Source organism: Pocillopora damicornis, chromosome 3 (genome assembly GCF_964200805.1).
Source record: "Pocillopora damicornis chromosome 3, jaPocDami1.2, whole genome shotgun sequence".
Lineage (NCBI taxonomy): Eukaryota > Metazoa > Cnidaria > Anthozoa > Scleractinia > Pocilloporidae > Pocillopora > Pocillopora damicornis.
In genome coordinates, this window is record NC_142672.1 from 23,472,850 (window position 1) to 23,541,907 (window position 69,058).

Below are 69,058 nucleotides of genomic sequence, written 5' to 3' on the forward strand. Positions count from 1 at the left end.
TCGTGTAATAAACCAGAAAAACTACATGAGTGAAACGTTGCCGAAGCCATGACAAAAAACAAAGCTCTCCCAACAAACGAGACAAACTCCTCTAACGCTGTTTCAGCATTTCGTAATACTAGACGGAAATAATTCAATTAAAAATAAAATCGTAGAGGCGCGTGCAATAGTAAGTGGCGAAACAGTTCGTGACAATATATAAATTTTATTCCAGGAGCATTTGACCTGGAAATGTTTTATTAATATTGTTCCCTAGAGTCGAATATTTCTACACTGATGATATATAAACAGACGTAGGGTTGTACATTTTTTCATTGGGACAGCTGTAATTACTTCTTTGTCTGTTTACATTGTGTACGAAGTATAGCACGTACCGTCGTATGCGACAAGCTAGCGTGACCAATCTCTGCACGTTTGCTAAATTATGCGTCATATGATCTTGTTATCCCGTCTAGTATCTGATTTGTTCGCTCAATAAGAGTAATACTCACCTTGTTAACTGTGCGGTTTGAGAAGTGGTTAATTTTCATCATTGTATGTTATTTTCGGACAAAACATAATCGGGTTTCATTATTACTGAAGCGTCTGATGATGCGTAATAAGCGCTGCTTGGGAAGTGTTTACATAGCTCAAGCGCTGAAGTTGCTGGACACATTTTGGTCAAATCAGGTATGGATGAGTTGCCACTTCACAGGACAAACAGATTGAGAGATGGATTTAACTTCTATCACAACAAGCAATGGTAAGTTGTTCGTTCAACAAAACTTTGCGTTAAAAATATGAATTCATTCAGCGGGCCGTCTAATTTGCATAAATTTTATTTACTCAGATACTCAAATTGCTTACTTTAATGTGAGGATTGTATTGGATTTCCAGAGCTAAAAATTTCCAGTAATTTAGTTCAATAGCCAAGGTTTTATTCTATATGGGTTTTACTAGGAAGCGGCATATACCAATGGCCTTTTACAACAGTTAAAGTTCGCCTTCATTTATTAACATTTCCAGAAATACAAATTTGACCTTTTTAAACTTGTCGATTGTAAATGTTAAAAACTTCTTTCTTCAAATTTCTTTCAGGAAATTAAAGAGTAAGTACGAAATAATACTCGGCTGAAGTTTCGATGTTAGGGATTGTTTCTTATGCGTTCACCGTTTTCTCGAAGTTGCGGTCGGATTCTGTTGTTTTGAGTACGAAAAACCAGCAAAAAATCGATTTTTCAAACTTTTTATAATTTCTCCCGTACAATGAATCGCTTGAACCCAAAATTATTTTTTCTTCAATAAGGTTACTGAAAGGGATGTTTTGGCGAAAGGAAAAAGAATTGGTTTTTTTCACGAGTGTCATGCGATTTTCGATTTTCTCGGAAAATGGCTCTTAAGACTATGTAATCTTCTTATAGTGGGAGAAGCGATGGTCTGATAGCAAATCGCAAGTTCCCGGTTTACTCTGCTTTTGGGTGAGACTAATCTTGAGAGATTTACTTTCACAATGCCATTCTACCTCATCTTACCTGACGAGATGTAAGACCTTCTATAATAGATTAGCATTTGAGCCGCGGGAGCACCAAACTTCGATGGCAAAATCTTGTGTTTTAAACACCCCTGACTCCCATATTTCATTCTATATGAAAACAGACACTGGAAGACGAGCCTTGTATGGTTATTCACAGTACCACGGCGAAAATAATCATGGAATCTGCCTCAGTAGCTCAGGGATGTTGTTCTTAAAATAACTCTGCTTCAGAGAAATATGGTGAGTTATGTCGACATTCTAAGAATCAATTAGTAAAAAACCGGAATGAACTCTAATGGCATAACCATGAACTATACTTTCCAATCACATTATTACGTATTTTATCTCATTTGTCCAACAGACCCTCAAAGACGAGCATTGCATGATTATCTTCTGTGCTACGGCAATAGCCATAGAATCTTCCTAAACAAGGGCGGAATGTTGTTTGTTAAGTACTCCTTTCTTAGAGAGATTTGGAGGAATATGTTTTGTTTTGGTCCGGTTTTGTTTTAATGGTACTGAAGGCCTGTGATGACGCACGGCTACGCCTAAAAACGAAAGAGGATTGTTTTTTGCTTTTCATGTTAATGTTACTTTAAAACTTATTTTGCTTAAGCTATCTCAAATCACAACTTTAGAAAAGAAAATAATTAAACTTTTACCTTCTCTGCTATCATATAAAACCTGTACCCAGATTTTTGCAATACTTTAGCTAATCAATTGATTATCTTACAGGTACGTAAATCTTGAAAGATTATTTGGGGGTCCCTGACCTCTTTAGGCGTAGTTAGATATAATTCCTTTAAGATCACGAGAATTGTATATGAGTTTATCTGCTAAATTCGGGTTTCCGAAATTGTTACTTTTCGTACTTTGAGAAAAGATTTACTCAAGTCCAAGAAAGTAAAAAAGATATTATCGGTCACTGTGCTCGTTTGGGAGAAAAGTATTATTTACATCTTAAATAATCAACGACCGCAGAATAAAATTCATTGCTGTTTGTGTGCGCGCGCTGACTTAGTTTGAAATAGGTAAGCATAGAAAGGATACGTAATGTAGTACTACTTGTGAAGGTCAACTTCATTTAAAAAGAAATCAACTGAAATGAGGGCGCAAGTGAAAAACTTAAGCGCTATGACACATAACTCTGTACATACAGCAAAAGTAGTAATGAAACAAAATAAATTTCCCTTCCAACCTTTTTCGAAGCGTGTCATTATTTTTCTTGCATTTTTATACTCCTTGGGATATACGTCACCCACAACAGATACAACTCAAACCCAAATCTTCTCTACCGACGTCCGCATTGTACAATTCCAAGGTCCTCCTGGCGCATGAAGCTCCGCGCCTCGTACAGCAAGTTTAGTTTTTTTAACCATTAATGCATGCTGAGAGGGTTTTCTTGGATGCCTTTCGGGATCACACAGTCAATCGACAAGATCGAGTCAGTGTTGTAATTGCGTATTTCATGCAACTGCACATAAAGCCACGTAAAAACCTGCGCTTCTAACGAAGAACTTAAGCCCTAGGTTATGATTCTTGGAAGAAACCGAATCTCGTTGATTACTGTTGTCGCTGTTTGAGACATAAATTTTTCATTTATTTTCTGAAAAAGCAGCTTGTTGTGATGACTCTTGTACAGTTTTTCTTCCAGCAGGTAACTCCAAACCAAACCCAAACGAAAAAAAACCTAACATAGAACAAGATTTCGAGACAATGTATTGTACTTAATCAGAAACTAAACTAAAGGTAATGCATAATTGATCAAACAACTAATTACGTTGCTAGGAAAAAAAAGATAAAATAAAAACAAATAACAGTTTCAGCTTCCATATCGGGCCCAATTTTCAATAATTTGCGAGGGAAAGTTTATTTATTCCTTCATAATACCGATTTAAGTAGTACTTGTTTAAGTGTAGACTTTTCGAAAAAAGGTTTTCACGATTTGCTTATTGAAGTTGATTGCGATGAAGTAAAGTTGACATATCCCTTTGACAGAGAATGTTTGACGCTTATAGAATATAAACAACACATTTATTTTAAGTAAGTAAACCAAGTCATCCTGAGCAAAAAAGAAAATTGAATCTTTCAACCAATATGAAAGTGCTGTATGTTTTCGGGTAGATCACAAATCAGTTTATTTGTCTTTTCCTTCTCGAAAGTTTTAGTTCATTGGTTTATTTCATCATCTTTGTTATGAGATCTCCGGCCATCTGTCGCTAAGAAAAGTCATTCAATTAAATTGAGTTTGTCTCTTCCTGTGTCGGATTACAATGGTCTATTAATTTTTAATTACCCCATGCCCACGCCTTGCCTCGCAAAAGATCAGAAAAAAAAACCTCCTCCTCCTGCAAAACACACGTTAGATTGCTGGCAAGTCTATTTGTGTTGAAGTTTCTGCACGATTACATCGCAAAAAAAGCCTGGTTGAGCTTCCTGAATGCCAGAAGGTTTGTAATTTACAGCTGACTCGCCTTAGATCTACTTCAATTCCCCTCAGTTGATTTTCTTCTCGTGAAACTCTTTGTTATCATGCATAATACAAGATTGTGCTTAAAGCTGTCTTAGAAACCTGATTAACTTTTGCATGAGTCCTTCAGAGTACACTTTTCCTCGGTGAGTAAGGCTTTCTTTTTCTATAAGTAGAGTGTGGAAAGTTTAAAAGATGTTCAAGGTGTAAATTATGTTTTTTTCTTCGACGTCAGGCGAGGTAACGGCTGGCACAGTTCCATTTAAACGAAAAAAAAAATTGAGGGTTATTTGCTTTGGGGATCATAGTAGATTTGTGTACCTAGTTAAGATCAATTTTTAGGTTGAGTTTATTTCTGGGAAGGACGTCATTTTCGAGTGTTATTTATGCAATAAACTACACTTTCTTTTGGTTTACCGGGGTTAGAACCCACGCAGGATGTTCGAAGAACATAAGGAAAGTTTAGATTTACCAGTGCAATAAACGATAGGTTTTTGACTAATTAGGGCCCTAGTAATATCTCAGTTGTTCTTTAAAACTTCGAAACTCATCACAGTTTTATCATGTGATCAAATTCCAGGTAACTGATTGTGTGATGCAGCTTCGTTTCCTTATTCTGGTCATTTTATGTGCAGCAAAGATCCTCCACGTCTTCGGAAAATGTTGTCCTCCGACTTACTCAATAAGCGGCTACCACCTGTCTGGTCACGTGATGTCCACCACGATTGTCTCCAATCTTTCCGAATGTGTGACCACGTGTGTAACTATGCTTCGCTGCAAAAGTTTAAACTTTCGTTTGAGAAATAAGTCATGTGAATTGAATGACGCAGGAAGACATGCCCACCCAAAGGATTATGGACCAAAAGCAGGATTCATCTACATGGATGTGTCTGAATCACCCAAGGTTTTTCTTTTCTATATATTCCCAATGTTAGTTCGTTTTATAATAAAGTTCGGATATAGCGCGCTGTGGTTGAGAGGGGGTGCTCTATCAGAGTAAAAAACATAGAGGCGAATTAAAGCTGTCACGCCATCTGTCAAATTGTGCTATGTCCGACCATTTCCAAATCTTTTTTCTAGCTCTTTTTTCGTTGATTAAAAGTGAACTTTTGGAACAAGGGAGACGGCAAATAGCAGTTTGTGCCACAGATACCTGTTAGTACAAAATGTAGACAGCAGACTGCAGACCGGATACAAAATATAGACTGCAGAGTGGGTAAAAAATGCAGACTGAGAATCTGAAGAGTTTTTACGTCTGGTATATAATAATATGTCATCTTACAGCTTACCGAGCGTCACGCAATCGCTTTTCCGCGATCAGCCTTCACGATTATTTGCACTATTGTGGAAAATTCCTGGCTCATTTCTTGATGAAAATCGATCGTAATATAATTTCAAGCCTTCAACATAGTCTTCTTACTTGTGCGCGAGTTGGTTGGTGTGATGTCTGTACAGATTTTACCAATGTAATAAAAGTAGATGACGTGAATAATAGTGATGGTAAAGCGAGCTTAAAACGGCAACAATCGCCAGAAACTACAACGGATACACAGGGTATGAGTAAGTTTTATTGATTTTTCGAGAAAAATCTTCATATTTCGAAATATTTGTCGTTGTAAATCGACCATATTTCGTTCCCTATACTATTCCTTATAACGTGTTTAAATTTTCAACGGTTCCTAGAATAACTTACTCTGAGTCACACAACGCGTGACGCGTTCGTGAATTAATCGTTGGCTCTTTCTCGAAACGTGACCTTGGGTTGCCTGTGACAAGACAATTGCGTAAACAATACTTGACATAATAACATTATACACAAAAAACACGGGATTTTGGATCATGTATTTATTAAAAAAGAATATCCATACAACTACAATGAAAACAAACATAAGATTCACCTTTCTGATCGTGAAATTAATACCATTCGCACTGTTATCGTAGCTACGTTCCCTGGCATCAAGTGAATCCAACATGGCGTCTTTCTTCACAAGCAGTTTGCATCCATTTTAATTTTGTTCTTCAGTCTCACGGTAGTAGTGTTGTTCAATAGACTGCATAGAGTATATACAGTTTGGTTTCAGATTTCAGATTTTGCTTTTTACAACGAGTTTACGTTTTCAACTAAGAATTGGCATACTTGGCATACAAGACATACAAGGCATTCAATGCTTTCATGGTTTTCAAGCGTTCGCGATTCTGTCCGATCCAAAATTACCGCTCAATAACATCTTTTTGTGTGGACTGGCCGCGAACAATACGACTTGTGTATGCGTCTATAAGTATTTTGAGCGTTTGCCCCATAATGCTCCAGATGATCGTAATCCAATTACGTTGAAATACAAAACGACAGACAAAATAGTTTTATGGGCAAAAATCTCGTGTTCGTCATGTGACCCGGCCCTGTCCGTGCATGTCAACGTCAATCATCATCAAGATAGCACGCGTGATCAGCATGTAAACATCTCATTGGATCACAGTTAGTTGTCATGGTGTTGAGGGCCCAATGACCTCTGGGTACTATTGCGCAATTTTTCCATTTTGTGGCGGAAGAAAAAAAAAATTAAAACTAGACCCTGTGAGCAGGGTAACTGGGATACCTGGATGGTACTGGATCCGTGGAATCAAGTGTAGTGATACTAAGCGTGTCGGACTAGTATACTGAAATAGTGAGCTCAAGTCTGGCCAAGGGCATACACCTGTCTCAAAACATAGGCATGCTATGTATGCAAGAGTTATTTTTTCTAGGGTGGCTGGATTACTTGAAACATTGTAAGTGGTCTACATTCTTACAAAAGGAAAGAAGATTATTAACGCGGGAAAGAATGAAAATGTCGAATTACCTCACACACAGGTATTTTGTGGTAGATTATGTGTGTTGTGCGAATAAATGTAACCAAAAATAAACTGTATTTGTGCCACGGATACCTGTTAGTACAAAATGTAGACAGCAGACTGCAGACCGGATACAAAATATAGACTGCAGAGTGGGTAAAATATGCAGACTGAGAATCTGAAGAGTTTTTACGTCTGGCATATAATAATATGTCATCTTACAGCTTACCGAGCGTCACGCAATCGCTTTTCCGCGATCAGCCTTCACGATAATTTGCACAATTGTGGAAAATTCCTGGCCCATTTCTTGATGAAAATCGATCGTAATATAATTTCAAGCCTTCAACATAGTCTTCTTACTTTGCGCGCGAGTTGGTTGGTGTGATGTCTGTACAGATTTTACCAATGTAATAAAAGTAGATGACGTGAATAATAGTGATGGTAAAGCAAGCTTAAAACGGCAACAATCGCCAGAAACTACAACGGATACACAAGGTATGAGTAAGTTTTATTGATTTTACGAGAAAAATCTTCATATTTCGAAATACTTATCGTTGTAAATCGACCATATTTCGTTCCCTATACTATTCCTTATAACGTGTTCAAATTTTCAACGGTTCCTAGAATAACTTACTCTGAGTCACACAACGCGTGACGCGTTCGTGAATTAATCGTTGGCTCTTTCTCGAAACGTGACCTTGGGTCGCTTGTGACAAGACAATTGCGTAAACAATACTTGACATAATAACATTATACCCAAAAAACACGGGATTTTGGATCATGTATTTATTAAAAAAGAATATCCATACAACTACAATGAAAACAAACATAAGATTCACCTTTCTGATCGTGAAATTAATACCATTCGCACTGTTATCGTAGCTACGTTCCCTGGCATCAAGTGAATCCAACATGGCGTCTTTCTTCACAAGCAGTTTGCATCCATTTGAATTTTGTTCTTCAGTCTCACGGTTACCGCTCAATAACATCTTTTTGTGTGGATTGGCCGCGAAAAATACGACTTGTGTATGCATCTATAAGTATTTTGAGCGTTTGCCCCATAATGCTCCAGATGATCGTAATCCAATTACATTGAAATACAAAACGACTGACAAAATAGTTTTATGGGCAAAAATCTCGTGTTCGTCATGTGACCCAGCCCTGTCCGTGCATGACAACGTCAATCATCATCAAGATAGCACGCGTGATCAGCATGTGAACACCTCATTGGATCACAGTTAGTTGTCATGGTGTTGAGGGCCCAATGACCTCTGGGTACTATTGCGCAATTTTTCCATTTTGTGGCGGAGGAAAAAAAAAAAAAAAACGACAAAAAAACAAAGGCATTTTAAGACTGGGCTACCACAGGTATCCCAGTAAAAAAAAGACGACAAAAAAACAAAGGCATTTTATGACTGGGCTACCACAGGTATCCCAGTAATTACATCGGCCGCCCTTCGAGCGAACAATTAAGAGCTTTCTCAAATTTCTTTTACGATGCGTTGAGTGGAAGGCCATATCTGTCACATCCCGAGCAATCTTTATGTTTCTGTGGACTCGGCTGTTATTCATTCATAAAACAAAAGCTTTGAACAGTTTGTTTTCTAACTGACATATGAAAAAATTATTTGAACCATTCTAACAAGGATTCTGATTGGCTTATCGTAGCGTGCTTTATTAAAGAAATAAAAAACGCGCCGAGCGCATTGTTGAGTTATATAAGCACGCGGGAATTTTTAGGAACACGAGCGAAGTGCGGAGAAGCACATCACTCGCCTCTGGCGCCACTCGGTCAGGCTGATGAGTGAACGGCAAAGCCTTCATGATTCTCAGTACAAGGTAGTTTACCGAAACTTTCTCGGATTATGGCAGCTAAAACACTCAAAAATCCGTATCGCGGACAGACAGCGAGGTTCAAACTTTTCTAGAAGGGGTAAAATGCAATATACAAAAAGAAAACATGAAAGTTACGTATTCAGCGGCTTTGGTGTTGGATTTTCTCGCGGTTGAGAATAAAAATCGACAACTGGAAGATTTGTCATTGGCCGATTTTGGCCGCTTACCGGAAAGACTTCTTCTGTCGGTAAGAACAAAGTCAATAAATGTGAATTTTGTAAATTGAAAATTACGACCATTGATTTTGTAATCATTATTCGACGCATTTTTCCATCTTAAGAGTTAGCGCCAACGCACTCTACGATTGTTATTCGGGGATTGTCGATTCCTGATTTATCTTCATCCATTAATGTAGTCGGCTTTTCTTGTCAGTAAAGGGCTATTGTGTTTATATGATAAACAAAATAATACATGGTCGCTTGTAGATATGAAATTTCTCTTCTCGTGTTCAACACGACATCTCTATCGATTTTACTCATAACCTTCACAATTTCCTTAAAAGTGATTGGTGCATCAGCTGCTTTATGTATCACTAACCCTCTGTACAGTTGTAATCGGACAGTGTAATCAGACAGTTGGCTGTAATCGGACACCTGTAATCGGACAGTTAAAGCAGCCAATCATACTAAGTCAACTCAGCTAAATCCACCAATCACAGAATTGATCACAATAACTATAGCAACAACCACAAAATAACAAAAAACAAACAAACTGGGAAATTTCCAATTTTTTTGCTTTAGACATTTTCCCCTCTGAAGATGTTTGTCTTAAATGTAACTTTTTTTCGGAAATTGTAATGGTTATGATTAATTGGTAACAGGACTTTGTGACGTCCAATTCTGTCAGTAATCATACGAGTGATTGAAAAAACGGACTGCCTCTTCGCGGTCGTCCGATTTAGTTAATCACTCGCATGATTACGGACGGAATTGGACTCGTTCCTATTACTATTATAAACACTCGAAGAGAAATTCCATATTTGCGCACACTCACGTGTTATTCTTTAAATAGAGCACGCTAAAGACGCTGTTGTTCGCTTTGGATATAAACTTTGTCTTGATCTATAGTAATTAATGTACTTCTTTCGTGCTCTAGCCCCTTTCTGCGTGCTTCACAAAAAAACAGAGCGAAAAAAAATTATAGTTTTTCATACTCTATTTTTCTCTTAAATTGAGAACCCAGCAAAATTTGTTATTCGCTTCCAGTCTTGTGCAGCAATACAGCAGGTATGGCCTCAGGCGGAAAGTGGATATTATTGGATAACGATTGGGAACAGAGAAGTTCAGGTTTATTGTGATATGATGAACTATGGTAAGCCCCAAGTCAAATAATACCTTTCGGTAACGATTTTTACCTTTTTTTAGTACAACTAACTTAAGCCTTAGAATCTATTGGAACATCAATTTTTTTTTATTCTTTATTGCTGGGATTTCAGCTTTTGTCATCTTATTCAATCAAGTTCACTAATTCAATCCGACTTGATTAATTAAAAAACAGAATCTCCAAAAATACCCAAGAGCAGTGACTATATTTCATCGTAGAGGTTCTTGTAGCTCGAGTCTAAACTACTAAACCGGTTCTGATCTAGAATATAGGAGGTAACTGCTTAAAAAAGCTGGCAAAAATTAAATTAAGATGAAAACAAATGTTCACCTAATTAAGATTTTGGGTTTGGAACTCCCTGACCATCCAAAATCGTTGTTGTGGACGTGGTTGTTTTTGTTGCCGATGTTATTTATTGTTTTTATTTTTATTTATTTGTTATTTGTTATTTAGAATATGTCCTCTTAATTTTTTCTTTTACACACACTCCCTGACTTTTGTAACGAGATGCTTCTATTCGCCATGCAGTTAAAATGATTGCAATGCTTATTTTGTAATGTTGATATATGAAGGTGGCGGTTGGACTTTGGTAGTGACCGTTAGCTCCAAGAGTAACGATCACCTTCAAGGTGCTGAAGTACAATGCTTTAAACCCACATTGTGTGTTCCCTTTGTCGAAGAGAACAGCGACATCACGGCGCGAAAATTAGGAGACGAAGATATACACGAAATGATGCATTTTCAAGGTAAAGCTGTGTACAGGATTACAGGCCAATTATTCAATAAATAATTAACGTTTTTACTGTTCAGATCATACTGCATAAGATCATTCTCAGGTATACTAAATTGTTATCATAAAAATTAAAGAAAGTTTTAAAGTCTATCATTTATACAATTATATATTGCCCCACCTAGAGTTATGATCTCTTGGGTTCATTAAATACAATTAGCCGGGTTTTGCTTTCTACATTGTGTATTCGCTCAGCCTTCTATTTTTGTTTCTGCTACAAATTTCAAGGTAGGCGATGAAATGTAAGTATGCTGATAGAGAGCTTGAAGGTATTTGGTTTACACAGATTCCATTGCATATAATTTCTCACCTCTAACCTTGACACATTTTTTTTCAGGAACTTTTAGAGTTGATGTTTTAACAAAGAATGTTACTTACACCGTTTTTTACCAGGTATTGCTCATTACATGTTTGAGTTTAACTGCTGTTTCTTGTTGAGTCGCATAGTTCAATAAAATCTCGCATTCTGATTGGTCAACGAAGCGATGTATTTAGCGTGGAATTGCGAGCTGGAAAGGAGGCCAAGTGATATTGTTTCGCATCTACTTAAACACAACACCTGTTGTCAAATTGTAACGAAGTTTACTACAATGTCATTTAAAAGTGTTTTCAAATCCGTTGTCACCTTTTAAAGAACCAAAAATAATCGAAAGCGTTTTTCAAGTTAGCGAGAGGGTCTTCTCTGTTTTGAAATGAACTACAAGTTCTTGAAGAGGCATAAAAAACCTCTTTCCCTCGATATCGGTTTTCGCTTGCAATTTAACGCGGAATTCACGAGTCGGGAAATGGATTTTCCTATAGCATATCATAAGTAATTACGTATATCCTCTTTGAAACTCAATTTAGATACCAAGTGGGCCAGAAAAGTTTAATTCAGCATGTGGCTATAGAACGTAAGTGCATGAAATATGGATGAATTAGAACCTGCTAATGTAGGTTACCTTTTTCTCTTGTGTTGTTCGAAATCGTGGTTGAATTCGAAGTCACAAACACCCCCTCCCGCTATCTGTAAGACAATGCAAAAACCGGTATCATTTGCTGAGTTTATTCGGAACGAAAGGGAAAAAATTTGACTCCTCGTCATGAAGCATGGACCTGGCCGTGCTCTGTTCTTACGTCAAGGCATATCTTCCCGCCCTCCCCTCCCACTCAGTCAATAAGTCATAAAATTAATATTACCGTGGTGTCCTCAAATATAAACCATCCAGCAGCTAAAGCTTAAGGTTGAGGTGATCTCTTCATGTTCCCCATTCTACCAGGGTGACGTATGTCATTTTGCTTTCCAAAGCGAACGCAATGAGTGACTCGTGCAGATGAATAGAGTAGGTCAAAAAGTAGAGACCATTGTATTTTGTTATGCTTTGTTTTGTTACTTTTGTTTTTGTCGAATATAGGTGTCCACGCATAATCATTTCTCATTCTTCTCCTTATCAATGGGAGACAAACGATTGTACAAATATTGACGTGGGCTACCGCATACACCCCGGTTGCCACAGAGGTAATAGAAACGATGATATGCGATGATGAGTTATGAACTCTCGTCCTCGTGTAATAACACGTAGAAGACCAAGAATAACCAGAGACATTCAAATAAGATAGGTTGAAGAGTAAGAATAAAAATTTCTCTTTTCGGCATAACTAAATGCGCATTTTAGATATCACCTCTTTCTTCTTTCCTTCCTTAAACCACTTACCTTGACTCTTTTTGTTTCTTGTCACTAGTCTTCGACGGATATGACGATAAGGAGTGTGGCCATTTGTGGGCTTCATCAAGTAAATGGCAATTTATATCAATCGCAAAATTAATACTTATTCATAGCTGATGAACATATGGTTATTTAACCATTTCCCTTTAACGTCAGCACACATGTTCTCCGTCTCATTCTCGATACATTTACCAAGGTGCTTACAAGGATAATATGTCGCTAGTTACTCTAAGGGGTCAAAGAGTTAAGACTGTATAATATTCTTACAGTGGGAAAAGCGATGGCGTGATAGCAAATCGCAAGTGCCTATTTTGCTCTCCTTTTGGGTGAAACTTGAGAGGTTTACTTTCACAATGCCATTCTACCGCAGCTTACCTAACGATATGTAAGACCTATAATAGATTAACGTTTGGGCCGGGGGAGCACCAAACTTCGAAGGCAAAATCGTGTGTTTTAAAATAGCCTCTGACTCCCATATTTCATTCCATTCGAAAACAGACCCTGGAAGACGAGCCTTGTATGGTTATCCACAGTGCGGAGGCAAAAATAGTCACGCAATCTACCACAACAACGCAGGGATGTTGTTTGTAAAATAACCCTGCTCTAAAGAAATATGGTGAGTTCTGCCAGCATCCTCAGAATCAATCAGTAAAAACCGGAATGACCTCTGATGGTATAATCATGAAGTAGACTTTCCAATCACATCATTCCAAATTTTATCTTATTTGTTTTTATCTTTTTTATCCTCAGAGCCTCAAAGACGAGCATTGTATGGATATCCATTGTGCTTCGGCAATTGCCATGGAATCTTCCTAAACAAGTGCGGGATGTTGTTTGTAAAGTAATCCTATTTGGGAGAGATTTGGTGCAATGTATTTTCTTTTGGTTTTGTTGTTTTAATTTTGCTAAAGCCTTGTGATGACGCATGGCGACGCCTAAAAACGAAAAGGAATTTATTTTCCTTTTCATCTAAATATAATGTTATTTTAAAACTTCATGAGCTTAAGCTATCTCAAATCACAATAGTTTAGCAAGAAGATAATGAGAACTTTAAGGTTATTCCTATGATATAAACCCTGCACTAAGATTTTTGTCATACATAACCAATTTCTTTTTTATCTTGTAGGTATGTAAATTATGGAAGAATATTTGGGGGTCCCCGTCCTCCTTCCGAACATTAATCCTTTTTGCACTCTGAGAAAAGGTTTTGCTCAAATCCATGAAAAAAAAATGATAGGTGACTGTGCTTGTTTGGGAGAAAATTGTGATTTACACTTTTAGTGCTCTATAACCTTAAGAAAAAGCCACCACTATTTTTGTGCGCGCGCTAGTTTGGTCTGAAACAGGTATGCGTAGTAAGGATACGTAATGTTGTACTACTTGTGAAGGTCAACTTCATTTAACAAGGAATCCACTGAAATGAGAGCGCAAGTAAAAAACTTAAGCGCTATGACACATAAACCGTCTATAAATACAGTAAAAGTAATAATAAGACAAAATAAAATTCCCTTCCAATGTTTTTCGAAGCGTATTATCCCTGGGATATAGATAACCCACACCCTGACATAAAATCCAAACTCAAATTAAACCTTCTCTGCCGATGCGATTGAAGGTCTTTCTAGTGCATGAGGCTCCGCACTTCGTACAGAGGGTTTTGTTTACTGATCATTAATACTGAGATTAAATTATTCATTGCGTGGCTTTGATAAAATAAAAAAGATAAAATAAAAACAACAAACAGTTACAGTTTCCATATCGAGCCCAATTTTTGATAATTTGTGAGGGTAAGTTTATTTCTTTCCCCTATAAAACCAATCAATAGGCAGTATATGAGTCACATGTTTACCTCTGTAAACCGCAATATAAATCAACTGTTTGAAACCTCGGGGAGGGTTTGAAAAGGTAGTAGGGAAAGGCATAGTTTGATCAGAATAATGAATCAGTAGAACCATCAATAAGATTACTTTTCATAAAGATTTCCAACTCTGCTATTTATTATGCTTAACTTTAGTAAAGACGAGCCCTAGAAATTTGTACAAAGTTTATTAACCCTTTAACTCCCAGAATTGCTTAACAAGTAGGTTCTCCCTACGTTATCCATGCACTATCCAGCAAAAAGGTAATGAGAATACTCCAATTATATCAGGTAGAAGTTGTTATCTTGATATACCACCAAATTCTCGTAACTTATTTACAAGGATATTAGTAGCAGTTAGAGAGGAGAATTAACAATCAGATCTTAGGAGTAAAGGGGTTAATCAATCACTAGTTTGCATCCTCTTCTGCCGTCTCACAATTTTTCAAATAACGGTTAACTGTATAAAATAACAAATAAAGCGAATTGGGCGGATAATGATCTCCATTTTGCTTGTAATCATATTGTGACAGCATACCACCCAGGGGTTAAAAATTTAAAACAAATACTGATGCAAGAATGGAATCTCATCCAAAATCAGCCACTGCTGAAAACAATTTACAAAACGCCTCCGATTATATCATACAAAAGAGGTAAATCGCTCAAAGACATACTCGTCAGAGTGAAGCTTTAATTAAAGGCTTTTGCGTCGCAAACGTAAAACCACACAGGGGAGTCTGTGTAGGCCTGTCTATGACCTTTTCAATCTGTGATATTTTCCAGGCAGGCCCCGTCCCCTGCGTGACATCACACTCTGTACAACTTTACAATATTCCAAGTACAAAACCGCGTCATTTGCGGCACATAGCACTTTTATTACAGAACCAGAACAACAAGTTGGTTCTACATACAGTACAAAGATAGATAAAATAGAAAAAAGCGACATTAAAACGCCTTTGCGGCGTATAATGCGAAAGAAAGCCTCACAAAGAAACACACCTCTGAGCACAGGCGGCCCAAGCTCCAGTTGTGAGATGATCATCTTGCGCAATAACAGTCATGGCGGAATTATAAGAGTTTGTATGGGAATATTTACGACCGCTCTAAGGTATAAAATAATACGTCAAATTCTCTAAAAAAATACCTCACCTTACTTTCACAGCGTATCGCTTGTTATATGACCGCTTACTTTGATGAAAAGAACGCATTTTAGCGAGTTGTCCATTTCGAGGTTTTCAACGTTCATAAGAAAAGCCCAAGGCTGAACACTCCATTTCCGAACGCCTGTTCCGAGAAGCGAAAAATCCAAGCTCAAAATGACCGGGCGCCCACAAATCCAACGCAGAATCCAAGCACATATACTGTAGTTTCATTCCAATTCACTAAAAACTCAATCTTCCCCGTGCAACCGACACTAAGTCGCAGTTTGCTTCAAAAATTTCCAGTTTAGAGGTTTCTAACAGCCCGCGGCCACATCAACCTTGACACACGACCGTTGAAAACCAGCTCGGTAACCCTACCTCCTTTTCAAACTGAGCTTTGCCGGGGACCATACCGTCAGTTATCGTCAATAAATTGTTTTAGAACCACGGGTCCCCTCAGTAGAAATCGATCAAGAGGCTTTTGTTTCGATCGGCCAATCGAATTCGCCTCCGGAAATGTTTACAAATTCAAAATAATTTACAGGCATAGTTGCAAACCGCACAGCTGATCTCGTAAATCTCGATAATTTCCTTTCAATTTCAAAAAGAAAAAATGTCCTCGATAAAAAATAGTCTATTCCACGGTTGCAGCAGGGACGTAATCAATTCGAACTCGTATCTGAAATGGAAATCGTGGTAAGTATTGTTGCTGGATATCCGTGCGGACGAAACGAAATAACAGTTGTCTTGTTAGCAACATTAAACTAAGTATGTCCAGATAGAGCTAAATTGAATCCTGGAACAAATCCTTCCAAGGTTTTCCTCTGACTCCGAAAATAATCATTGGCCGATTGGCCGATCGAAACAATAGCCTCTTGATCGATTTCTACTAAGGGGACCCGTGGTTCTAAAACAATTTATAGACGATAACTGACGGGATGGTCCCCGGCGAGGCTCAGTTCAAAAAGGAGGTAGGGTTACCGAGCTGATTTTCAACGGTCGTGTGTCAAGGTTGATGTGGCCGCGGGCTGTTAGAAACCTCTAAACTGGAAATTTTTGAAGCAAACTGCGGCTTAGCGTCGGTTGCACGGGAAAGATTGAGTTTGTAGTGAACTGAAATGAAACTACAGTATATGTGCTTGGATTCTACGTTGGATTTGTGGGCGCCCGATCATTTTGAGCTTGGATTTTTCGCTTCTCGGATCAGGCGTTCGGAAATGGAGTGTTCAGCCTTGGGCTTTTCTTATGAACGTTGAAAACCTCGAAATAAACAACTCGCTTAAATGGGCTCTTTTCATCAAAGTAAGCGGTCAGATAACAAGCGAAACACTGTGGAAGTAAGGTGAGGTCTTTTTTTTTTTAGAATTTGACGTATTTTTTATTCCTTAGAGCGGTCGTAAATATGCCCATACAAACTCTTATAATTCCGTCATGACTGTTATTGCGCAAGATGATCATCTCACAGCTGGAGCTTGGGCCGCCTGTGCTCTGAGCTTTGAAAAAGCGCGGATCGAAAATACCAACACATGATTGGTTACTCTCTTTCCAGAGAGAACCAATGAAAACGGAACATCGTTGATCCTAACCGCAGGTAAACCAAGTATAAAAAGATGGTTTTCCACCCTTTTTGGCAGGATTGGAATTGAGAATTTCTCTGCCTGCCCCTGATTAACACAGCCTGACTTAACAAAGCAGCTGAAGAGATTCTTTAAGAATCGAAACCGCCGGTCCTGCTAGACGATATACTTCACTTTCAGTTTTACCTGAAAAAAATGTCAGCTTTTGAAACACCATTGCGGCCACCAAAAACGCCAGACTACCGTCCAAATCTGGACGAGGAGATGGAATTAACGTACACTGATCCGAACCTAGAATCGGACCCAGAGGATAGCCCTCCAGCATCACAACTCGAGCCAAGGCATAAAGCTGAATTAGCCAAACAACGCAGCAACGAAGGTCTACGCCTTCAAAAAGAAAGCCGTCAAAAAGAAAACCTTTCGAGGAATAGCCGATCCACGCGGCAGCCAAGGAAGAGGAAACATGAAGACACCATCAGCGCTATCCAGTTCAAGAAGCAAAAAACTGAAACCTCCATTTTAAAACAGGAGAGACACTTACAACAAAAGACTTGCCCTCAGTCGCTTCAATACAAGGCGAAGGCAAACGTCACGCCTGACGAAACCTTTCGACAGGAAATAAGCGCTATTAAAAGTCACGCCGAAGAACAATACGTTAGCGCCCTAGTGCGCTTCTATCAGCGTAGACTTGTTAGTCACAAGAACAAACTTGAAAAGGCTAATATTGCCAAGTCTCGATCACAATACAATGTAAATGCACGTGAAAGATCACGTTCGCCCTTGAGGAACACTGTAAATACTGATGTCGACAGGATAGACAAAATAGAAAATCAGCTTTCAGAGCTGAAAGATCTTATATGCACACGCTTTCAGAGTGATAATAAACATGTTGAAAAGTACAACAGTGTCATCTCTGAAAAATCAGTCGCCAAACCCACTGCAGCAAAAAGGCTATCCAAGAATAATAAACGCAAAAAGCGTCGAAAAAATACACTACACAAGCGAGTGACTACAGAAAGGGAGAAAAATGAAAAATACCTTAAAAACCTTTCAGACAATACATTAACTGATCACCAAGTCAGCGTGTTAACAAAAGGGCTTAAATTTATTGAAACACCCGTGACAAATGAAAATAAGATCAGGCAACAATTGTTGCGTGACTTCGAACAATTCGCTAGGCGAATGAGACTTAGATATATATTCCACGGGAATGACAAGGAACCACATCCTTTCCACGTCAAATCAAACTGGATACCACCAGTACAACCTTCTATTGCCCTTGAACGCTACTTCGAAAATATCAAGTTAAGCCTTGCTGAAATAGCAATAACAAAGCCAAAACACAACCTGTCATACAACGAACACAAAGCAGTCAAAGAACTGCAAAACAATACTGCCATCAACCTTAAACGTGCTGACAAAGGCACCACAACAGTGATTCTCGACAAGAGGGACAAAATTCAAGAGGCCCAGGTTCAGCTCGACAACAGAGACCACTACCGACCTCTTGAAAACCCCATGGTCACTGACACATTAAAAAAAGTTAATGAGCTTATTGCTCAACTGCACAATGGCAAACATATAGACGATATGACAAAAAAGTGGCTTTCACAGACTCCCAATCCGCCCAGAACACCGATTTTCTACACTTTAACAAAAATCCACAAACCTTTGCCAGTGGGTAGACCGATTATATCGGGCTGCGAAGGACCAACTGAAAGGATATCATCCTTTGTGGATCATTTATTACAGCCTATTGCTCAAAAGCAAAAATCGTATCTCAAAAATAAGACTGATTTCATCAACTTTATAGAGAAAACGCAAGTGTCAAATGATACTATTTTAGTATCAATGGATGTAACAACCTTGTACACAAACATCCCACAAGAAGAGGGTATCACAGTATGCCAAGCATACGAAAAATACCACAATAACAGCCCTCCCATTCCGTCCCACTACTTAAAACAAATTCTCGGGCTTATACTGAAAGAAAATTCGTTCCAGTTCAACGGAGTAAACTATCTCCAATGTTTTGGAACTGCCATGGGAACACGAATGGCGGTTGCTTTCGCCAATCTCTTTATGGCAGAAATTGAAACAAAACTGCTTCACCAAAGCAGTATCAAGCCGAGAGTATGGAAGCGTTACATTGACGACGTTTTCTCCCTGTGGGATGTTCGTAAACAAGACATTGATCTATTCATAGAACAAGCTAACACGTTCCATCCAACTATAAAGTTCACGGCTGAAATCTCAGAGACTGAAATCACATTCTTAGACACGTTTGTCTACAAAGGTGAAAGATTCCAAAACGAAGCTATCCTCGACGTTAAAACTCACTACAAACCGACTGAGACCTGTCGGAAATGAGACTAAAGAATCTGCTATGTTCCGAAACTTCACGTTTTATTTTATAAAATCAACTTAATCTCCCGCTCTCTCTCACCGTTCTCTGTCTTTCGCTCTGGTCTCTCTCATTTTAAATATATAATATGATTCTATTGTTCAATCATCTGTCACTTATCGCAAAAAATCAACCGGAAATCAATTAACGCTGAATAATCTCTCATAGACCTTTTAATATACACACTATTCATCTTGCCACCCGCCAGGTGTTAAGAAAGGCTTTATTAAAGGAGAAGCTATCAGACTTCTAAGAACAAACTCCTCGGAAAGAAATTTCCAGGAGGCCATGTGTAACTTCAAAACACGACTTGAAGCACGTGGTTACCCAAAAAGCCTAATTGAAAAAACGTTATCTGAGGTCTCGTTTGCCGAAAGGCAGTCGACACTTAAAAAACAAACCAAAAAAACTAAAGGCAAAATATAACCTTTTGTGACAGCCCCCAGGGGTTAAAAATTTAAAACAAATACTGATGCAAGAATGGAACCTCATCCGAAATCAGCCATTGCTGAAAACAATTTACAAAACGCCTCCAATTATATCATACAAAAGAGGTAAATCGCTCAAAGACATACTCGTCAGAGCGAAGCTTTAATTAAAGGCTTTTGCGTCGCAAACGTAAAACCACACAGGGGAGTCTGTGTAGGCCTGGCTATGACCTTTTCAATCACAATTTTTCAAATAACGGTTAATTGTATAAAATAACAAATAAAGCGAATTGGGCGGATAACGATCTCCATTTTGCTTGGCCACTTCACAAACGAACTTGGTCAACTAAAAGTTTAGTGTATTTGGTGACATATGCTCTGGTGGAACGGTCAGATCTTGAATATCTTCGTATTTCAGATCGGCCACTCCAACAACTTTTAACATTACACATGTATTTTGCCGCCGCGGCTGCCATTCCTTGAATACTTTTTGACCCCATTTGGCGTTTTATTGTGTTGCTTTCGGAGTGGCCTCCGATAGTAAGCTGATCTCTTCTTCTTTACTCTTTGGAGAGCGAGACCGGCCAGCCATGTTTCTCCTGCAAAAGCTATATGAAAAATATTTCCAAACTCCTCTGGGACAGCTGCACGCCCCACGTAATTAACATGACAAACGCAATCTATTGTCGCGGTTTCATTTCACAAGTAAGAGAAAATAATCGCTTCCGATCTTTAGGGGCTTTAAAACGCCGGCTCGCCTTTTGATATGCCCGTTAAGGGCTCCCGCTCATATTTTATCTATTACTTATAGTAGTACTTCTTCTTAGTACTTCTTTAAGTGAAGACTTAAATTAAAGACGAAAATTGTTTTCACGATTTGCCTGTTGGGATGAAGTAAAGTTGACATATTCCTTTGACAGAGAATGTTTGACACTTAGAGAATTAAAACAAAACAGTCTTTTCACGAAAGTGAACCAAGTCATCTTACGGATAAAATATGAAAGTGCTCTATGTTTTCGGGCAGATCACAAATCAGTTACTTCCGGTTTATCCAATTTATCTGTCTCGTCTCTCTTGAAAGGTTTAGTTTATCGGATTATTTCATCATCTTTGTTATGAGATCTCAAGCCATCTGTCGCTAAGTCGTTCAAATAAATTAAGTTTGTATCGTCGTGTGTCGAATTACAATGGTCTATTCATTTTTAATGACCGGATGCCCACGCCTTGCAACGCAAAAGATCTAAAAGAGAACTAACTTTGTCTGCAAAACACAAGTTAGATTGCTGTCGAGAGTATTTGTGTCAAAGTTTTTGTACAATAACATCGAAACAAAAAACCTGACTGAACTTCCCGATTGCCAGAAGGTTTGTAATTTACAGCTAACTCGCATTAGATCCACTTCAATTCCGCCCAATTGATTTTCTTCTCGCTCTAGTTCGTGAAACTCTTTGTTATTACGCATGATACAAAATTGTGCTTAAAGCTTTCTTAGAAAACTAATCAACTTTTCCATGAGTCCTTCAAAGTATATTTTTTTCCCGGTGAATTAGGCTCTCTTTTTCTATAAGCAGAGAGTGAAAAGTTCAAAAAATGTATAAGGTGTAAATAACATTTTCTTGTCTTCGGCTTCAGGTAAAGTAATGGCTTGCACAACTCCATTTAAACAAAAAAAATACTCTGGGAATGTGCTCTGGGAATCATAGTAGATTTTTATATTTACTTAAAATCAATTCGGTAAGTTGAGTTTGTTTCTTGGAAGGACGTCATTTTTGTGTGTTATTTATGCAATAGACAGCTCTCTCTTTCTCTTTTACCGGGGCTATAACCCACGCAGGATGTTTGGAGAACATAAGGAAAGTTTGGATTTACCAATACAATAAACGAGAGGCTTTTGACTAATTAGGGCCTTCATAATTTCTCAGTTGTTCTTTAAAACTTAAAAACTCATCTCGGTTTAATGATGTGATCAATTTCCAGAAATTGATTGTGTGATGCAGCTTCGTTTCCCTATTCTGGTCATTCTATGTGCAGCAAAGATCCTCAACGTCTTCGGAAAATGTGCTCCTTCGACTCACTCAATAAGCGGCTACCACCTGTCTGGTCACGTGATGTCCACCAAGACTGTCTCCAGTTTTTCTGAGTGTGTGACCATGTGTGTAACTAAGATCCCCTGCAAAAGTTTGAACTTTTGTTTAAAAGATAAATCATGCGACTTAAATGACGCAGGAAGACATGCCCACCCAAAGAATTATGGACCAAAAGCAGGAATTATCTACATGGATGTGTCTGAATCACCCAAGGTTTGTATTTTCAATAATTATATTCCCAATGCTGGTTCGTTCAACAATAAAGCTCAAATGTAACGCGCGCTGTCATTGGTTGAGAGAGCGTGCGTGCTCTATCAGAGCATAGAAAATGGAGTCGAGCTAAAGCTCTCACGCCATCTGCCAAATTGTAGTGTGTCCGACCATTTCCTAGTCTTTTTTCTAGCTCTTTTTTCGTTATTTAAAAGTGATTTTTCTGAACAAGCGAGACGGCAAATAGCGACAGAAGAACCAAACAAAGGTGTGTAAACACGCTGAGCGCCGTAATTTATGTTATCTTAACGTGAGCAGAGACGAAAATCCTCAAAGAGAAAACGAAATGGACGAGTTTTGAAGGTGCTAAAAATAAAACACAGCAAACACTCGTACAGTAAATATAGTTTCGTGTTCAAAAACAAAACAGAACAAAACATGAATGATGAAAGATATGGTCAACTGGCATAACTGTTAAAATTGACGCTAGCTCACCATGGCGATCTCCGGTGATCGTTGTGAAGAAGCCTCACAAATTACATCGGCTGCCCTTCGAGTGAACGATTAAGAGTTTGCTCTAATACCCTTTCCGATGTGTTGAGTGGAATGCCATATCTGTCACAGAAGGCGAGTTTTATGGCGCTGTCATCCCGAGCAATCTTCATGTTTCTGTGGATTCGGCTGTCGTTCGTTCATAAAACAAAAGCCTTGAACAGTTTGTTTTCTAATTGACATGTGAAAAAACGTGCGTGTTTTTACGAGATTCGATTCGGCCGGATTTCACTGAACAAGTCACTTTCAGATTCTGTGATAATGACTTAAAGAATTCAGGTAAACTTGTTAATTTTTTAACTTTAATGATTTTTTAACTTTGATATCGATGGTTTGACATTATTGACAGCTTAAGTCTTGTACGATAAATCAGAGTATTTGAACCATTCTGACAATGATTCTGATTGGCTTATCGTAACGTGCTTTATTAGGGGATAGAGCATGCTGACAACGCTGTTGTTCGCTTTGTAAATAAAATTTGTTTTGGAAGTTGAAAATAATGCACTTCTTTCGTGCTCTAGCCGCTTCCTGTGCGTTTTACAACAAAACAGAACACAGGCCAGGCTTCTCTGTTTGTTAATATTGCGAAAAAAACCTATAGTTTCATAATCTATCTCTATTTCTCACTTTCTGTTTGAAAATTGAACGTGTTTAGATCGATAGCAAATTCAAGTTCGACGCTCTACACCAAAAACCAAAGATGTATTTTTTTCTTTTTTTTCCAAATCGAAAACCTAGCAAAAGTTTTATTCGCTTCCAGTCTTGTGCAGCAATACAGCAAGAATAGCCTCAGGCGGAAAGTGGATATTACTGGATAACGATTGGGAGAAGAGAAGTTCAGGTTTATTGTGATATGACAAACTACGGTAAGCCCAATTCAACTTATTCATTTCAGGCACGATTTCATAGTTTTGTGAGAAATTTACTATGATTGCATTAAGCCTCATTTTCCCACTGTTAAATATCGAGGAACCGACGATGGTTTTAACATGACCTAACCTACTTAACCGGTTTTGATCTAAAATATAGGAGATGACTGGTTAAAAGAGCTGACAAAAATCCGACTTAGATGTAAACAATTGTTCATCCAATTGAGAGTTAGGATTTTAAACTCTCTGACCATGCAAAATCGTCGTGCTTGCTGTTATTTTTGTTGGCGTTTTTTGCTTACTTTTTCATATGTTTATTTTTCTCTCAGTTTATGTGTTTCTACTTTTTTCTTATGGACAGTCCTTGGCTATTTTAACGGGGTGCTTCTATTAGCCATGCAGTTAAATGATTGTAAGGTTTATTTTGTAATGTTGATATATATATATATATAAAGGTGGCGGTTGGACTTTGGTAGTGACCATTAGCTCCAAGAGCAACGATCACCTTCAAGGCACTGAAGTACACTGTTTCCAACCGACATTGTGTGTTCCCTTTGTCGAAGAGCACAGCGACATCGCGGCGCGAAAATTAGCAGACAAAGATATACAAGAAATGATGTATTTTGAAGGTAAAGCTGTGAGCTGGATTAAAGGCGAGTCATTTAATAAATGATTAATGTTTTTACTGTTCGGATCATACTGCCCAAGAAATTCTCAGATACAATAAAATGTTTTCATAGAAAAAAAAAGGTTTCAACGTCTATCATTTATATATATTTATTTATATGTTGGTCCACCTGGAGTTAAGATCTCTTGGGTCCATTAAATATAATTAGCCGCGTTTTGCGTTCTACTTCGTTTATTTTCTTAGTCTTCTATTTTTGCTTCTGCTGCAAATTTCAAGAAAGGAAGTTTCATGTACGGTATGCACATATAGAGCTTGGAGATATTTGATTTATGCAGATTCCATTGCAGATGTTTTTTCACCTCTAACCTTGACAGGTATTTTATTTTCCAGGAACTTTTAGAGTTGATGTTTTGAAAAAGGATGTTACTTACGCCGTTTTTTACCAGGTATTGCTTATGACATGTTTGAGTTTAACTGCTGTTTCTTATTGAACACCACGAGTAATTACGTATATCCTCTTTGAAACTCAATTTTAGATACCAAGTGGCCCAGAAAAGTTTAACTCAACATGTGGCTATGGAACGTAAGTGCATGTAATATAGATAAATTAGAGTCTGCCAATGTAGACTGCCTTCCTTTCTCCCTTCGGTCAAAATCGTAGTTGAAGTCACAAACACCCCCTTCTATGATCCCAAAAACACTGCAAAAACCAATATTATTGGCTCAGTTTGGTCGGAATGGACGGAAAAAAATTTTACTCTCGGTCATAAAGCACTGACCTGGCTGTGCTCTATTCTTACGTATCGTCCTGCCTGGCCTTCCCACTCAGTCAATAAGTCATAGAATTAACATTAACGAGGTGACCTTAAATGTAAATTATCCAGCAGCTAAAGGTAAAGGTTGAGGTGAACTCTTCATGTTCCCCATTCCACCAGGGTGACCTATGTCAGTTTGCTTTCCTAAGCGAACACAAGAATTAACTCGTGCAGATAAATAGAGTAGGTCCATTGTATTTTGTTACGCTTCGTTTTGTTTCCTTTTTTTTATCTTTGCTTTTGTTTTTGTCGAATACAGGTGTCCACGCATAATCATTCCTTATTCTTATCCTTATCAATGGGAGACAAACAGCTGTAATAATATTGACGTGGGCTACCGCATATCCTCCGGCTGCCACAGAGGTAATAGAGCTGTTGATATGTGATGATGAGTTATGAACTCTCTTCTTCGACTGCAATGACATGTAAAAGACCAAGAATAACCAGAGACATTCAAATAAGATCCACCATTTGGTGGCGGAATTAAGTAAATCCAGAGAGACGAAATTTTGGAACTTAGCTCCATGCTTTTTTTTTTACTTTAGAAAGTATTTAATGATATAGAGTTAAAAGAACTTGTGGCTGCGGAGAAATTTCCAAGTCATATATTCAACAGTTTAATTGGAACGAGATGCGGGAGATTGCGTCAGTCACACACGCAAAGTCAGTTTCAGGGACGCTCTCAGGTACAAAAACTTGAGCTTGAGCTTAATCCCTTCCTTTTCTTCCCAAACCCCCCTTACTTCAGAGTAAGAATAAAATCTCCTCTTCTGGGTGTGACCAAGTGCGCATTTCAATTATCACCTCTTTCTCTTTCCCTAATCCTCTTATTTTGACTGTTTTTGTTTCTGGTCGCTAGTTTTCGACGGACATGACGATGGGGAGTGTGGCCATTTCTGGACTTCATCAAAATGTAGGAGTAAATGGCAATTAATTTCAATTGCAAATTGATTTTAAATATATTTGATTTACGACTGATTTTTTAACGATTTCCCCCCTAACATCAGCACGGATATTACCCGTCTTATTCTCGATGCATTTACCAAGATGCTGGCAAGGATAATATGTCGCTAGTCACTCTAAGGGGTTAGAGAGTTAAAACTGTATAATCTTCTTGTACTGGGAGAAGCGATGGTCTGATACCAAATCGTATCTGCCTGTATTGCTGTGCTTTTGGGTGAAACCTCAGAGATCTACTTCACAATACCTTTCTATTTCATCTTACGTGACGAGATGTAAGACCTTCTATGATAAATTAACGTGTGAGCCGTCAGGAGCACCAAACTTCGATGGCAAAATCATGTGTTTTAAAATAGCCCCCGACTCCCATATCTCATTCCATTTGAAAACAGATCATATAAGACGAGCCTTGTATGGTTTCCCACAGTGCCACGGCGAAAATAATCACGGAATCTACTACAACAACTCAGGGATGTTGTTTGTAAAATAACCCTGCTTCAGAGAAATATAGTGAGTTATGTCGGCATTCTAAGAATCAATCAGTAAAAAGCGGAATGAACTTTGATGGTATTACCATGAACTATACTTTCCAATCACATTAATACAAATTTTTATATTATTCATCCAACAGCCCTTCAAAGACAATCATAGCATGGTTATCCTCTGAGCTACAGCAATAGCCGTGGAATATTTTTAAACAAATGCGGGATGTTGTTTGTAAAGCAGTGCTATCTAGGAAAGATTTGGTGGAATATGTTTTGTTTTGGTTTTGTTTTGTTTTGTTTTGTTTTGTTTTCATGGTGATAAAGCCCTGTGATGGTGCACAGTTACGCTTAAAAAAACAAAAGAGAATTCTTTCCTTTTCATCGAGATATAATGTTACTTTAAAACTTATTTAGCCTTAGGTATCTCAAGACACAAGCTTAGCAAAGAAAATAATTAACGTTTAAAGTCACTTCTATCATTTAAAACCTGCACCACGATTTTTGACATACTTTATGTAATCAGTTGATTATCTTATAAGTACGTAAAAAAAGAAAGATTATTTGAGTGTCCCTGTTCCCTTAAGGGGCAGATAGATACCCATATGATTCCTATAAGATTGTGACAATTATATATTCTTGCTAAATTCGGGTTTCCGAAAATTGTTCGTTTTCTTACTCTGAGAAAAGGTTTTGCTCAAACCCAAGAAAGAATAAAAAAAACGACAGGTCACTGTCCTCGTTTGGGAGAAAATCATGATTTCCATCTTAAGTGATCTACGACCATCGAGAAAACGTCCCCACTTATTGTGTACGCGCACTAGTTTGGTTTAAAACAGTTATACATATGAAGATCCGTAGTGTAGTACTACTTGGAAAGGTCAACTTTATTAACAAGAAATCAACTGAAATGAGAGCGCAGGTAAAAAACTCAAGCGCTATGAGTCATAACTGTATGTAAATACAGCAAAAGTAGTACTGAGACAAAATAAATTTCCCTTCCAACCTTTTTCGAAGCGCATCATTATATTATATTATATTTTGGGATATAGGTCACCCACACCAGATACAATCCAAACCCAAATTAAACTTTCCCTGCCGACGCCCGCATTGTATGATTCCAAGGTCCTTATGGCACATGAAGCTCTGTACCTTGTACAGAGTTTTACTTTTTGACCGTTAATGCTGAGAGGGTTTCCTCTGGTGCCTTTCGGGATCAAACGGTCAACTGACAAGATTGAGTCCGTGTCGCAATTGTGTTTTACATACAACTTCACATAAAGCCACGTAAGAACTTCCGCCTCTAACGAAGAACTTGAGTCCTGGGTTACGATTCTTGGAAGAAACCAAATTTCGTTGATTTTTGTCGTCGCTGTTTGAAGCTTAAATTTTTTCATTTATTTCCTGTAAAAGTAGCTTGTCGTGATGACTCTTATACAGTTTTTCTGTTAGCGGGTAACTCAAATCAAACCCAAAAGAAACAGAAAACCAAATGCAGAACAAGATTTCGAAACAATGTATTGTACTTAATCGGATTCTTAAGTAAAGGCAATGTATAATTGATTAAGTTGTTAATTGCGTTGCTTGGAAAAAAAAAGACAAAAAAACAAAAACAAATAACAGTTACAGCTTCCATATCGGACCAGTTTTCGACAATTTGTGAGGGTAAGTTTATTTCCTTCCTTTAAATAAATTTTTGTGCGCTATGACACACAACTGTCTGTAAATACAGTAAAAGTAGCAATGAGACAAAATACATTTCCCTCCCAACCTTTTTCGAAGCGTATTTTTATTTCTCTCACATTTGTATACCCCTTGGTATCTAAGTCACCCACACCACATAAAATCTAAACTCAAATTAAACCTTCTCTGCCGACGCCCACATTGCCGACATCAAATTATTTATTGCGTGGCTTGAAAAAAAAAAGATAGTAGATAGTTACAGCTTTCGTATCGGGCACAATTTTCGATAATTTGTGAGGGTAAGGTTGTTTCTTTAATTTATGATACCAATCAATGGGCAGTATTTAAGTCACATGTTTACCTCTGTAAACCCCAATATAATTTAACTGTATAAAACCACGGGGAGGGTTTGAAAAGATAGCAGGGAAAGGCAAGGGTTGATCGATTATGAATTAGTAAAATTATCAATAGAATTAATTTTCATAAAGATATCCATCTCCCCTACTTAGTATATTTATCTTTGATAAGGATGAACCCTGGAAATTTGTTCAAAGTTTATTAATCAATCGCTCGCTAGTTTGCATCCTTTTCTCCCGTCTCACTCAAATAACGGTTAATCGCAACAATTAACAAATAAAGCGAATTCGGCGGATAACGCTCTCCATTTTGCTTTACCACTTCACAAACGAACTTGCTCAACTAAACTTTTAGCGTATTTGGCGACTTGCGTTCTAGTGGAAAGGTCAGATCTTGAATATCTTCGCATTTCAGATCGGCCACTCCAACAACTTCTAACATTGCACATGTATTTTGCCGCTGCTGCCATTCCTCAAAGACTATTTTACCCCATTTAGTGGTGTATTGTGTTGCTTTTGGAGTGGCTTCCGACAGTAGAGTAGTCTCTTCTTCTTTACTCTTTGGAGAACGAAACCGTCAGCCATGTTTCTACTACAAAAGCTGTAGTTTATGTAATGTTTAAAAAACGAGCAGGAGTGTTTTATCGGGTTTAAAACCACGAGGCGTAGCCGAGTGGTTTTTGACCCGATAAAACACGTGCTGCGAGTTTTTTGAACGGCTTCTTGGAAAAGCGTGTGTCAAGAGAGTTCATAACAATTATGCTTTTGTGAACGTTAGAAATTAGCATACAAGAAAAACAGATTTCAGTTTCAGATGATGTATTGTCTAATATGCCTTTACCAGATTACTGTACTAATGGAATAGAGAATTTTTCCAGATGTGTATTTCACAACTGTACTATTAATTTGGTGCAAAAGTAAATTTACTGTGTGAAATTTGTTGAAAGAACATTAAATATGTTCCCACCATTTGTTGTGTCAGTTTCTGTGTTGATAATTAATTAATATTCATAAGTCACGTGCAGTGTCTTTATATCTGATAAAACGCCGCACACTAATAAGGATGAGGTTTATCGATATAAAGTCACTGCACGTGATGTATTATCTACCATTTGATAGGTTAATGGGCTTATGAATTATTAATGAGTTTTTGAAGAAAATGAAATGCTAATACTGAATGTTTCCAAACTCCCATGGGACACGAATATAAGAGTTCCTCGCAGCTAAGAACACTACTGAACAAGTAGTTGAAATAAGACCTGAAAAACCTATGACCTCTGCGATACCGGTGCAGCGCTCTACCAACTGAGCTAAGACGCCAACTGGGAGGGTCCAAATAAACCATCTAAGTGATGCAAGGATCACACATCTGCGCAGGCGCCAAAATGGCAGCCACGAATCTTTTTCGTTCTGCACTTTTGTGCTTGTTTTTAGTATCTTATATTGGTATTTTACCAGTTAATCAGCTGCAAGACTTGCCACTACAAGACCAAATCGAATATCCCTATCAAATATCTCAAGTGTTAACGTCTGTCAACATTAGCGGTTCAACCGGTTTCCATCGTTTGGAGAAAACACGGCTTTGTTTCCCTCAGCATTCCCGGACACGATCCTCCGATTGAAATAACTATGTATATGGATGTTGCAACCAACTCGGGCCCAAGCTCTTCCTTACATCAACGAAACTGGCAAACAGATGGAACCATAAATCATCCTCCAAGTTTTAAAATTCGCGGGAATTCAGTTTGTCTTTCCTATTTGCATACTAACGACTGCACGAGACTCTGTTATTCACGCCAAGATCTTCTCAATATTAGCCGTACCATCTCAATACCGCCACCTTCTAATGCTCTAGGCTCGTTAAAACTTGCTGGAATTCTGAGATATCGTGGAAAGAGAGCAGGAAAGCACCGAATACCAGTAATTATATCCAATCAATCGCTGAAAACACGACACTTGCAAAGAAGTTATCAACGGGCACCGGGAAGAAACATCAATAATTTGATTACAATTCCAACAAAGAATGGCAAAATGCAAAAGCAAAACACCAGCCATTTCGTACCAACCATTATGTTAGCGAATACTATGTCACTGGTTCCTAAGCTGAGTGAAGTTGAAGAACTAATCTTAAGGGAAAAAATTCAGGTCTGCTGCATTACAGAAACCTGGCTGAAAGACCACATCAGCGACACAGTTGTAAACATTGAAGGATATAACATCACACGGAATGACCGATCATCTCACGAGCATGGAGGAGTCTGTGTATATGTCAAGGAGGACGTCAAATATGAAATTCCCGAGAAGTTACGTTGCTGTAACGACCATGAAATAATCTGGCTCAAATTAGATCCATCACGCTCTCCCCGCGGTTTTTCTTGCATCTTGCTGGCCGTCGTTTACTACCCAGGCCGTAACAGAATCCGACAGTCAGAATTTGCTCAATCATCTATTTGACAGTTTGAAATCAGCCGAATCTTTGTATCCAAATTGTGGAATTATTGTCACTGGCGATTTTAACCGTCTTGATATTTGCCATTTGCGGAACCATTTTAAATTAAAGCAGCTTGTTAAATTCCCCACAAGAGGCCAGGCCACGCTTGATCTAATACTAACAAACATGGGCAATCACTTCTCAACGCCCGAGAGCTTTCCCCCCTTTGGTCTGACCATAGCACAGTCATCGTAAAGCCGAAGAAAAGGATACTGAACCAACATACCAGGAAAAAGATCAATATCAGGGATATGAGAGAAAGCAAGAAGACAAGTCTCGGCCGCTATCTCAGCAACGTCGACTGGTCATGCATCAGTATGCAAAGCTCCTGTGAGGGAAAACTCCGCAATTTCAACGAACTGACAACAAACGGCATAAATAACATCATGCCAGAAAGGTCGATTAAAGTTTACCCGAAGGACGCCCCTTGGATGACAATAAAACTCAAGGAGTTGATTCGTTTGCGTCAAAATGCATTTCATTCCAACAAGAAGGGTCCAGTTTTCAGATTCTACCGCAATGCTGTCAATAGAGAAAGGAAACTATGCAAAGCAGCCTACTATACTTCAAAAGTGCAAGATCTCAAAGGTGTGAATCCCCGTCAGTGGTGGAAAGAGATAAATAAACTGAGTGGATCCAAAAAACAAAACCCCAATTTACTGTCCTCCCTCGATGTACAGCAATTCACCAACATGTCCCCCAAGAAATCGCCAGTGCAATAAATGAAGCTCTGCTAGAACCGCTCCAGTCTTATCAGCCTATCAACTGTGAGAACACGTCTGTTCTCCTTCCTACAGGAGAAGGCGCCGAATTCCCTAAAATATCAACACATCGAGTGTACATTAATCTGAAACGCCTCAACAAACGCAAAGCTCCTGGCCCGGACGGCATACCTAATTGGGTTCTAAAGGAATACGCCGAAATTTTAGCACAGCCCATAACGGACATTTTGAACACTTCCTACAAAGAACAAAAATTGCCGTCAGTTTGGAAATTGGCGAATATAACACCCCTCCCAAAGGTAAAACAAGTGACTGATCCCAAGAAGGAGCTAAGGCCAATTTCACTTACACCTGCGTTATCAAAACTTGCTGAGGATTTTATAGTTTCTGACTTCATCAAACCGGCCGTGGAAAAAGTAGCGGACCCAAATCAGTTCGGAACGGTATCTGGATCATCCACTGTACTGGCACTCATTAGCATGATACACAATTGGCTTGAAGCAACAGACGGAAACGGAGCGTCAGTTCGGGTCCTTCTTTTTGATTACCGAAAGGCCTTTGACCTAATAGATCAGTCCATCCTAATATAAAAACTGAATCAACTGGACATTCCGAAGAGCGTTATTAACTGGATAGTTGACTTCCTTTCAAATAGGTCTCAGAGAGTTAAACTTGGCAATGACTGTTTCTCTGAGTGGAGCAAAGTGCCTGCCGGAGTACCACAGGGAACCAAACTGGGCCCCTGGCTTTTCCTTTTAATGATAAACGATTTGTCAGTTTCGCTCGACAATTTTAATCTGTGGAAATACGTTGACGATACGACGGTATCAGAAACCGTCCCGAAAGGAAAGATTAGTCACGCGCAAAGTGCAGTTGACCAAGTACAGTCCTGGTCTGAGGAAAATCTATTTCAATTGAATTGCGCAAAAACCAAAGAACTGTTGATCAGCTTTAGCCCTCAATACCCCCAATTTCCAAAACCAACGTGGACGGGGAACTAATTGAATCTGTGCAGTGTGTTAAACTTCTTGGACTCAATATTAATTCAACTCTAACTTGGAACAACCATATTACAGAAATAATAAAGAAATCCAACTCAAAACACTATTTTTTTATTAAACTTAAGCGGGCTAAAGTACCTACAATCGATCTTGTAGCAATCTATTGCGCAACCATCAGGTCCTGCCTAGACTACGCCTGCCCAGTGTTCCACCATGCACTTCCGAAATATCTACAAGTCGATCTGGAGAGAGTGCAGAAAAGAGCCCTCGCATGCATCTTCCCAGGAGCATCATACAAAGAAGCCCTCGATCAAGCAAACATCCCAAGCTTGAGAACCCACCAAGAACAGTTAACATCGACACTTTTCCGATCAGTTTTAGAAAACAAAAACAACAAAATTCATTCTTTAATCCCAAAAAGTTATCAGGCTAATTACAATTTTAGGAAACAGAAGAATTTCAATCTTAATCGTTGTAAGACCGACAGAGCAGCAACAAGTTTCATAAATATGTGTTGCAGAAACAGTTTGTACAATTAATTAATGTGAAGTTACGCAATTCAGTTTTATCTGCAATGTAATTTTAATAAAACACAGTCTATCTATCTATCTATCTGAATAATGATTTTAGATATGTGAAATTCATATATTTGCACTGCAGTGCAAAAACGAATATAAGAGATCTTTTCAGCTAAGAACACTACTGAACTAGTAGTGAAAAGGTCTTATTTCAACTGCTAGTTCAGTAGTTCCTCTACCTCGCACTAACTATTATCGAAAAAGCTTTAGCTATAGTGGAGCCACATTATGGAATAGTCTTCCATGTGATATAAGGAACACAGAGTCTCTGGGGTTATTTAAACGCAAGATCAATGCCACTCTATAACGCACGGCATTCACGGAAAACAGCTTTTAGTTATTAGTTAGTGTTTTAATTTTTAAATAGTTTTAGTTAATGTAATTGCTGATGAATTGTTTCGTGCTTAAATAAAGATTATAATAATAATAGTGAAAAGATAGAGGGGCCGCAGCCAGGATAAAACATCTTGTAAAATTTAAAAAACGATCTCTGGCTAAAACTTTTAAAAAATACGAGCTTTCGGCTGTTTGCGCTACAGCCTTCAACGGGTAAAATGATAAAAAGGTAAGAAATACTAGGTGTGAAGTACAAAGTAAAAAATTAAAAATGCTGATAACTAAGAACGTTTGTTAAAAAGAATGTTGTATTGTCCGGGCAAAGGACAGGAATTGTTGTCCGCATTGGGAGTTAACTTGGAATGCCACGCTTCTAGTGTTTTTCTTGTTCTAAAACTGCCTTTGTCAATAATAGATGCATTATCAAAGTCTATTGCGTGACTATTGGCCCAGACGTGATTGGAAATTCTTGAGCCTTTTGCCGCGGTTTTCACATTTCTGAGGTGTTCTTTCTTTCTTGTGTTGAAGGCCCTGCCAGTCTCACCAATATAACACCATGAACAGTCACCACAAGGAATTTTATAAACAACATTTGTTTGCGATTCCAACGATGGTCGAAATTTTGGAGCCGGGAACTGTTGTTGGAGGGTGATGAGTGGTTTGTTCACCACTGTGATGTCGTGTTTTTTGAGGACACGAGTCAGAGGTTCTGTTACGCCTTTAATGTATGGAAGAGAGGCGAACGACTTGCGTGATTCGGACGCCTCGACCATCTTGAAAAATGTGCCAACAAGTTCCTCCGGGGACAACACTGTTGAGCGTCGGGTTTTTTTGGCCTGGATGTTTTTAATGAAATTCGATGGATAACTATTAGATTCCTGTTCCAGTTTGATCTTGATGTAATCACATGCTTTGTCAACAGGGATCGCGGTGAACAGTGATACAACATCGAAGGAAACCAAGACTTCGTTCTCGTCGATCTTGATGTCAGATATTTCTTTGGAAAACTGTAAGGAATTGGCAACAGAGTATCCGTTACGATTTTGAATTGGAGATAGAATATCCGTTAGAAACTTGGACGTGTTGTAGAGGGCTGAGCCAATACAGGTGACAATGGGTCTCAGTGGGTTCCCTTCTTTGTGGTGTTTAACTGAGCCGCGGATCGCTGGTGGTGTGCCGTCGGTTGAGTGAAGTTTACGATAGGTTGGGTCATCAATCTTGTCTCTTTAAGGAGAGTAACATGGCATTCAATTCGCGTTCAATCCGGCGGAAAGGTGATGTGGAAACTAGCTCATAGGTGGATCTGTCATTGAGCAAAGTCTCCATTTTGTTGTCGTAGTCTGATCTGTCCATGACGACAAGGGAAACTGCTTTGGAACAGGATGCCTCTCTTCCATCCAGAACAAATTTGGACATCAATGACATAATATCACTCCTCCAATTTACCCTGTCCAACAACTATTTTATGTTCAATGACAGAGTCTATAAACAAGTACACGGATGCGCTATGGGCAGTCCAGTCAGCCCTGTAGTGGCCAATCTCTGTATGGAAGAGATCGAGGAAAGTGCGATTAACAGTTCATCCGTCCCTCCTAAAATCTGGAAACGTTATGTCGATGATAGCTTCTGCATCATCAAAAAAGACAATGTGCCAGCTTTCCATGACACATTAAATTCAATTGACGCCAACAGCTCTTTCACCATCGAAATTGAAAGTGACAATAAGATCTCCTTTCTCGACACTTTGGTCACCCGTAGAAATGGCACCATCGCTGTCGATGTTTACAGAAAGCCTACGCACACGGACAGATATCTAGACTACAATTCTCACCATGATAATAAACACAAGGCCAGCACAGCAGCAACTCTTCTACACAGAGCCCTAAAGCTACCCAACTCCTCCGAAGGAAAAGAACGAGAACTAAATCGAGTTTATTCAGCACTTGAATCTAATGGTTATCCATCGAATTTCATTAAAAACATCCAGGCCAAAAAAACCCGACGCTCAACAGTGTTGTCCCCGGAGGAACTTGTTGGCACATTTTTCAAGATGGTCGAGGCGTCCGAATCACGCAAGTCGTTCGCCTCTCTTCCATACATTAAAGGCGTAACAGAACCTCTGACTCGTGTCCTCAAAAAACACGACATCACAGTGGTGAACAAACCACTCATCACCCTCCAACAACAGTTCCCGGCTCCAAAATTTCGACCATCGTTGGAATCGCAAACAAATGTTGTTTATAAAATTCCTTGTGGTGACTGTTCATGGTGTTATATTGGTGAGACTGGCAGGGCCTTCAACACAAGAAAGAAAGAACACCTCAGAAATGTGAAAACCGCGGCAAAAGGCTCAAGAATTTCCAATCACGTCTGGGCCAATAGTCACGCAATAGACTTTGATAATGCATCTATTATTGACAAAGGCAGTTTTAGAACAAGAAAAACACTAGAAGCGTGGCATTCCAAGTTAACTCCCAATGCGGACAACAATTCCTGTCCTTTGCCCGGACAATACAACATTCTTTTTAACAAACGTTCTTAGTTATCAGCATTTTTAATTTTTTACTTTGTACTTCACACCTAGTATTTCTTACCTTTTTATCATTTTACCCGTTGAAGGCTGTAGCGCAAACAGCCGAAAGCTCGTATTTTTTAAAAGTTTTAGCCAGAGATCGTTTTTTAAATTTTACAATAATAATAGTGTTCTTAGCTGCGGGGATCTCTTATATTCCTTTCTTCACCGCATTGCAAATATATGAATTTCATATATCGAAAATCATAATCCTCTGCGACAGCTGCACGCCCACGTGTTTAACAGGACGAACGCAAGTAAGATAAAATAATGGCGTTCGACCTTTATGGACTTTATCACGGCTCGCCGTTTTAAATGCCCAGAAAGGGCTCCAGCTCACATTTTATCTATTACTTAAAGTAAAACTTGCTTAGGCAAATTTTACTTTAAGTAAAGTAAGCGTAGACTTACGATTTGCCTATTCAGGTTGTTGGGATTAAGTAAAGTTGACATATCCCTTTGGCAGAGAAGGTTTGACGCTTATAGAATTAAAAAGAGAAAAAAATTCATCTCACGAAAGTAGAACAAGTCATCCTAGGAAAAAAAATGGGATTTTTCAACCAATATGAAAGTGTTCTATGTTTTCGGGCAGATTTCAAATCAGTTAGTTCCGTTTTATTCCTTTTATTTGTGTTGTCCTTCGCGAAAGTTTTAGTTTATCGCTCTATTTCATCATATTTGTTATGAATTCTCTGGCCATCCGTCGCTAAGACAAGTCGTTCCAATAGATAATTAAGTGTTTATTTTCATGTGTCGGATGACAATGGTCTATTCATTTTTAATTACCCGATGCCCACGCCTTGCCTCGCAGGGGATCTTAACTATAATTTCTTCTTTCTGCAAAACACATATTAGACTGCTGTGAAGTCAATTTGTGTTAAAGTTTTTGTACGATTATATCGAAACAAAAGCCTGGATGAGCTTCTCAAATACCAGAAGGTTTGTAGTTTATAGCTAACCCTCTTTAGATCAACTCTTATTCCTCCCAGCTGACGATATTTTTCTCGCTCTAGTGCGTGAAACCCTTTGTTATTATGCATGATACAAAATTGTGGGTAAAGCTTTCTTAGAAACCTAATCAACTTTTACATGAGTCCTTCAGTGTACATTTTTTCCCGGTTTATAAGGCTTTCTTTTTCTATAAGCAGAGTGTTAAAAAGTTCAAAAGATGTACAGGGTGTAAATCATATTTTCAGGCGAAGTAATGGGTTAGACAACCCCATTTAGACAAAAAAAAATGTTCTGGCTATGTATTTTTGGGGATCATAGTAGATTTGTAAATTTGGTTAATATAAATTTGGTTGGTTGAGTTCATTTCTTGGAAGGACGTCATTTAATTTTTGTGTGGTATTAATGGAATAGACTACGCTTTTTATCGGTTTACCCAGACTATAACTGGCCCGCAAGATGTTCGGAGAACATTTAGGAAGTTTGGCTTTACGATAGGTTTTGGACTAATTAGAGCCCTCGTAATATCTCATTGTATAAATACAATGAAAAATTGCTAAATACTTGTGAAAAATTCGTGGCTTGCATGACGCGGCGTTTCGTCCCGGCCAAGAGACTCATCGGATACCTTTCGTAAATTTATAGCGAACTCGTCGAGCATCGCGCTCAAAGTTCCGTTCGCGAAGTCAAGATGTTAGCAGTCTAGCCCTTTATCACGAAAGGATTCCCAAACGCATTGTCACAAGTTACAATGTATGCAATGAAAAGTTGTCAAATACTTGTGTAAAAATTTGCGGCTGCCCGAGACTCTTTTGGTCTCCGACCTTTAAGGGGCTTTAAAACGGCTTAAAAACGGTTCGCCGTTTTAAACGCCCGTAAAGGGATCCCGCTCATATTTTATCTATAACTCAAAGTAGTACTTGTTTAAGTGTAGACTTTAAAAAAATTTTTTTCACGATGTACTGATTCAAGTTCTTGGTATTGGGTAATGTTGACATATTCTTTTAACAGAGGACGTTTGACGCTTATAGAATTAAAAAAAAAGTAAAAGTAAACAAAGTCATCCTAGGAAAAAAGATGGGATTTTTCAACCAATATGAAAGTGCTATATGTTTTAAGGCAGATCTCTGATCAGTTAGTTCCGTTTTATTCCTTTTATTTGTCTCGTCCTTCGCGAAAGTTTTGGTTTATCGGTTTGTTTTATCATCTTTGTTATGAGATCTCTGGCCATCCGTCGCTGAGACAAGTCGTTCAAATAGATAAATTTTGTATTTTCATGTGTCGGATTACAATGGTCTATTCATTTTTAATTACCCGATGCCCAAACATTCATTTCACGAAATTAAACCACGTCATCTTGGGAAAAAATGGGATTTTTCAACCAATATGAAAGTGCTCTATGTTTTCGGACAGATTTCAAATCAGTTAGTTCCGTTTCATTCCCTTTATTTGTCTTTTCCTTCGCGAAAGTTTCAGTTTATCGGTTTATTTCATCATCTTTGGTACGAGATCTCTGGCCATCTGTCGCTAAGAGAAGTCGTTCAACTAGATGAAATTTGTATTTTCATGTGTCGGATGACAATGGTCTATTCATTTTTAATTACCCGATGCCCACGCCTTGCCTCGCAGGGGATCTTAAGAACACCTTTATCCAATATGAAAGTGCTCTATGTTTTCGGGTAGGTTTCAAATCAGTTAGTTCCGTTTTATTCCTTTTATTTGTGTTGTCCTTCGCGAAAGTTTTAGTTTATCGGTCTTTCATCATTTCATCATGTTTGTTATGAATTCTCTGGCCATCCGTCGCTAAGACAAGTCGTTCCAATAGATAAAGTGTTTATTTTCATGTGTCAGATGACAATGGTCTATTCATTTTTGATTACCCTATGCCCACGCCTTGCTTCGCAGGGGATCATAACAATAACTTCTTCTTTCTCCAAAACACATATTAGACTGCTGTGAAGTCAATTTGTGTTAAAGTTTTTGTACGATTATATCGAAACAAAAGCCTGGATGAGCTTCTCAAATACCAGAAGGTTTGTAGTTTATAGCTAACCCTCTTTAGATCAACTCTTATTCCTCCCAGCTGACGATATTTTTCTCGCTCTAGTGCGTGAAACCCTTTGTTATTATGCATGATACAAAATTGTGGGTAAAGCTTTCTTAGAAACCTAATCAACTTTTACATGAGTCCTTCAGTGTACATTTTTTCCCGGTTTATAAGGCTTTCTTTTTCTATAAGCAGAGTGTTAAAAAGTTCAAAAGATGTACAGGGTGTAAATCATATTTTCAGGCGAAGTAATGGCTTAGACAAACCCATTTAAACAAAAAAAAATGTTCTGGCTATGTATTTTTGGGGATCATAGTAGATTTGTAAATTTGGTTAATATGAATTTGGTAGGTTGAGTTTATTTCTTGGAAGGACGTCATTTAATTTTTGTGTGGTATTAATGGAATAGACTACGCTTTTTATCGGTTTACCCAGACTATAACACTCGCAAGATGTTCAGAGAACATTGAGGAAGTTTGGCTTTACGATGGGTATTTGACTAACTAGAGCCCTCGTAATATCTCATTGTATAAATGCAATGAAAAATTGCTAAATACTTGTGAAAAATTCGTGGCATTTAAAACGATTCGCCGTTTTAAATGCCCGTAGAGGGATCCTGCTCAATTTTATCTATAACTCAAAGTAGTACTTTTTTAAGTGAAGACTTTAAAAATTTTTTTTAATTACCCGATGCCCACGCCTTGCCTCGCAGGGGATCTTAACAACATCTTTCTCTTCTGCAAAACACAAATTAGTCTTCTGTGAAGTCTGTTTGTGTTAAAGTTTTTGTACGATTACATCGAGAAAAAAGCCTGGATGAGCTTCCCAAATACCAGAAGGTTTGTAATTTACAGCTAACTCGCGTTAGATCTACTTCAATTCCCCTCAGTTGATTTTCTTCTCGTGAAACTCTTTGTTATCATGGATAATACAAAATTGCGCTTAAAGCTTTCTTAGAAACCTGATTAACTTTTGCATGAGTCCTTCAAAGTACACTTTTCCTCGGTGAATAAGGCTTTCTTTTTCTATAAGTAGAGTGTGAAAAATTTAAAAGATGTACAGGGTGTAAATTATGTTTTTTGTCTTCGACTTCAGGAGAGGTAACGGCTGGCACAACTCCATTTAAACAAACAAAAAAAATTGGGGATTGTGTGCTTTGGGGATCATAGTACATTTGTGTACTTAGTTAAAATCAATTCCGTGGGTTAATTTTATTTCTTGGAAGGAAGTCATTTTCGTGTGTTATTTATACAATAGACTGCACTTTCTTTCGGTTTACCGGGGTTATAACCCACGCATTTACCAGTGCAATAAACGATAGGTTTTTGACTGATTAGGGCCCTCGTAATATCTCAGCTGTTTTTTAAAACTTCGAAACTCATCTCAGTTTTATGATGGGATCAAATTCCAGGTAATTGATTGTGTGATGCAGCTTCGTTTCCCTATTCTGGTCATTTTATCCTCATCAAAGATCCTCAACGACTTTGGAAAATGTCGTCCTTCGACTTACTCAATGAGCGGCTTCCACCTGTCTGGTCACGAGATGTCCACCATGATTGTCTCCAATCTTTCTGAGTGTGTGAATGCGTGTGTAACTAAGATCCGCTGCAAAAGTTTAAACTTTCGTTTAAACGATAAATCATGTTACTTAAATAACGCAGGAAGACATGCCCACCCAGAGGATTATGGACCAAAAGCAGGATTTATCTACATGGATGTGTCTGAATCACCCAAGGTTAGTATTTTCAACAATTATATTCCCAATGCTGGTTCGTTCAACAATAAAGTTCGAATACAACCCGCGCTGTCATTGGTCGAGAAAGCGTGCTCTATCAGAGTATAGAACATAGAGTTGAGCTAAAGCTGTCACGCCATCTACCAAATTGTACTATGTCTGACCATTTCCCAGTCTTTTCTCTAGCTCTTTTTTCGTTAATTAAAAGTGATCTTTCGGAACAAGCGAGACGGCAAAAAGCGAAAGAAGAACCAAACAAAGGTTTTTAAACAGGCTGAGTGCCGTGATTTATGCTATTATTACGTAAGCAGAGACGAAAATTTTCAAAGAGAAAACGAAATGGATGAGTTTTGAAGGTTTTCACGCTCAGTTAGATTGCAAGCTTACTTAGGGTGATAAAAATCAAGCACAGCTAACACTGGTATAGTAAATCTAGTTTCGTGTTCAAAAACAAAACAGAACAAAACAGGAATGATGAAAGTTATGGCCAACAGGCACAACTGTTAAAATTCACACTAACCCTGAATCATGCTGAGGTCTATCGCGGCTAGCTCGTCATGGCGATCTCCGGTTATCGAAGTGAAAAAGCCCCACAAATTACATCGGCCGCTCTTCGAGTGAACAATGAAGAGCTTGCTTTAATACCCTTTCCGAGGCGTCGAGTAGAAGGCCATATCTGTCACCGAAGGCGAGTTTTACGGCGTTGTCATCCCGAGCAATCTTCACGTTTCTGTGGATTCGGCTGTCGTTCATTCCTAAAACAAAAGCCTTGAACAGTTTGTTTTCTTATTGACATGTGAAAAACCTTGCGTGTTTTTATGAGCTTCGATTTGGCCGGATTTCACTAAAAATGTCACTTTTAGATTCTGTAGGAGAGACTTGTAGAATTCGGGCAAAAGTGTTAAATTGGACATGTCGAACTATTTCAGTTTGCAAGCTAGAACATGCAGATTGTGAACTTTGATGATTTTTTAACTTTGATGGTTTGACATTTTTGACAGCTGAAATCTTGTACAAGAAATGAACCATTCTGACAAGGATTCTGTTTGGCTTATCGTAAAGTGCTTTATTAGCGTACAGAGTATGTTGACGACGCTTTTGTTCGCTTTAGAAATAAAGTTTGTTTTGAAAATTGAAAAAAATATACTTCTTTCGTGCTCCAGCCGCTTCCTGCGTGCTTTACAACAAAACAGAGCACAGGCAAGGCTTTTCTATTTGTTATTTATTATCTCTCTCTCTTTGGAAAAAGGAAATGTAAAGATCAATAGTAAATTATAGTTGACGCCCGACACGAAAAGCAAACGATTTTTTTTCCAAATCAAGAACCCAGCAAAAGTTTTTATGTGTTTGAATCACCTAAGGTTCGTCCTTTCAACATAATATATTGAAAGTACGAACCTTCGGTGATTATTTCCAATGTTAAAATTTATAGTCCAATGATTTATCTATATTTCTCTCTCTCTCTCTGTGGAAGTTAAAATTCGACGCTCGACACGAAAAACAAATGATAATTTTCTTTTTCCTTTTTTTTCTTTAATTTTTTTTAAATTTTTTCAGATCGAGAATCCGACAAAAGCTTTTATCCATTTGAAGTCTTGTGCAGCAATACAGCAAGAATGGCCTCAGGCGGAAAGTGGATACTATTGGATAATGATTGGGAGCAGAGAAGTTCAGTCTTATTGTGATATGACGAACTACGGTAAGCCCCGAGTCAAATAATTCCTTTCAGTCACGATTTTTACATTTCTTTTTATTACAACTATCCTAAGCCTTAGAGTCTATCTGAACATCAGTGTTTTTTATTCTTTGTTGCTTAGTTTTCAGTTTTGTCATCTTATTTAATCAAGTTCAATTCAATCCAACTTAATTAATTGAGAAAGGAGAATCTTTCCGTACCTTCCACGCTGACAAGACTCAAAAATTACCCAAGAGGAATCACTATGATTCATTGTGTTGGATCTTGTAGCTCGAATCTAACCTAATAAGCCTGTTTTGATCTAGAATGTAAGAGATGACTGGTTAGAAAAGCTGGCAAAAATCAAACTAAGATGAAAACAAATGTTCAGCCAGTTAAGAGTTAGGGTTTGGAGCTCCCTGACTACGCAAAATCGTTGTTGTGGACGTGATTGTTTTTGTTGTTGTTGGCGTTATTTACTAAGTTTTTCATATGTTTATTCATCTATTCAATATATGTGTTCTTACTTTTTTTCTTTTACACACAGTCCCTGATTCATTTAACGAGATGCTTCTATTAGTCCTGCAGTTAAAATGATTGCACTGTTTATTTTGAAATGTTGATGTGTGTAGGTGGCGGTTGGACTTTGGTAGTGACCATCAGCTCCAAGAGCAACGATCACCTTAAAGGCGCTGAAGTGCACTGTCTTAAACCCACATTGTGTATTCCCTTTGTCGAGGGGAACAGCGACATTGCTGCGCGAAAATTAGCAGACGAAGATATACACGAAATGATATATTTTGAAGGTAAAGCTGTGAACTGGATTAAAGGCCAATTATTCAATAAACAATTAATGTTTTTCCTGTTCGGATCAGACTGCCCATGAACATTTATAGGTACAATAAAAGGTTATTAAAGAAATTAAAGAAGGTTTCAATGCCTATCATTTATGCAACAACATTTTGGTCCCCCTAGAGTTACGATCTCTTAGGTCCGTTGAACACAATTAGGGTCTTGCTTTCTACCTTGTGTATTCATTCAGCCTTTTATTTTTGTTTCTGCTGCAAATTTTAAGGTAGGCGATAAAATGTAAGTATGCTCATAGATAACTTATGGAGGTATTTGGTTTACACAGATTCCATTGCATATAATTCCTCACATCTAACCTTGACACATTTTTTTTTCAGGAACTTTTAGAGTTGATGTTTTGACAAAGGATGTTAATTACACCGTTTTTCACCAGGTATTGCTCATTACATGTTTGAGTTTACCTGCTGTCTTTTGTTGAATCGCGTAATTAAATAAAATCTGGCATTCTGATTGGTCAACGAAGTGAAGTATTTGGCGTAGAATTAGCGAGCTGAAAACGAGACCAAAGGATATTGTTTCGCATGTACTTAAACAAAACACCTGTCGTCAAATTGTAACAAAGTTCTCTACAATACCAATTAAAAGATAAACTGCTCGTAAATTCAGTGAAATACCACTATTTTCCTAAAGATAGAGTGAAGCTTGTTTAAAAAGTTTAAAAATAAATGCAAAAACAGGCATAAGGTACAAATAAGGTTGTCGAAGATTCAAACGTGTACCACTGACCTTGCTTCCTATTCGCTAACGCAGTGACAGGTCAGACAATTGACTTTGAAATGGCTTTGTGGGGCACACCTTCAGGTTAACAAACTATATTATTACTGTTTTCTTTTTTTCTTTATTCAATTATGCAATTTAAGGAAAATCCACCACCTGACTCGTGAATTCCGATATGGCACGAATCGCAAAGCGATTCGTGCGATATCGGTTTTCGCGTGCAATTTAACGCGGAATTCACGAGTCAGGCAATGGATTTTCCTACAGAAGACCATTAGTAATTACGTATATCCTATTTGGAACTCAATCTAGATACCAAGTGGCCCAGAAAAGTTTGATTCAACATGTAGCCATGGAAAGTAAGTGCATGAAATATAAATGAATTAGAACCTGCCAATAAATATTACCTTATTCTCTTGCGTCGTTCGAAATCGTGGGCAAATTCTAAGTCACAAACATCCCCTCCATTACCATGCAAAAACCAACATTATTGGTTGAGCTTGATCGGAAAGAACGAGAGAAAATTTGACTCTTCGTCATGAAGCTTGGACCTGGCTGTGCTCTGCTCTTACTTTAAGGCATATCTTCCAGCCTTCCTCTCCCACTCAGTCAATAAGCCATTGAATTAACATTAACGTGGTGTCCTCAAACGTAAACCATCCAGCAGCTAAAGCTTAGGGTTGAGGTGCACTCTTCATGTTCCCCATTCTACCAGGGTGATGTATCTTATTTTGCTTTCCAAAGTGAACACAATGATTAACTAGAGTAGGTCCAAAAAGAGAAACTATTGTATTTTGTTACGCTTTATTTTGTTACTTTTGTTTTTGTCGAATACAGGTGTCCACGCATAATCATTTCTCATTCTTATCCTTACCAATGGGAGACAAACAATTGTACAAATATTGACAAGGGCTACAACATTTACCGCGGTTGCAACGGAGGTAACAGGAACGATGATGTGTGATGATGAGTTATAAACTCTCTTCTTTGGCTGCAATGACATGTAAAAGACCAAGAATAACGAGAAACATTCCAATGAGATAGACCATTTGGTGGCGGAATTTAGTAAATCTAGAGAGATGTAATTTTGGAACGTAGCTCCATACTTTTTTACTTTAGAAAGCATTTAATAATATAGAGTTACAAGAACTTGTGGCTGGGGAGAAATTTCCAAGTCATATATTTAAGAGTTTGGTTGGAAACGAGATGCGAGAGATTTGCGCCAGTCACACACGCAAAGTCAGTTTCAGGGACACTACTAGGAACAAAAACTTGTGCATGATTCCTTCCTTTTCCCTCTAAACCCCTTTACCTCAGAGTAAGAATAAAAACTCCTCCTCTAATTATTACCTCTTTCTCCGTTCTTAATCCATTTATCTTAAATCTTTTTGTTTCTGGTCACTAGTCTTCGACGGACATGACGATGGGGAGTGTGGCCATTGGTGGCATTCATCAAAATGTAGGAGTAAATGGCAATTAATATCAATTGAAAATTGATTTTAATTAATAGTTGATTTATGAACGATTTTTAACCGATTTCCCCCAAACATCAGCATGCATATTCTCCATCTTATTCTCGATACATTTACCAAGGTGCTGACAACGATAATATGTCTCTAGTCACTCTAAGGGGTCAAAGAGCCAAGCCTGTATAATATTCTTATAGTGGAAGAAGTGATGGCCTGATAGCAAATCGCAAGTGCCTGTTTTGCTCTGCTTTTGGGTTAAACTTGAGAGGTTTACTTTCACAATGCCATTCTACCTCAGACGAGATGTAAGACCTATAATATATTAACGTTTGGGCCGGGGGAGCACCAAACTTCGATGGCAAAATCGTGTGTTTTAAAATAGCCCCTGACTCTCGTATTTCATTCCATTTAAAAACAGTTTCTGAAAGACGAGCCTTGTATGGTTTTCCACAGTGCAACGTCGCAAATAATTATGGAATCTACCTCAACAACCCAGGGATGTTGTTTGTAAAATAGCCCTGCTCCAGAGAAATTTGGTGAGTTATGTCAGGATCCTCAGAATCAATCAATGAAAACTGGAATGAACTCTGATGTTACAATCATGAACTAGACTTTCCAATCACATCATTCGCAATTTTATCCTATTTGTTTTTATCTTTTTTATCCTCAGACCCTCAAAGACGAGCATTGCATGGTTTTCCACTGTGCTTTAGCAATTGCCATGGAATCTTCCTAAACAAGTGCGGGATGTTGTTTGTAAAGTAAACCTATCTGGGAGAGATTTGGTGCAATGTATTTTCTTTTAGTTTTGTTGTTTAAGTTTTGCTAAAGCCTTGTGATGATGCACGCGACGCCTAAAAACGAAAAGGAATTTATTTTCCTTTTCATCTAAATATAATGTTACTTTACAACTTAATGAGCTTAATTAGCTATCTCAAATCACAATAATTTAGCAAAGAAAATAATGAGAACTTTAAGGCTATTCCTATGATATAAACCCTGCACCAAGATTTTTGCCACACATGACCAATTTCCTTTTTATCTTTTTAGGTATGTAAATTATGGAAGAATATTTGCCTCCTTAGGCACAGATAAATACCCATATGATTCATGACCATTTTTATCTGAGTATACTTGCTAAATTGGTGTTTCCGAACATTAATCCCTTTTGTACTCTGGGAAAAGGTTTTGCTCAAATCAATGAAAGAAAAAAATAATGATAGGTCACTGCGCCCGTTTGGGAGAAAATAGCGATTTACACCTTTGATTTACACAGCCGCCACTATTCGTGCGCGCGCGCTAGTTTGGTTTGAAACAGGTATGCGTAGTAACGATAAGTAATGTTGTACTACTTGTGAACTCACCTTCATTTAACAAGGAATAAACTGAAATGAGAGCGCAAGTAAAAAGTTAAGCGCCATGACACACAACTGTCTGTAAATACAGCAAAAGTAGTAATGAGACAAAATAAATTTCCCTTCCAACCTTTTTCGAAGCGCATTATCATTTCTCTTACATTTGTGTACCCCTTGAGATATAGCTCACCCGCACCACATACAATCTAAACTCAAATTAAACCTTCTCTGCCGACGCCCGTATTGTATGATTCCAAGGTCCTTCTGACACATGAAGCTCCGCACTTCTTACAGATGGTTTTCCTTTTTGACCATTAATGCTGAGACGGTTTCCTCTGGTTCCTTTCGGGATCACAACAAGATCCATAAGATCGAGTCAGTGTTGCAATTGTGTATTTCACGCAACTGCACATTAAGCCACGTAAGAACTTGCGACTCTAACAAAGAACTTGAGCCCTGGGTCATGATTCTTGAAAGAAACCAAAATTCGTTCATTATTGTCGTTGCTGTTTGAAACATAATTTTTTTTCATTATTTCCTGTACAAACAGCTTGTTTTTAAGGATTCTTTTACAGTTTTTTCTACCAGCAGGTAGTTCGAAACCAAACCCAAAAGAAACAAATACCTAGTATGGAAAAATATTTCGAGACAATGTATTGTGCTTCAGTCAGAATATAAAGTAAAGGCAATGCATATTTGATTATATTATTGATGCGTCTCTTGGAAAAAAAAAGATAAAAACAAATAACATTTAAAGCTCCCATATCAGGCCCAAATTTCGATAATTTGTGAAGGTAAGTTTTTTTCTTTACTTTATAATACAACTTAAAGTAGTAGTTGTTTCAGTGTAGGCCTATTCAAGTTGGTCGCGATTAAGTAAAGTTGACACTTCCCTACGTATGACAGAGAAAGTTTGACACATATGTAATTTTAACACCAAATCAATTTAAGGTAAGTAAACCAAGTTCTCTTGGGAAAAAAATGGGATTTTTCATCCAATATGAAGGTGCTCTATGTTTTCGAGCAGATCACAAATCAGTTAAATAAAGGGGTAAGTTTCTAAAGAAACTGTGGGCTGCGTCGGTGGGAGAGTATAGCAGGTAATTTAGTGTTAACAACTGAGTTGAAAGCTTCGAGCGTTAGCCCTTCGTCAGAGCTATGACGAAGGGCTAACGCTCGAAACGTCAGCTTTTTGATCCTTTACGGTGGCTAATTTACGTTTTCAACTCAGTTGTTAACACTAAATTACCAGCACAAATCAGTTAGTTCCGTTTTATTCAATTTATATGTGTTGTCCTTCTCGAAAGTTTTAGTTTATCGGTTTATTTTCATCATCTTCTCCAGCCATCTGTCGCTTTAACAAGTCATTCAAATAAATTAAGTTTGTTTCTTCATGTGTCGGATTACAATGTTCTATTTATTTCAAATTATACTCGCCTTGCCACGCAAAAGATCTGAAAAAGGACTTTCATTTTCTGCAAAACACAAGTTAGATTGCTTTCAAGTTTATCTGTGTTAAAGTTTCTGTACGATTACATCGAAACAAAAGCCTGGTTGAGCTTCCCGAATGCCAAAAGGTTTGTAATTTATAGCAAACTCGCTTTAGACCAACTTCATTTCCTCTCAATTGACGATATTTTTCTCGCTCTAATACGTGAGGCTCTTTGTTATTATGCATGATACATAATTGTGCTTAAAGCTTTCTTAGAAACCTGATCAACTTTAGCACGAGTCCTCCAAAGTACACTTTTTTCCGGTGAATAAGGCTTTCTTTTTTCATAAGCAGGGTGTTAAAAGTTTAAAAGATGTTCATGGTGTAAATCATATTTTTGGTCTTCGACTGCAGGCGAAGTATATGTGCTTTGGGGATTAAAGTAGATTTCTATATTTAGTAAAGATCAATTTAGTAGGTTGAGTTTATTTCCTGGAAGGACGCCGTTTTGGTGTGTTATTTTTGCAATAGACTGCACTTTCTATCGGTTTACCGGGGTCATAACCCAAACAGGATATATGGAGAACTTATGGAAAGTTTGGATTTATCAGTACAATAAACGATAGGTTTTTGACTTATTAGGGCCCCCGTAATATCTCAGTTGTTTTTCAAAACTTTGAAATTCTTTCAGTTTTATGATGTGATCAATTTCCAGGAAAAGTGATTGCGTGCACGTGATGCAGCTTCGTTTCCCTATTCTGGTCATTTTATGTGTTGCAAAGATCCTAAACATCTTCGGGAAATGTGGTCCTTCGACTTACTCAATGAGCGGCTACAACCTATCTGGTCACGTGATGTCCACCATGATTGTCTCCAGTCTTTCTGAATGTGTAACTGAGATCCACTGCAAAAGCTTGAACTTTCGTTTAAAAGATAAGTCATGTGACTTGAGTGACGCAGGAAGACATGCCTACCCAGAGGATTATAGACCAAAAACAGGATGTATCTACATGGATGTGTTTGAATCACCTAAGGTTCGTCCTTTCAACATAATATATTGAAAGTAATTTTTTTCAAATCGAGAACCCGACAAGAGCTTTTATCCGTTTGAAGTCTTGTGCAGCAATACAGCAAGAATGGCCTCAGGCGGACAGTGGATATTATTGGATAACGATTGAGAGCAGAGAAGTTCAGTCTTATTGTGATATGGGGAACTACGCTAACCTCAAGTCAAATAATTACTTTCAGTCACGATTTCCTATTTCGTTGCAACAACTAACTTTTAAAAGCCGTAGAATCTATTGGAACATCGATGTTTTTTATTCTTTGCTGCTGAGCTCTTTTCAGCGGTGGTCATCTTATTCAATCAAGTTTACCAGTTCAATCCAGCTTAACTAATTGAAAAAGGAGAATCTTTTCGTACCTTACACGCTGACAGGACTCAAAAATTACAGTCACTATGATCCATTGTATTGGATCTTGCAGCTCGAATCTAACCTGTTAAACCTTTTTTGATCTAGAATGGAAGAGATGGCTGGTTAGAAAAGCTGGCAAAAATCAAACTAAGATGAAAAAAATTGTTTAGTCAATTAAGAGTTAGGGTTTGGAACTCCCTGACCATGCAAAATCGTTGTTGTGGACGTCCTTCTTGTTTTTGTTGTTGTTGTTGCTGGCGTTATTTTTCGATACGTTTATTTGTCCATTCAATTTATGTGTTCTTACTCTTTTCTTTTACACACAGTCCTTGACTTATTTAACGAGATGTTTCTATTGGCTTAGCAGTTAAAATAATTGCAATGTTTATTTTGTAACATCGATATACGTAGGTGGCGGTTGCACTTTGGTAGTGACCATTACCTCTAAGAGCAACGATCATCTTCAAGGTGCTGAAGTACACTGTTTTAGTCAACATCGCGTTTTCTCTTTGTCGAAGAGAACAGCGACATCGTGGCGCGAAAATTAGGAGACGAAGATATACACGTGCACGAAATGATCCATTTTGAAGGTAAAGCTGTGAGCTTGATAAATGGCGAATACTTCAATAAATAATTAATGTTTTTGTTGTTCGGATCAGACTGCACAAGAACATTCTCAGGTACACTATGTTATCACATGAAACAAAGAAGGTTTAACTTTCTATCATTTATACTATTACATGTTTGTCCAGCTAGAGTTATGATCTCTTGGGTCAACTGAATACAATTAGGGTTTTGCGTTCTACATTCAGTTTATGCACTTAGCCTTCTATTTTTGCCTCCGCTGCAAATTTCAAGAAAGGCAGTTACATCTATGTTTGCACTTAGAGAGCTTGGAGATATTTGATTCATAGAGATTCCATTGCATATGATTTCTCACCTTTAACCTTGACACTTTTTTTCAGGAACTTTTAGAGTTGATGTTTTGAAAAGGATGACACTTTCGCCGTTTTTACCAGCTATTGCTCATTACATGTTTGCGTTTAACTGCTGTTTCTTGTTGAATACTACGAGTAATTACATATATCCTCTTTGAAACTCAATCTTAGATACCAAGTGGCCCAGAAAATTTTAATTCAACAAGTGGCTATGGAACGTAAGTGTAAGATAGATGAACTAGTTTCTGCTAATGTAGATTACTTTTCTTTCTCACCTCAGTCGGAATCGTGGTTGAAGTCACAAACACCCCCTTCCATTATGCCTAGGGTAATGCAAAAACCGTTATTGATGACTAAGTTTGATCGGAACGGACGGTAGAAAATTTGACTCTCAGTTGTGAAGCACGGAACTGGCTGTGCTCTTTTCTTACGTGACGTATGTCATTTTGCTTTGCAAAGCGAAGGCACCTTTTTCTACCTTTTTTTATAAAGGATTAACTCGTGCATAGAAATAGAGTAGGTACAACAATAGAAACCATTGTATTTTTTAGGCTTTGTTTTGTTTCCTTTTTGTATCTTTACGTTTGCTTTGAGGAATACAGGTGTCCACGCATAATCATTTCTTATTCTTATCCTTATCAATGGCCATGGGAGACAAACAGTTTGACAAATATTGACATGGGCTGCCACACTCACCCTGATTGCCATGATGAGTTATGAACTCTCGTCTTCTTCTGCAATGAAACATAGAAGACCAAGAATAACCAGATACATTCGAATAAGATTTACCATTTGGTGGCGGAATGAGGCGAATCCAGAAAGATGAAATTTTGGAACATAGCTCCATGCTTTTTAACTTTAAAAGTGTTTAATAACATAAGAACTAGTGGCTGGAGAAAAATTTCCAATCCACATATTTAAGAGTTTGGTTGCAACGAGATGCGAGAGATTGCGCCAGTTTATGACTCAGGCAAAGTCAGTCTTTGCTACTGGGAAAAAACATATGAATATTTCCCTCCCCCCAACCCCCCCCCCCCCCCTTTCTTAATCTCTTAATCCACTTATTTTTCTGGTCACCAGTCTTCAACGAACATGACGTCAAGGAGTGTGGCCATCAGTGGGATTCATCAATATGAATGACAATTTATTTCAATTGCAAATTAATTCTAATTGATAGCTGATTAATTAATGATTTTTAACCGATTCCCCTAGAACATCAGTACGCGTATTTTCAATCTTATCGTCGATGCATTTACCAAGGTCTGGCAAGGATAATATGTCGCTAGTCGCTCTAAGAGGTTAAAGAGTTAAAGACTTTATAATCTACTTGTTGTGCAAGAAGTATTCCATGTGAATACAGACCCTGGAAGACGCGCCTTGTATGGTTATCCACAGTGCCATGGCAAAAAAACTCAGGGATGTTTGTAAAATCACCCTGCTTCAGAGAAATATGGTGAATTGTCCCAGCATTCTATGAATCGATCAGTAAGAACCGGAATGAGCTGTGGTGGTATAATCATGAACTTGACTTTCCAATCACATCCTTCCAAGTTTTACCTCTTTCTCTTTTATCCAACAGACCATCAAAGACGAGCATTATATGGTTATCCAATGTACCACTGCAATAGCCATGGAATCTACCGAAACAAGTGCGGGATGTTGTTTCTAAAGTAATCCTATCTGGGAGAGATTTGGTGGAATGTGTTTTGTTTTGTTTTAGTTGTGTTTTGTTTTAATGTTGCTAAAGCCCTGTGACGACGCGTGACTACGCCTAAAAATGGAAAAGAATTTATTTTCCTTTTCATCTAAATACAGTGTTTAAAACTTTATTAGCTTAGGCTATCTATCTCAAATCACAAGCTTACCAAAAAAATTTAATGAGAGCTTCGAGGTCATTCCTATGACATAGAACCTGCGCTAAGATTTTTGTCATACTTTACCTAATCAATTAATTATCCTATAGGTACGTAACTTTTGAAAGATTATTTGGGGGTCCCTGTCCTCTTTAGGCTTAGATAGATACACATATGATTCCTATAAAATCATGAAAATCCTATCTGAGTACACTTGCTAAATTCGGGTTTTTGAAAGTTGTTCCTTTTCGTACTCTGCGAAAAAGTTTGCTCAAATTCAAGAAAGAAAAAAAAAATGATAGGTCAATGTGCTCGTTTACGAGAAAATCATTATTTACATCTTAAGTGATCTATGACCATAGAGGAAAAGCCACCACTGTTTGTGTGCGCGAGTTAATTTGGTTTGAAACAGGTATGCGTAGTAAGGATGTGTAATGTTGTACTACTAGTGAAGGTCAACTTCATTTAACAATGAATCAACTGAAATGAGAGCGCAAGTAAAAACCTTAAGCGCTATGACGCATAACTGTCTGTAAATACAGCAAAATTAGTAATGACACCAAATGAATTTCCCTTGTTTCATGAAACTGCACATAAAGCCACGTAAGAACCTGCGCCTCTGACGAAGCACTTAAGCACTGGGTTATGATTCTTGGAAGAAAATAAATTTCGTAATTTCGATGATGATTGTTCTCGCTGTTTGAAACAATTTTTTCATTTATTTTCATTAAAAGTAGCTTGTTATGATGACTCTCCCACAGTTTTTCTGCCAAACCCAAAACAAAGAAAAACCTAAAATAGATAAAGCTTTCCATACAATGTATTACACTTTTTCAGAATCTAAAGTAAATATAATGCATAACTGATCAAACTATTGATTGTGTTGCTTGGAAAAAAAAGATAAAATAGAAACAATTAACACTTAAAGTTTTCAAATTGGGCCCAATTTTCGAAAATTCGAGGGGGTAAGTTAACTTCTTTCCGTCATAATACCAATTAAAGTGGTACTTGTTTAGGTGTAGACTTTTTTAAAAAATTGTTTCCACAGTTAGCCCTATTAAGTTGGATGCGATCAAGTAAAGTTGACATATCTCTTTGAGAGAGAATTTTGTACGCTCATAGAATTTAAACAAAACATTTATTTTAAGCAAGTAACCAAGTCATCCTGAGGAAAAGAAACTGAATTTTCAACCAATATGAAAGTGCTCTATGTTTCCGAGCAGATAACAAATCAGTTACTTCCGTTCCATTTCAATTTATTTTTTTGGTCCTTCTCGAAAGTTTTAGTTTATCGGTTTATTTCATCATCTTGGTTTGAGATCTCCGCCATCTGTCGCTAAAACAAGTCGTTCAAATAAATTAAAGTCCTATCTTCATGCGTCGAATTACAATGGTCTATTAATTTTTAATTACCCGATGCCCACGCCTTGCCTCGCTAAAGATCTGAAATATAACTTTCTCTTTCTGCAAAACACAAGTTCGAATGCTGTGAAGTCTATTTGTGTTTAAGTTTCTGTACGTCGAAACAAAAGCCTGGTTGTGCTTCCCGAATGCCAGAAGGTTTGTAATTTACAGCTAACCTGCATTAGATCAACTTCAATTCCCCTTCGTTGACGATATTCTTCTCGCTCTAGTACGTGAAACTTTTTGTCATTATGCATGATACAAAATTGTGGTTAAAGCTTCCATAGAAACCTGATCAACCTTTGCATGAGTCCTTCAAAGTACACTTTTTCTTGGTGAATAAGGCTTTCCTTTTCTAGCGAAGTGAAAGTAATGGTTTGTACAAACTTCATATGAAAAAAGGAAAATCTTGGGGTTATGTGGGATTATAGTAGCTGTCCATATTTAGTTGATCAATTAGTCAGATCAATTCGGTAGGTTAAGTTTATTTCTTAAAAAGAGTTCATTTTGTGTATTACTTATGCAATAGACAACACTTTCTATCGGTTTACCGAGGTTATAGCCCACGCAGGATGTTTGGGGAACTTTAGAAAATTTTGGATTTAGCAGTGCAATAAACGATAGGTTTTTGACTAATTAGGGCTTTCGTAATATCTCATTTGTTCTTTAAAACTTCGAAATTCATCTCAGTTTTATGATGTCATCAAATTCCAGGTAATTGATTGTGCGATGCAGCTTCGTTTCCCCATTCTGGTCATTCTTTTATACTCAGTAAAGATCCTCAACGTCTTTGGAAAATGTCGTCCTTCGACTTACTCAATAAGTGGCTTCCACCTATCTGGTCACGTGATGTCCACCGAGATTGTCCCCAGTCTTTCTGAGTGTTTGAACACGTGTGTAACTAAGATCCGCTGCAAAAGTTTGAACTTTTGTTTAAAAGAGAAGTCATGTATTTTAAATGACGCAAGAAGACATGCCCACCCAGAAGATTATGGAACAAAAGCAGGATGTATCTACATGGATGTGTTTGAATCACCCAAGGTTTGTCCTTTCAATATATCCCCAATGTTAAAATTTATCGTCTAATGATTTATCTCTATTTCTCTCCCTCTCTTTGGAAAAATGAACATAGTAAGATCAGTAGTGAATTAAAAATCAGCGCTAGACACGAAAAACAAACGATAATTTTCTTTTTACTTTTTTTTTTATTTTTTTAAATCGAGAACCCAGCAAAAGCTTTTTTTCCGTTGAAGTCTTGTGCAGCAATACAGCAAGAGTGGCCTCAGGCGGACAGTGGATATTATCGGATAACGATTGGGAGCAGAGAAGTTCAGGTTTATTGTGATATGACGAGCTATGGTAAGCCCTAATCAAATGATTCCTTTCAGTCACGACTTTTATATTAATTTATTACAACTATTTACTAACTTAAGCCTTAGAATCTATTGAAACTTCGATGTTTTTTAATTCTTTGTTGCTGAGTAGTTTTCAGCTTTTTTTATCCTATTCAATCAAGTTCACCAATTCAATCCAACTTAATTATTTGAAAAAAAGGAATCTTTTCGTGCCTTAAACGCTGAGTCTCAAAAATTACCCCAAGAGCTTTCATTAAAATCCATTGTGTTGGATGTTGTAGCTTGAATCGAACCTACAAAACCCATTTTGATCTAGAATATGAGAGATGACTGGTTAAAAAAACTGGCAAAATTCAAACTAAGATGAAAACAAATGTTCAGCCAATTAAGAGTTAGGGAGCTCCCTGACCATGAAAAATCGTTGTTGTAGGCGTGCTTCTTGTTGTTGTTGTTGTTACTGGCGTTATTTATTTACTTTTTCATGTTTATTCATCTATTCAATTTATGTCTTCTTACTCTTTTCTTTACACACAGTCCTTGACTAATTTAACTAGATGTTTCTATTAGCCATGCAGTTGAAATGATTGTAATGTTTATTTTGTTATGCTGATATTTATAGGTGGCGGTTGGACTTTGGTAGTGACCATTAGCTCCAAGAGCAACGATCACCTTCACCTTCAGCGACATCGCGGCGCGAAAATTAGCAGACGAAGATATACATGAAATGTTACATTTTGAAGGTAAAGCTGTGAGCTGGATTAAAGGCCAATTATTTAATAGATAATTAATGTGTTCACTGTACGGATCGATTTGCTCTAGAACATTCACAGGTACACTAAAATGCTAACCCCGGAATTTAAGAAGGTTAAATGTCTATCATTTATACTATTATATGTTGGTTTAACTGAGTTCTACATTCAGTGTATGCGCATTGCCTTACTTCTGTTTTTTCATCTGCTGCAAATTTCAAGGAAGGCAGTTACATGTATGTATGCATATAGAGAGCTTGGAGATATTTGGTTTATACAGATTCCATTGCATATGATTTCTCATCCTAACCTTGACACTTTTTTTCAGGAACTTTTAGAGTTGATGTTTTGAAAAAGGATGCTACTTACGCCGTTTTTTACCAAGTATTGCTCATTACATGTTTGAGTTTAACTGCTGTTTCTTGTTGAATACTATGAGTAATTACATATATCTTCTTTGAAACTCAATTTTAGATACCAAGTGGCCCAGAAAAGTTTAATTCAATATGTGGCTATGAAACGTAAGTGTAAGATAAATGAACTAATTTCTACCAATGTAGATTACCGTTCTTTCTCACCTCGGTCGAAATCGTGGTTGTAGTCACAAACACCCTCTTCCATTATCCCAAAGACAATGCAAAAACTGATATTATTGGCTGAGTTTGGTCGAAACAAACAGGAGAAAATTTCACACTTCGTAATGAAGCATGGACCTGGGTGTGCTCTTTTCTTACGTCGTGACTTCGAGCCAAATATCTTCCCGCCTGGCCCTCCCACTCAGTCAAAAACCCACAGAATTAACGTTTACGTGGTGCACTCAAATGTAAACCAGCCAGCAGCTAAAGCTTAGGGTTAGGGTGATCTCGTCATGCTCCCCATTCTACCAGGGTGACGATGTCATTTTGCTGTCCAAAGCAAACACAATGATAAACTCGTGCAGATGAAGAGAGTAGGTCCAAAAGAGAGACTATTGTATTTTGTTATGCTTTGTTCTGTTACTTTTGTTTTTGTCGAATACAGGTGTCCACGCATAATCATTTCTCATTCTTATCCTTACCAATGGGAGACAAACAATTTTACAAATATTGACAAGGGCTACCGCATACACCGCGGTTGCCACAGAGGTAATAGAAATGTTGATATGCGATGATGAGTTATTAACTCTCGTCTTCGTTTGTAATAAAACACTTAGAAGACCGAGAATAACCAGAGACAGTTCAAATAAGATTCGACATCTGGTGGCGGAATTAAGCAAATATAGTGATGAAATTTTGAAACTAAGCTTCATGTTTTTTACTTTAAAAGTATTTAATAATATAGAGTTTTAAGAACTAGTGGCTGGACAAAAATACCCAATTCATATATCAAAGAGTTTGGTTGCAACGAGATATGAGAGATTGCGCCAATTGAAGAAACACGTGAAATCAGTTTTAGGGACGCTACCGGGAACAACTTCCTCCCTCCTCCAGCTCCCCTCACCCCCTTGCCTCAGAATAAGAATAAAAATTCCTCTCTTGGGCGTAACTATGAGTGAGCATTTGAAATATCAGCCCTTTCTTCTTCCCTTTCTTAAACCACTCACCTTGACTCTTTTTGTTTCTTGTCACAAGTCTTCGACGGACATGACGATGGGGAGTGTGATCATAAGCATTGGTGGAAGTCGTCAAAATGTAGGAGTAAATGGCAATTTATTACAGTTGCAAAATCAATTCCAATCTATAGCTGCTTAATAAATGATTTTTAAACGATTACCCTCTCACATCAGTAGCCAGTATATTTTCCATCTTATTCTCGATACATTTGGAAAGGTGCTGACAAGGATAATATGGTTATGGTTATGGTGAGAGAAGCGTTGGTCTGATGGCGAATCGCAAGTGCCTGTTTCGCCCTGCTTTTGGGTGAAACTTGAGAGGTTTTCTTTAACAATGCCTTTCTACCTAATGTTACATGACGAGATATAAGACCTTCTATGATAGATTAACGTTTGAGTCGGGGGAGCACCAAACTTCGATGGCAAAATCATGTGTTTTCAAATAGCCCCTGACTCTCATATCTCATGCCATTCGAAAACAGACCATGGGAGACGAGCCTTGTATGGTTATCCACAGTGCGGAAATAATCATGGAATCTACCTCAACAACTCAGGGATGTTGTTTGTAAAATAACACTGCTTCAGTGGAATATGGTGAGTTATGTCAGCATTCTATGAATCAATCAGTAAAAAACCGGAATGAAGTCTGATGGTATAACCACGAATTATACTTTCCAATCACATTATTTCAAATTTTATCTCATTCATCCAACAGACCCTCAAAGACGAGCATTTTATGGTTATCAACTGTGCTACGGCAATAGCCATAGAATCTCCTTACACAAGTGCCGGATGTTGTTTGTAAAGTAATCCTATCTGGATAATCTCTATTTATATCTCTCTCTCTCTCTTTGGAAATAATAAACATGATAACATCAATAGTGAAGTCAAGGTTGACGCTCGGTAAGTAGAAACTTTAAATTCGTTTTATTTCTTTTTGACTTAATATGTACAGGTATCTAATCCTGTCTTTACCTCGAGTACAGGCGTTCATATGCAGACCTATAAAACGAATTGCTTATGAAAGATTATGCACAAACAGTAAGTATTTTCTTTTCTGGTCAGAAGCAACAAATTATTACTCTTTCCACTGTGCAGAGGCAAAATAACGTTTGAGGTACCAACTTTGCACTGCACCTTTCGATACGTATGCTTATTCGTAACAGATTTCAGTATTGTCGAATAATTATTTCCCGCTAAAAAGTATCATAAATTATTATGTTTACGGTTTCTCTCGAAGAGAGGTGACCAGATTAGCCAACGATATCCGCAAAACCCTGAAGGATTTGAACATGGTCACTCAAAGGATTCGTTTCAAGTAAATTACATCAGTCAAATTTTCGTGAAAAAGATTCACCACGAATATTATTCATTCACCTACTTTTTTGACCCAAGGCTTTCCATTGATTTCTTTCCTATTTCATCACAGGTACATTACACTCAGTTGACATTTAACTGACCACAAGTTTTAAGAACTAACAAATTTGCTACTCGAGTTACCCTGAGCTCAAATAATCTACTGACATGACTATTCCTCATCAGTCTTCTAAGTTGTAATTAATTTGTTGTTCAATTTTTCACATCAACACTTTGGGATTGGGAAAGCAAACTGACTCATGCCCCCTCCCCAAAATGCAACTCAAATGCTGATAAATAACAGTATTTTCTAACTGAAAATAAGTAGAAATTCATAGCATGCCACACACAAGCCCTATTTTTTAATTAGTAAACAAAATAACTATCCTTAATGAAAGTCCTCTTGAGAGGAGATAAGTGCAGGTGAAATAATTACCACTGACAATTGGGTGGAAAACGTTCACCATTTTGCTTGGCCACTTCACAAACGAACTTGCTCAACTAAAAGTTTAGCGTATTTGGCGACGTGCGCTCCAGTGGAGCGGGCAGATCTTGAACATCTACGCATTACAGATCGGCCACTCCAACAACTTCTAACATTGCACATACATTTTGCCACTCCATTTAGTGATGTATTGTATTGCTTATGGAGTAGCTTCCGACAGTAGACTGGTCTCTCCTTTACTCTTCGGAGAACGAGACCGTCAGCCATGTTTCTACTACAAAAGCTATAATTTACGAAAATGAAATGCTAATACTGAATATTTCCAAACTCCTATGGGACACGACTATAAAAGATCCTCGCAGCTAAGAACACTACTGAACTAGTGTTTGAAATAAGACCTGAAAAACTTTTCAGGCCTGTACAGGATTTGAACCAATGACCTCTGCGATACCGGTGCAGCGCTCCACCAACTGGGAGCTAAACAAAAGCGGGATGTTTTTTGTAGAGTAATTCTGTCTAGGAGAGATTTGGTGGAATGTGTTTTGTTTTGTTTTGTTTTGCCTCAATGTTACTAAAGTCCTGTGATGACGCACCGCTATCTCTAAAAATGAAAGAGATCTTTTTCCCTTTTCTTCCAAATATGGTGTTACTTTAAAAGTTATTTAGCTTAAGTCACAAGCTTAAAAAGAAAATGATTAGACTTTTAAGGTCCTTGCTATCATATAAAACCTGTACCAAGATTTTAGCCATATACCAAGTCAGGTGATTATCTTATTGACACGTAAATTTTGAGAGATTACTTAGGGGTCCCCATCTTCTTTAGGCGCAGATAGATACCCATATGATTCCCTTGAGATCATGACAATTACTTTTGAGTATATATTTGCCAAATTCGGGTCTCCGAAAACTGTTCCATTTCGTACTCTAAGAAAACGTTTGCTCAAATCCTAGAAAGAAAAAATAAGTGATAAGTCAGTGTCCTCGTTTGGGAGAAAATTATGATTTAAATATTAGGTGATCTACGACCATAGAGAAAAAGTTGCCACTGTTTGCGTGCGCGCCCTTGTTTGGTTTAAAACCGGTATGCATAGTAAGGATGCGTAATGTAATACTCCTTGAGAGGGTCAACCTCTTTTAACAAGGAGTCAACTGAAATAAGAGCGCAAGTACTTAAGCGTTATGACACATAACTGTCTCTAATTACAGTAAAAGTAGTAAAGAAACAAAATAAATTTCCCTCGCAACCTTTTTCGAAGCGTATTATTATTTCTCTTACATTTTTATACTCCTTGGGATATAGGTCGCCTATAACAGATACAATCCAAACCCAAACCTCCTCTCTCAACGCCCGCATTGTACAATTCCAAGGTCCTCCTGGCGCATCAAATTCCGCTCCTTGTACAGCAAGTTTAGTTTTTTGACCATTAATGCAAGCTGAGAGGGTTTTATTGGATGCCTTTTGAGATCACACGGTCAATCGACAAGATCAAGTCAGTGTTGCAATTGTGTGATTCATGAAACTGCACATAAAGCCATGTAGGAACCTGCGCCTCTAACGAAGAATTTGAGCCCTGGCTTATGATTCTTGAAATAAGCCAAATTTCGTTGATTATTATTGTCGCTGTTTGAAACATAAACTTTTCATCTGTTTCCTGAAAAAGCAGCTTGTTGTGATGACTCTTGTACAGTTTTTCTACCAGCAGGTTACTCCAAACCAAACCCAAATTAAACGAAACAATAACCTAATGTAGAACAAGATTTCAAGACAATGTACTGTACTTAAGCAGAATCTGAAGTAAAGGTAATACATATTTGATCAAATCATTGGTTCCGTTGCTTGAAAAAAAAAAAAAAAAGGTTGTCACGATTTGCCTATTGAAGCTGGTGGCGATTAAGTTAAGTTGACATATCCCTTTGACAGAGAATGTTTGACGCCTATAGAACTTAAACAACACACTCATTTTAAGTAAGTAAACCAAGTCATCCTGGGCAAAAAAGAAAGTATAATTTTTCAAGCAATATGAAAGTGCTGTATGTTTTCGGGCAGATCACATATCAGTTTCTTCCGTTTTATCAATTTATTTGTCTTATCCTTCTCGAAAGGTTTAGTTTATCAGATTATTTCATCATCTTTTTTATGACATCTCCAGCCAAATGTCGCAAAGACAAGTCATTTAAACAAATTGAGTTTGTATCGTCACGTATCGGATTACAGTGGTCTATTCATTCTTAATTACTCGATGCCCACGCCTTGCCACGCAGGAGATTCTTTCTGCTAAACACAAGTTAGATTGCTATCAAGTCTATTTGTGTTAAAGTATTTGTACGATTACATCGAAACAAAAGCTTGGTTGAACTTCTTGAATGCCAGAAGGCTTGTAGTTTACAGCTAACTCGCATTAAATCAACTTCAATTCCCCTTAGTTGACAATGTTCTTCTCGCTCTAGTCCGTGAAAAACTCTTTGTTCTTATGCATGATACAAAATTGTGCCTAAAGCTTTCTTAGAAACCTGATCAACTTTAATTTTGTATGAGTCCTTCAAAGTAAAATTTTTTCTCGGTGAATAAGGCTTTCTTTTTCTATAAGCAGAGTGTTAAAGTTTCAAAGATGTACATGGCGTAAATCACATTTTTTGTCTACGACTTCAGGCGGGGTAACGGCTGGCACAACTCCATTTCAAAAAAAATATACTGGGGTTATGTACTTTGGGGATCATAGTAGATTTGTGTACTTAGTTAAAAACAATTCGGTAGTTTGAATTTATTTCTTGGAAGGACGTCATTTTCGTGTGTTATTTATGTAATAGATTGCACTTTCTTTCGGTTTACCAGGATTATAACCCACGCAGGATGTTCGGAGAAAATAAAAAAGTTTGGATTTACCAGTGTAATAAATGGTTGGTTTTTTGACTTATTACGGCCCTCGTAACATCTCAGTTGTTTTTTAAAACATCGAAATTCATCTCGGTTTTATGATGGGGTCAATTTCCAGGTTATTGAATATGTGATGCAGTTCCGTTTCCCTATTCTGGTCATTTTATGCTCATCAAAGATCCTCAACGTCTTCGGAAAATGTCGTCCTTCGACTTACTCAATAAGAGGCTACACCTATCTGGTCACGTAATGTCCATCATAATTGTCTTCAGTCTTTCTGAGTGTGTGACCACGTGTGTAACTAAGATCCACTGCAAAAGTTTGAACTTTCGTTTAAAATATAAGTCATGCGACTTAAATGATGCAGGAAGACATCCAAAGGATTATGGACCAACAGCAGGATTTATTTACATGGATGTGTCTGAATCACCCAAGGTTTGTCCTTTCAATAATTATATTCCTAATGCTGGTTCGTTCTATAATAAAGTTAGGATGTAACGCGCGCTGTCATTGGTTGAGAGAGCGTGCTCTACCAGAGTATAGAACATAGAGTCGAGGTAAAGCTTTCACACCATCTGCCAAATTGTGCGACCATTTCCCATTCTATTTTTTTTTTTTTTGTTCTTTCTTCGTTAATTGAAAGTGAAATTTCGGAACAAGTGAGACGACAAATAGCGACAGGAGAAGTAATAATAATGAAAAAAAAATATTTACTTATATTGCGCGTGTTACATATGCACATACTCACACGCGCATTACAATATAATAATCTTACAGCACCGTCTTTACAATCATTACAATCAGTACAATCATTACAATCAGTACAATCATTACAATCAGTACAATCATTACAATCAGTACAATCAGTACAATCATTACAATCAGTACAATCATTACAATCAGTACAATCAGTACAATCAGTACAATCAGTATAATCAGTACAATCAGTACAATCAGTACAATCAGTACAATCATTACAATCAGTACAATCATTACAATCAGTACAATCATTACAATCAGTACAATCATTACAATCAGTACAATCATTACAATCAGTACAATCATTACAATCAGTACAGTCTTCACAATCCTGATCATTGTATAGTATTTACAATCTTAAAAATGTTTATAATCATCAAAATCTCTACAAATGTGATATTATTAAAACTATGATATTTATAATTATTACAATATTTCTAATCATTAAAATCTTAACAATCATAACATTATTAGACAGATGGTATTTAAAGCAGATAGGCTTTCCTGAACAGGTGCACCAAACAAAGGTTTGTAAACACGTCGAGCGCCGTAATTTACGTCATTATAATGTGGGCAGAGACGAAAATCTTCAAAGAAAAAGCGAAATAAACGAGTTTTTAAGGTTTTCACGCTCATTTAGATTGCAAGCTAACATAGGTCGATAAAAATCAAACACAGGTAACACTCGTACAGTAAATATACTTTCGTGTTCAAAAACAAAACAGGAATGATGAAAGTTCTGGCCAGGTGGCATAACTGTTAAAAATTCACACTTACCATGAATCATGTTGAGGTCCATTGCGGCCAGCTTCTCATGACAAAGTCCGGTCATTGCTGTGAAGAAGCCTCACAAATTACTTCGGCCTCACTCCACCTCGAGTGAACAATTAAGAGCTTGCTCTAATATCCTGTCCGATGCGTTGACTGGAAGGCCATATTGGTCACATCCCGAGCAATCTTCGTGTTTCTGTGGATTTATTCATTCGTGGGGTATAGTTTACACTGAGGACAAAGTTCCTCCCTTATATAACCTTTTTTTTAATAACAATATGGTATATGTTATTATTATTTTAATAAAGTTGTTATAAATAAATTAATTAATATAACAAAAGCCTTGAACGGTTTGTTTTCTGATTGACATGTGAAAAAAATGTGTTTTCATGGGGTTTGATTCGCCCAGATTTCATTGAACATGCCACTTTTAGATTCTGTAATAGACCTAAAGACTTCACGCAAAAGTGATAAATTCGACCTGCCGAAGTATTTCAATTTGTAAGCTAGAGCAGATTGTGAACTTTGATGATTTGTGAACTTTGATGGTTTGACATTTTTGACAGTTTACGTTTTGCACAGCAAATCAGATTATTTGAACCATTCTAACAAGGATTCTGATTGGCTTATCGCAACGTGCTTTATTAACGAAATAAAAAAACGTGTCGAGTGCATTGTTGAGTTATGTAGGCACTCGGGAATTTTAAAGAACACGAGCGAAGTGCGGAGAAGCACGAGTGCTTCTCGTACTTCTCGAGTGTTCTTAAAAATTTCCAAGCGCTTACATGACTCAACAATGCTCGAGAAGCAAGTTTCTTTATTTCTTTTACAAAATGTATCGTGAGTTGCGCGCGCTCGTACCGATGACGTAGGCTGCGTGCATTATATCTCAACAGTGCACTTGTGTGACGTAAGGTGCGTGCTTTATGGAAATATAATGAAGTCGTTCTGACCAATGACGGCGCGCACATTTCTCTGCTGACGACGTTGTTGTTCGCTTTGGACATATAGTTTGTTTTGATCAAAAGTAATGCACTTCTTTTGTGCCCCATCCCCTTCCTGCGTACTTTACAATACTGAACAGAGCACAGACAAGGCTTCTCTTTTTGTTATTTATTGCGAAAAAAAAACCTATAGTTTAATGATTTATCTCTATTTCTCTCTCTCTCTTTGGAAAATAGACATGTAAAGATCAATAGTAAATTATAATTCGACGCTCGACACGAAAAACAAACGGTTTTTTTTTTTCCTTTTTTATTTTTGAAATTGAGAACCCAGCAAAATTTTTCATTCGCCTCCAGTCTTGTGCAGAAATACAGCAAGAATGGCCCTCGGGCGGAAAGAGGATATTATTGGATGACGACTGGGAGCAGAGAAGTTCAATTTTATTGTGATATGACGAACTACGGTAAGCCCCAAGTCAAATAATTCCTTTCAGTCACGACTTTTATATTTTTTTATTACAGCTAACTTAACCCTAGAGTCTACCCGAACATCAATGTTTTTTTATCCTTTGTTGCTGAGTTTTCAGCGGTAGTCATCTTATTCAATCAAGTTCACCAATTCAATCCAAGTTAATTAACTGAAACATAACCTACCTTCCACGCTAAAAAAAACTCAAAAATTACCCAAGAGTAGTGAATATGATACAGTGCGTTGGATCATGTAGCTCGAATCTAAACTATTAAACCTTTTTCTGGTCTAGAATCTAGGAGATTCCTGGTTAAAAAACCTGGAAAAAATCAAACTAAGATGAAAACAAATGTTCAGCCAATTAAGAGTTAGGGTTTGGAACTCCCTGAGCACGCAAAATCGTTGTTGTGGACGTGGTTGTTGTTGTTGTTGTTGCTGGTGTTATTTATTTAGTTTTTCATATGTTTATTCATATATTAATTTCATGTGATCTTATTTTTTTCTTTACACACAGTCCCTGACTCATTTAACGAGATGCTTCTAGTAGTCATGCAATTAAAATGATTGCATTGTTTATTTTGTATTGTTGATATATGTAGATGGCGGCTGGACTTTGGTAGTAATCATTAGCTCCAAGAGTAACGATCACCTGCAAAGTGCTGAAGTACACTGTTTTAAACCCACACTGTGCGTTCCCTTTGTCGAAAAGAACAGAGAAATCACGGCGCGAAAGTTAGGAGACGAAGATATACACGAACTGCTACATTTTGAAGGTAAGGCATTTTGTTGGTTCCCCTAGAGTTCTAATGTCTTGGCTCCATTGAACACAATAAGGGTTTTGCTTTCTACATCGTGTATTCGCTCAGCCTTCTATTTTTGTTTCTGCTGCAAATTTAAAGGAAGGCGATTAAAAGTAAGTATGCTCATAGAGAACTTGGAAGTATATGTTTTACACAGATTCCATTGCATATGACTTCTCACCCCTAACCTTGGCCCTTTTTTTTTTTCAGGAACTTTTAGAGTTGATGTTTTGACGAAGAATGTTACTTACACAGTTTTTTACCAGGTATTGCTCATTACATGTTTGAATTTAATTGATGTTTCTTGTTAAATCGCATTATTGAATAAAATCTTGCATTCTGATTGGTCAACGAAGCGAAGTATTTAGCGTGGAATTGCGAGTTGAAAACGAGGCTAAATGATATTGTTTCGCGTCCACGTAAACATAACAACTATCGTCAAATTGTAACAAAGTTTTCTACAATGTCATTTTAAAGTGTTTTCAAAACCATTGTCTCCTTTTGAAGAGCCAAAAACGAACAAAAGCGTTTTTTAAAGTGAGTCAGAGGTTCATCCCTGATTTGAAATGAACTACAAGTTCTTGGAGAGGCATATAAAACCTCTTTCGCTTGCGATAACAAGAAAGCGGGAAATCCTTTATACACGGCGCATAAAATAGCAGGGAAAAGTTCAACCTAACAAGACGTAGACGCGTCAGCGGGGGAAGTGCCAGGGTCGATTGTCAGATATACAGAAGAAGAAATGAATACCTTCAATCGCGATGTTAAACTTTCAGTGCTTTCACTTGGACACTTCATTTCTTTCAGTTTTGCCACCAAAGAGGCAAAAGGTGTAAATTATTTTTCTTTTCGAGCAAATGATTTGGAATTTTGAAAAAAAAAGATTTTAGATAGATAAACGGCCTGTAAATTCGGTGAAATACCACTATTATCCTTAAGACGGTGTGAAGCTTATTTAAAAACTTTGAAAACAAATGTAAAAACAAGCACATGGTACAAACAAAGTTGTCAAAGAATCAAACGCGTACGACTTAATTTGCTTCATATTCGCTAACGCAATGAAAGTTCCGACGGCTGACTTTGAAATAGCTCTCTCTGGCGCGGGCTCAGGATAAAAACAGACAGTATTATTCCTTCTGTTTTTTCTTATTTTTATTCAGTTATGCGATTCAAGGAAAACCATTACCTGACCCGTGAATTCCGCGTTAAATTGTACTTGAAAACCGATATCGCTTCGCGATTCGTGCGATATCTGTCTTCGCGTGCAATTTAACGCGGAATTCCTTAGTCAAGTACTGAATTTTCCTTTTGAATAGCGTAAGTAATTACGTATATACTTTTTGAAACTCAATTTTAGATACCAAGTGGCCCAGAAAAGTTTAATTCAACATATGGCTATGGGACGTAAGTGCACGTAATACAGATGATTTAGAGTCTGCCAAAGTAGATTACCTTTCTCTCTCGCGCCAGTTAAAATCGTGGTTGAATTCGAAGTCACAAACTCCTCCCATTATCCCTTAAGCTATGCAAAAACCGATATCATTGCCTGAGTTTGGTCGGAACGAAAGAAAAAAAAATTGACTCTTGGTCATGAAGCATAGACCTGGCTGTGCTCTGTTCTCACGTCATGTCCTCGAGCCAAATATCTTCCCGGCTGGCCCTCCCACTCAGTCTATAAGTCATAGAATTAGCATCAACGTGGTTTCCTCAAATGTAAAGCCTCTGGAAGCTAAAGCTTAGGGTTAAGTTTATCTGTTTATGTTCCCAATTCTACCAGGGTGACTATGTCATTCTGCTTTCCAAAGCGAACACAATGATTAACTCGTGCAGATGAATAGAGTAGGTCCAAAAAGAGAGACTATTGTATTTTGTTACGCTTTCCTTTGTTTCCTTTTTTCTACCTTTACTTTTACTTTTGTCGAATACGGGTCTCCACGCATAATCATTTCTCATTCCTATCCTCATCAAAGGGAGACAAACAGTTGTGCATATATTGACGTCGGCTACCACATTTACCCCCCTTGCCACGGAGGTAATAGAAGTGATGATATGCGATGATGAGTTACGAACTCTCGTCCTCGTCTGCAAATGAAACGCAGAAGAACAAGAATAACCAGAGACATTCAAATAAGATACACCATTTGGTGGTGGAATTAAGAAAATTCAGAGATGAAATTTTGGAACTTAGCTCCGTGCTTTTTAACTTTAAAAGTATTTCATAATATTGGAACTAGTCGGCCGGAGAAAATTTTCCAATTCATATATTTAAGAGTTTGTATGCAACGAGATGTGAGAAATTGCACTAGTTGAAAACACACGCGAAGCCAGTTTTAGGGACTTTACTGGGAATAAAAACTTGTGCATAATACCCTCCCCCTCCCCCCAACACCTTTCACCCCCTTACCTCAGAGTAAGAATAAAAATTTCTCTTTTGCGCGTAATCAAGTGCAGTGCGCATTTTAAATATCAACTCTTTCTCCTTTCTTAATCTACGTATCTTGACTCTTTTTGTTTCTGGTCACTAGTCTTCGACCGACATGACGATGGGAAGTGTGGTTATTCGTGGTATTCATTTCGATTTCGAAATTAATTCTTATTAATAGCTGATTAATAAATTGTCTTTCTTCCCTCTAACATCAGCACGCATATTCTCCATCTTATTCTTGATACGTTTACCAAGGTGCTAACAACGATAATATGTCGCTAGTCACTCTAAGGGGCCAAAGAAGCCTGTATAATCTTATAGTGGAAGAAGCAATGGTCTGATGGCAAATCGCAAGTGCCTGCTTTGCTCTGCAGTTTGGGTGA

General features: G+C 37.7%; 5 protein-coding genes and 2 pseudogenes across 8 annotated transcripts; all 7 read left to right on the plus strand.

Annotated features, from left to right (window-relative positions):
- Positions 1-3,820: 3,820 nt before the first annotated feature.
- Positions 3,821-13,414, plus strand: LOC149048900 (uncharacterized). The gene is made up of 10 exons (XM_089200635.1): positions 3,821-3,963; positions 4,564-4,887; positions 9,917-10,022; positions 10,607-10,780; positions 11,162-11,217; positions 11,671-11,717; positions 12,219-12,322; positions 12,547-12,597; positions 13,029-13,146; positions 13,281-13,414. Exons 2-9 carry the CDS (start codon positions 4,579-4,581, stop codon positions 13,124-13,126), a joined length of 945 nt encoding a protein of 314 aa, XP_089056761.1. The 5' UTR covers positions 3,821-3,963; positions 4,564-4,578; the 3' UTR covers positions 13,127-13,146; positions 13,281-13,414.
- Positions 13,415-17,127: 3,713 nt separating this feature from the next.
- LOC149048901 (uncharacterized) lies at positions 17,128-20,148 on the plus strand. The gene is given in 3 exon segments (XM_089200636.1): positions 17,128-19,466; positions 19,684-19,945; positions 19,947-20,148. Coding segments are annotated over 3 exon segments (2,586 nt in total). The 5' UTR covers positions 17,128-17,299; the 3' UTR covers positions 20,104-20,148.
- Positions 20,149-22,106: 1,958 nt separating this feature from the next.
- On the plus strand, positions 22,107-28,152 carry LOC149048902 (uncharacterized). Of its 2 annotated transcripts, XM_089200639.1 has the most exons (9): positions 22,107-22,236; positions 23,546-23,651; positions 24,110-24,283; positions 24,673-24,728; positions 24,819-24,865; positions 25,357-25,460; positions 25,957-26,010; positions 26,450-26,567; positions 26,689-28,152. In XM_089200639.1, the coding sequence occupies exons 2-8, from the start codon at positions 23,639-23,641 to the stop codon at positions 26,545-26,547; spliced, it is 546 nt and encodes a 181-aa protein (XP_089056765.1). In that variant the 5' UTR covers positions 22,107-22,236; positions 23,546-23,638; the 3' UTR covers positions 26,548-26,567; positions 26,689-28,152. The 2 variants fall into 2 exon arrangements, with proteins under 2 accessions (XP_089056765.1, XP_089056766.1); XM_089200640.1 differs by lacking the exon at positions 26,450-26,567 and having other exon boundaries at positions 26,689-27,114.
- A 6,932-nt stretch (positions 28,153-35,084) lies between these two features.
- Positions 35,085-36,396, plus strand: LOC149048903 (uncharacterized). The gene has a single exon (XM_089200637.1). It carries the CDS (start codon positions 35,172-35,174, stop codon positions 36,246-36,248), a length of 1,077 nt encoding a protein of 358 aa, XP_089056763.1. The 5' UTR covers positions 35,085-35,171; the 3' UTR covers positions 36,249-36,396.
- Positions 36,397-39,137: 2,741 nt separating this feature from the next.
- LOC149048904 (uncharacterized) lies at positions 39,138-47,228 on the plus strand. Of its 2 annotated transcripts, XM_089200642.1 has the most exons (11): positions 39,138-39,259; positions 39,986-40,112; positions 40,685-41,008; positions 42,566-42,707; positions 43,316-43,489; positions 43,871-43,926; positions 44,583-44,629; positions 45,108-45,211; positions 45,676-45,729; positions 46,158-46,275; positions 46,410-47,228. In XM_089200642.1, the coding sequence occupies exons 3-10, from the start codon at positions 40,700-40,702 to the stop codon at positions 46,253-46,255; spliced, it is 984 nt and encodes a 327-aa protein (XP_089056768.1). In that variant the 5' UTR covers positions 39,138-39,259; positions 39,986-40,112; positions 40,685-40,699; the 3' UTR covers positions 46,256-46,275; positions 46,410-47,228. The 2 variants fall into 2 exon arrangements, with proteins under 2 accessions (XP_089056768.1, XP_089056767.1); XM_089200641.1 differs by lacking the exon at positions 39,986-40,112.
- Positions 47,229-55,392: 8,164 nt separating this feature from the next.
- Positions 55,393-58,724, plus strand: LOC149048905 (uncharacterized; annotated as a pseudogene). The gene is made up of 8 exons (XR_016184747.1): positions 55,393-55,495; positions 56,111-56,231; positions 56,569-56,624; positions 56,715-56,761; positions 57,156-57,364; positions 57,851-57,910; positions 58,314-58,425; positions 58,547-58,724. The product of XR_016184747.1 is annotated as an uncharacterized LOC149048905 (transcript).
- A 3,981-nt stretch (positions 58,725-62,705) lies between these two features.
- LOC149048906 (uncharacterized) lies at positions 62,706-67,658 on the plus strand (annotated as a pseudogene).
- Positions 67,659-69,058: the final 1,400 nt, after the last annotated feature.

What these genes read in the sequence shown, in the direction of transcription:
- LOC149048903 (XM_089200637.1), top strand. Translation starts at nt 35,172, where the DNA reads ATGTTCAATGACAGAGTCTATAAACAAGTACACGGATGCGCTATGGGC.
- LOC149048904 (XM_089200642.1), top strand. Translation starts at nt 40,700, where the DNA reads ATGCAGCTTCGTTTCCCTATTCTGGTCATTTTATCCTCATCAAAGATC. An exon ending in ATGTGTCTGAATCACCCAAG is followed by an intron (nt 41,009 to 42,565) that starts GTTAGTATTTTC and finishes AAATTTTTTCAG; the next exon opens with ATCGAGAATCCGACAAAAGC. An exon ending in CGAAATGATATATTTTGAAG is followed by an intron (nt 43,490 to 43,870) that starts GTAAAGCTGTGA and finishes TTTTTTTTTCAG; the next exon opens with GAACTTTTAGAGTTGATGTT.
- LOC149048900 (XM_089200635.1), top strand. Translation starts at nt 4,579, where the DNA reads ATGCAGCTTCGTTTCCTTATTCTGGTCATTTTATGTGCAGCAAAGATC. An exon ending in TTGTGATATGATGAACTATG is followed by an intron (nt 10,023 to 10,606) that starts GTAAGCCCCAAG and finishes TGATATATGAAG; the next exon opens with GTGGCGGTTGGACTTTGGTA. An exon ending in ACACCCCGGTTGCCACAGAG is followed by an intron (nt 12,323 to 12,546) that starts GTAATAGAAACG and finishes TCTTGTCACTAG; the next exon opens with TCTTCGACGGATATGACGAT.
- LOC149048902 (XM_089200639.1), top strand. An exon ending in TCAACATGTGGCTATGGAAC is followed by an intron (nt 24,866 to 25,356) that starts GTAAGTGCATGT and finishes TGTCGAATACAG; the next exon opens with GTGTCCACGCATAATCATTC. An exon ending in TTTCTGGACTTCATCAAAAT is followed by an intron (nt 26,011 to 26,449) that starts GTAGGAGTAAAT and finishes ATTTGAAAACAG; the next exon opens with ATCATATAAGACGAGCCTTG.